We start from the raw sequence: 72,089 nt of genomic DNA on the forward strand, positions 1-72,089 counted from the left end.
TTTCCACTTACGTTATCAAATATTAAATACAGAAATACAGTCATCAGTGGTTACCAGAGACAGTTTAGGGGATGGGAGAAATAGGTAAAGGGGGTCAAAAGGTATTAATACAAATTTCCGAATATAAAAAAATAAGTCCTGGGCATGTAACGTATGGCACTGTGACTATAGTTAATAGTGTTGTATGGCACATCTGAAAGGAGCTGAGATAATAGATCTTAAAACGTCTCATTTCAAGGGAAAAAACTAGGATGATGGAATTCTTGTGGTGACCATTTCACTATGTATATGTACACTGAATCATTATGTTGTACACATAAAACTTATGACAATATCTCAATATAATAAATGGAAATAAGTGACCAAAAAATGAGAAGTGGTGACCAGGAACACTTTTATACTGCCAACCAGCAGCTATGAAAAAGAAAATCCTTCCTTAAATATACATACTTTTTGAGAAAGCAGAGACACAGCTGGTTAGGTGGAACAGTAGAATTTTTCAGTCAGAGGAATATTGGTTAACCAGTGACTAGTTGTAAGTTTTGGACAAGTTACTTCCTGTATCTGAATAACTCTCAATTGCAGAATTACTGTAAAGATTGAAATGTCATTATAAAGTGAGTGATGCAGGCATTACATTAAACTAGTTATTAATAAACAAATTGCAGTTATCAGTACACCCCATGATTACTACCCAAATTTAGGAAATCCCTTATAGTTCAAGTAGGCTGAATTTAGCCTCAACCAATAAAATAATGGAAAAATGACTTGTTAAAACAACAAAAACCACCAGAATTTTTGCACTGCAATGGAATTCCCAGAGTTCCCTTCAAAAAACTACCATACTGTTTTCTTACCCATGACACATTTATTTTGCAACCAGGTTATCTTGTACTTCTTCATCTCCCGCACCTATTTCTCTCTCCTTTCCCCATCCACCTCCTCTGGCACCCACATGTTTGTTCTTGTATGACTATGATGAGACTAATTCTCTTGGATGACTTACAAATGGATCTTCAGGTTGTTTCCAAGGAAGAGTTTCAGAAAAGTTTTTAGCAATGGCAAGACAGGCAGAAAACAAAATTAAAGATTCACGAGGTTACTAACTGGAAGGACAACATCTTAATGCATAAAGAATCTTATTTCTAAATAGTATAAGTCTACAACTGCTGAAGAGACAATTGCTCAGTTGGTTGCCTTTAACCTACTTAAGGGTTAACATAAATCTTCGTATTAAACATAGATACTTTCTTTGGAGAAAAAAATATCTCAGCCAACCTACTACATCAATTTTGTATTTGAAGGATGGAGAATAAACAATTACATCGTTTTGAAAAGATTCTATACAAGCAAAAACAAAAGCAAAGTTACATACACTATACAGAAAGAATAACAGACACATTATACTCATATTTCTATTCATAATAGATACACACAATATATTTTGAATCAATAAATAGCACTGATGTGAATCCAACTTTCTGATCTCTGTACTTGGTAGTATATATGAGAGTTTTACTATTTTGATTTGCTGGAATATTACTACACAAATATATATATGGTTTTAAGAAAATAGTATAGAGAAGTTCTTTTGCTACTTGTCACCCTACATAAAGCAGAAAAAGAGACAATGACATCCCAATATAATTTCTTTAGGAGTCTAAGAAACCACAGAAAACATTCTTAACTGATAAGACATGAATTCGATTCTAAATGTATTTTCTATAAGACATGGAGGAAAAAAGGAACAAAACTCTTAAGTTTACCATCTTCAAGAGTAGTTTATGCAGTTTTTACAGTCTTATATCTAGGCATTTAACAGCATTGTAGAGTTTAAAATGCATTTAGGAATTAACAGAATAATACTTTTTAGAGTACAAAGGTTATTCAAATGTTTAAAAGATAGTTACACAGAATATAGTGAAATTAAGCAAAAACATTACCAAGTAATTTATTTTTAAAGTGGCAGTACAACACAGGTAAATGCAGCAGCTTTAATGATGGTACGGGAGAATCACACAAAAGCACCTAGAAATATTTCTTAAATGTGCAAATTTTTACTTTTTCTTTTTTTCCATTTATAATTTCGAATTTTAGCTCTCTTTTACGTCTTTTTGGTAGATGATATTAACATCCGACGTTAAAGTGACAGGCCTCACAACTTAGTAGCCATCTTTGAGTATTTCATCCTCCTAATTCCCATCAGTATAATCACCTTTCAAACACAGAATTCCTTCAACCTGATTCACATTTCTTATCTCAAAAAATGTTTTTAATAAAGAGACTGCATACTGAATCCACTTTAATCTTTTCATACCATTGTCAGGTCCTTCCGGGCTGTACTTCTGATGGCCCGTACATAATGTAACAGTTAGCCACATGTGGTTTACTTCACATTACTTCCCTTAGGAGTAGTTCATATTTTATGGGTAGCTAGAGTACCAACTTAGTAATGTTAGATGACTCCAGTATTTATAAAACTAGTAATGGAAATATAACACCTTCATGCTCTCAAATGCTATACTCATGACAAAGGCAGAAATAAAAGAAAAAACATTTTTTAAATAATCTTAGAAAGAATAAAAGATCCACCTCCCAAAATAAATATAACTTTAGGCAACCATCCCTAGACAAGTATTATAATACAGGAAGTCCATTAGACCTGGGAAAGAGCTGAAGCCAGGTTTTGAGCCTTACTCTCCACATGCAGCCAGTTGTAGCCAGTCCAGTGAGTGCTACAGAGTTATCTGCTTTGGGGGTTGACTGAAATACGGTTACAGTTGTACAAGAGAACATCAGTTTAGATTCAGCAATGACTTATGGACTTGCCCACAGGCTGACAGCAAAAATTGCCATAATTTAGGAACATTTAGGTTGGCTTCATGAAAGACCTTTTTCTGCTAGCTGAGTTCTCTTTTATATTTTCTTTACCTTATTTTTTTCATTGAATATACACAAAGCACTAGCTTTTGTAACGTGGCTTTTTGCCTTGCTGTACTGACAAGTCTAGGCTGTCATTTAACAAGGCCCATCACAGCTACTAGGCAGTTAACTTCAGGACTGGATGGATGGAGCAGTGTTCTGCATTGCCCCAGCTTCCTCATGAAAAAGATGACTGACAGCAATAAACTATACTAAATTCTAAGGCATAACTAAAGGAGAATTCAAGAACGTCTGGAAGAGAAGTACCAAACTGCACTGCAAATACAAAATAGAATAATTTAATATTCTTCATAAATATTTATAAAAATATATACATATAATGAATAAGTCACTCTATAATGCTGGTAAAACCATGAAGAGCTGTTAGATCAACAAGTGTATAAACAGCCTGCCTTCAAAGCAATGTAAAGAAATATTTTCAATTAAAATTCAGTAAGTACACTGGAGAGAAATATAACAGGAGAAAAAAAGTTTTATCTTTCTTTGCTTTTACAATATCTTTTATTGGTAAAGATGGATATGAACTAATCAACAGTTCAAGTAAAGTCTGTAAAGGGCTTTTGTAGAAATGAATTTCTCATAATAAATAAATCCAGATTCTGTACAGTTAGAAAAACTATGATGGTGGCAAACAGCAAAATAGAAAGATAATAAATCTCAGATTCAGAATGAAATAATTAAACCAAAGAGTGTTAAACATTCTCGGAGCTGCATCATTAGGGAGTCACATAATGGACACCACTCCCATTCAATCAAGGTCTCTCAAATGGGCACTAGAATAATGCTGACTCTAAAGCCTTCTCCTCTAATAATCTCATGTGATTCCATTTTTTATTACTATGAAACAAAACCCCTTTCACATGAAAAAATAAGTGTAGATTCATTCAGATGGAATTGTTCATTTAGATCTTTTGGTGTCCTAACAATTCAAACTGAAATGAAGCCTATAAGCCTATAGGCTTCTGAAAACACAGCCCAGGGACACTCAGAAAGATGAAACATTTTTCCTACTTCTGTAAATATCCAAGGAATTGACAAATCAACACCTAGAAGAAAGCAAGGCATAAATTCATCAGCACCAAGGAGAAATGATCTTCAAATGGAGCAGGTCTGTTAGGACTCCTGATATCTCTGAGTTGATGAACAGGTTCTTATCTCCCCACAGGGAAAATCCAATGCCTAAGGTTAACGCCTTTAGGCAAAAGGTAAAGCTCAGCAAGTGACTTCATTTTGCATTTTCATTCATCCACACTTTAAAAAAAAAAGTTAATTTCAAGGTTCTGGCACTCCACTGTTAAACGTTTCTTTTTTTTTTTTGGAGGAGGTTTCAGCTTAGACTGTCTTCTTTCCCTACTTCATTATTTGTTAAAGTGGGAAATATTAACTTTATTACTAGTAATTCTTCAGCTACCATTCCAAAAGTTGCACTCAGTCACATACAACAGTTTACATTTACATGACACTCTAGTAATAGTTAAAACTGCTCAAAGGTGGCCATCACAAAATCCTCCTTGTCTTTCTTGCCTATCAGATAAGACTAAACTGTTGGTGACTGGAACTCAAGTCACATACAGTCAACCACATTGCTGGATCCGTGACCTACATCTCGGATTTGGCTAGTTAAACAGGCACACACAGCTACACCTGCTCCAGCTCTGCAGTGAGACACAGATCCAACAAGCTCCCACCTGAAAAGACAGAGAAGAAAGGATGTTCTCTTAAATCATGATTCGCTTCACTCATAAGACAAAACAAAAACTCCCTATTCAGAGACTGGTTTTGAAAGACAGTAAGCTATCCCCAAACATTTCTTTTAACTACATCCAGCAGCATTTCCCTTTTATGGATCACAGCCTTGTCATGGTGAAAGGGCTTATGTGAGTCAATGAAGCTATGAGCCCTGCCACACAGGGCACCCAAGACGGATGGGTCACAGTGAAGAGTTCTGACAAAACATGGTCCACTGGAGGAGGGAGTGGCAGTCCTCTCCAGTATTCCTGCTGCAAGGACCCCATGAAGGATGAAAAGCCAAGAAGATATGACACCCAGAAGTTGAGCCCCCCCAGGTCAGAGGTGTCCAATATGCTGTTGGGGAAGAGTGGAGGGAAGTATTAGGTTGGTGCAAAAGTAACTGTGGCTTCTCACTGTGGAACTCTGCGGTTTGATATTGGAATACATTCTTAAATAAATGCTTTATGTTACACATCATTTTAATGTGCATTTCTTGCTTTATGTTTTTTGCTAATGACTTATTACTTGTTATATTTATTTTAGATTATAGAAATGATGTTAGACAAAACACAAATTCAAGTGATTTTTTTATTTGAGTTTAAAATGGGTTGTAAAGCAGCACAGACAACTTACAACTTCAACAATGCATTTGGCCCAGGAACTGCTAATGAACATACAGTGAGGGTGGTTCAAGAAATTTTGCAAAGATGATGAGAGCATTGAAGATGAAGAGACTAGTGGCCAGCCATCAGAATTTGACAATGACCAACTGAGACCAATGAACCAATTGAGACCAACAGAACAGTATGAAAAGGAAGAAAGATATGACACTGAAAGATGAACCCACCAAGTCAGTAGGTGTCCAATACGCTACTGGAGAAGAACCGAGAAACAGCTCCAGAAGGAATGAAGAGGCTGAGCCAAAGCGGAAATGATGCCCAGCTGTGGATGTGACTGGTGATGGAAATAAAGTCTGATGCTGTAAAGAACAATACTGCATAGGAACATGGAAAGTTAGGTCCATGAATGAAGGCAAATTGGAAGTAGTGAAATAGGAGATGGCAAGAGTGAATATTGACATTTTAGGAATCAGTGAACTAAACTGGGCTGGAATGGGCAAATTTAATTCAGATGACCACTGTATCTACTACTGTAGGCAAGAATCCCTTAGAAGAAATGGAGTAGCCCTCATAGTCAACAAAACAGTCCAAAATGCAGTACTTGGATGCAATCTCAAAACAACAGAATGATCTCAGATTGTTTAGAAGGCAAAACATTCAATATCACAGGAATCCAAGTCTATGCCCCAACCACTAATGCCAAAGAAGATTAAGTTGAACGGTTCTATGAAGACCTACAAGATCTTCTAGAACACCCAAAAAAGATGTTCTTTTCATTATATGGTACTGGTGTGCAAAAGTAGGAAATCAAGAGATATCTGGAGTAATAGGCAAGTTTGGCCTTGAGTACAAAATGAAGCAGAGCAAAGGCTAACAGCTTTGCCAAGAGAACACACTGGTCATGGCAAACACCCTCTTCCAACAACACAAGAGACGACTCTACACATGGACATTACCAATGATGATCAATACCAAAATCAGATTGATTATATTCTTTGCAGCCGAAGATGGAGAAACTATACAGTCAGCAAAAACAAGACCAGGAGCTGACTGTGGCTCAGATCATGAACCCCTTATTGCAAAAATCAGACTTAAACTGAAAAAAGTAGGGAAAATCACTAGGCCATTCAGGTATGACCTAAATCAAATCCCTTATGATTACACAGTGGAAGTGATTCAAGGGACTAGACCTAATAGACAGTGCCTGAAGAACTATGGACAGAGGTTTGTAACACTGTATAGGAGGCAGTGACCAAAACCATTCCCAAGAAAAAGAAATGCAAAAAGGCAAAATGGTTGTCTGAGGAGGCCTTACAAATAGCTGAGGAAAGAGAAGCAAAAGGCAAAGGAGAAAAGGAAAGATATACCCATCTGAATGAAGAGTTCCAAAGAATAGCAAGGAGAGATAAGAAAGCTTTCCTTCATGAACAATGCCAAGAAATAGAGGAAAACAACAGAATGAAAAAGACTAGAGATCTCTTCAAGAAAATTAGAGATTCCAAAGCAACATTTCATGCAAAGATGGGGACAACAAAGGACAGAAACGGTAAGGACCTAACAGAAGCAGAAGAGAAACTGTACAAAAAAGAAACTGCACAGAAAAACTGTACAAAAAAGGTCTTAATGACTCAGATAACCATGATGCTGTGATCACTCAGCTAGAGTCAGATGTCCTGGAGTGTGAAGTCAAGTGGGCCTTCGGAAACATGAACAAAGCTAGTGAAGGAGATGGAATTCCAGTTGAGCTATTTCAAATCCTAAAAGATGATGCTGTGGAAGTGCTGCACTCAATATGCCAGCAAATTTGGAAAACTCAGCAGTGGCCACAGGACTGGAAAAGGTCAATTTTCATTCCAATCCTAAAGAAGGGCAATGCCAAAAATTTTCAAACTACTGCACAATTGTGCTCATTTCACATGCTAGAAAGTAATGCTCAAAATCCTTCAAGCTAGGCTTCAGCAGTACATAAACTGAGAACTTCCAGATGTACAAGATGGGTTTAGAAAAGGCAGAGGAACCAGAGATCAAATTGTCAACATTTGCTGGATCATGGAGAAAGCAGGGGAATTCCAGAAAAACATCTACTTATGCTTCATTGACTTAAAGTTTTTGACTGTGTGGATCACAACAAACTGGAAAATTCTCAAAAAGATGGGAATACCAGACCACCTTACCTGTCTCCTGAGAAAGCTGTATGCAGGTCAAGAAGCAACAATTAGAAACGGACATGAAACAACTGACTGGTTCAAAATTGGGAAAGGAGTACAACAAGGCTGTATACTGACCCTGCTTATTCAACTTCTATGCAGAGTACCTCGTGCGAAATGCTCGGCTGGATGAAGCACAAGCTGGAGCCAAGATTGCGGGGAGACATATCAACAGCCTCAGATATGCAGATGATACCACTATAATGGCAGAAGGTGAAGAGGAACTAAAGAGCCTCTTGATGAGGTTTTGTGAAAGCTCACAGTGAAAAAGCTGGCTTGAAACTCAACATTCAAAAAACTAAGATCATGTCATTACTTCATGGCAAACAGAAGAGGAAAAAGTAGAAGTGGTGACACATTTTCTTGGGCTCAAAAATCACTGCAGACAGTGACTGCAGCCATGAAATTAAAAGACACTTGCTCCTTAGAAGGAAAACTATGACAAACCTGGGGAGCATATTAAAAAGCAGAGACATCACTTAGTCAACAAAGGTCTGTCTAGCCAAAGCTATGATTTTTCCAGTAGTCATGTATGGATCTAAGAGTCGGGCCATAAAAAGGCTGAGCACTGAAGAATTGATGCTTTTGAACTGTGGTGTTGGAGAAGACTCTTGAGTCCCTTGGACTGCAAGGAGATCTAACCAGTCCATCCTAAATGAAATCAGTCCTGAGTATTCAATGGAAGGACTGATGTTGAAGCTTCAATACTTTGGCCACTTGATGCAAAGAGCTGACTCACTGGAAAAGACCCTGATGCTGGGAAAGATTGAAGGCAAGAGGAGAAGGGGGCGGCAGAGGATGAGATGATTAGATAGCATCACCAACTCAATGGACATGAGTCTGAGCAAACTCTGGGAGATAGTGAAGGACAGGGGAGACTGGTATGCTATAGTTCATGGCGTCGTAGAGTCGGACATAACTCAGCGACTCAACAAACAAAAAGCAACGCTTTAGCGTTCTGAAATAATGTTACTGGAAGATCCCATTATAGCATAAAGCAAACATAAAAGTTACCTATTCAGCACTGGATCAAATGCTTCCACTGTATTTAGATATGCATTTCCATTATGGCCACCAACTGCAAAGATTTTGCCCATCACTGTTGCGATCCCCACTCCACCCCTGGGAGTGGTAAGGGCTGCTACGTAATCCCATTTGTTGCTTCGAGGGTCATACCGTTCAACAGAACTCAGAGGAGAATTATCATCAAAACCACCTATGTAAAGGAAGAATTTTAAAACAGTATTATGCTTCATAGAAATTAACCATTAAATCTCAATTCAAAAGCTTTTGAAAGCCAATCTTTTCAAAATATTTTAGAAAACCCAAACATCTATCACTACTACCAACTCCTATTACACATTTTCTACAATTCAAGATAATTTAAGTATTACTTTCCTCAGTGTTAGGATTAAAAATCTTAAAGTGAGAAAAACTGGAGTCCCTATATTTAAGCAGATGATTTAGGAAGGAAAAAACCCAGACATTTAATATCATTTTTCCTTAGCATCCTAGAGGCAAGCAAAAAATACTGAGATTCCTTCTGTGCATATATTACTTCTGTGTATATATTAGATTTTTAAACAGTAAGGCTTGAGATGAGAATAAATCATACTAAATCACTTGACTCGTTTAGATAAGTCAAAATTTTCCAACTGTTTCCCTTAGTACTATAATTGCAATCATAATTGCAGAGATGGTGGACTATGATTGAATTCTTACCAATTTTTGCCAAAACTGTATATTCATGCTACATTTCTCAATGCTGACAGTCCTCTCTATAGATTATCTTAACAATGTTACTTATCATGTTCCTGAGTGTTAAACACAGAGACTACTATTTTAACAGTGCTCTTTCCTTTGAAAAATAAACGTGTCTCTTTTTAGGCTCCATCTCCGTCTATGTGAGTAACAGGTCTCCTGGGTGACTAAGCCTATTTTCCTGGGACAGGAAGTGTTGATATTATGATTAGTCCTTTTAGAAAAAAGGTCAGGTTAAAAAATAAATCAACAAAGTCAGATTCTCTAATGGGTTTAATTTCATTAAATCAACTGAGATAAAATTCACTGTACGAATGTAGTCATGCCATCCCCACCACAACTATGATATAAAACGTTCTTCCACTACAACAAAGGCTTTAGCTTTAATTATTGCTGATGTTAATGGAGGAGATTAAGTTTATAATACAAGGTAGTTCTATTTTTGATGGCACTCTTTTTCTTTGGCTCCCTATACTCTTCCTAGGTAAGGCATATAAATCTTGAACAAAAAGCTCAAAGCAAAAAAAAAAAAAAAAAAGCTCAAAGCAGAGGAACAGAAAAGTCAGGATGCAATTAGCTTACTGGACATATAGTTTACCTTCAAAGTTTTCTTATTCAAATCAGTTGTACATGTTTTAAGTAGGACTTGGATGAACAAGAGGTTTTTTTTTTTGAAAGGTTCAACCTGAGTCAGTCTTATTCTTACCATGTCTGTTTTACCTACAAGGGCTCAGAAAATTTAACAAGTAACAGAAACAATGATGCCCCTACCAAGATATAACACATGCCAAGACCTATGCTAGATAGGGAGCTATGAGAGGAGCATTGGTGTACTGTAACAGCTCTGGGTTCTCACAGACCCTTCTTCAAATTCCAGCTTTGTCAGCTTGCTTAGGCATGTGACTATGAGTAAATATTCACTCTCAGTTTCTGACTACCTCAAAGAGGTGCTGTGATGATCAGGTAAGACTAAAAGGGTAAATTATGTTATTTTCCCTCTTTAATACACATAAGCACTGAGATATCCAGGATGACTTGTATTATTTGCAGATGTTTAAGTGCTAACAATATCCTACTCTCTTATCAAGCACTCTGAATTTTGTAACACCAGTTCATATTAACATGAAAGAGTATGACAACGCTAGTGACCATCTCTCCAAACACATCTCCTATAAAGGAAGGGATTACTAATCACAATATAGCTACCCATTTACTGGTAAGATAGTAGACACAGCTGAGATGCTTAACATAATCTCAGATTCTTAATTCTTAAAAATAGACATTATTATTTCCATGTCGTAGTCCTTTAAAAGCCCTGCCACTGGAAATGTGTTGAGTGGATCAGAAATAATACTATCACTTATGAGCTGTTACAGAATCTGGGCCCCTTCCCTTGCAATTTAACAATATCTTATTATTATTCATATGCATGTTAAAGTCCTAACAAGTACTGCCTGCCCTATGGTTCCCTCCAACTCTACTATATAGTAAAAAAGTCAAAAAGCAATACAGAGATGCTAACCACCATCATGAATACGAAATACCTACTGATTTGCTTAAAGTAGTCAACACAATTCCCTTGAAGATGAGAAAAACATGTCTTAGATTTACTGTAGCAAAGCACATTCAAGCTGTGTCCTTACATTAAAAAAACATATTCATATTTCAATGTAATCTCCCACTTTAGACATACTTGCCACTCCTAAGGAAAAACAAGGAGGCAGAGTTTTAAACATGAAAGATGAAGATGTAAACAGAGAAGCAAGCCCATGAACCTGAAGAATGCAAGAGCAGATCTTAGGACTGATTCCACTTGAGCCTAAATGGAATGTAAGTTATGTTACTGTGTTGTTTTGTGACACTATCATTGTATGTCCTGTAAAAAATTAAACTAGAGAAAACCATTCACTCACCAACAACGTATAAGCAACCATGGAGCTCACTAACTCCATTGCCTGCTCTTCGCTGACCCATCTCTTTAACTTCTATCCACTTATCGAGATGTGGATCATACCTCTCCACACTAGACAGAGAAGCTACTCCATCATTGCCACCTACTGCATAAACATGGTTCTAAACAAAGACAAAAAATATAAAAACATTAGATTTTGAAATGATTTATATGCTGTCCTAAAGGTAGACCAAAATGTGCAAGAGAGCAGTATTTCGTGAAATAATCTGGTGTGTAATCTGCATACTGGAGATATGAATGTACCAGACCCTTTCTTACTAGGTTAGGGATGGAATACAATGCAATTCAGTGACCGAGCTGTGATGTAACCCACCACGAGAGCCACGGAGCCAACGCCTCCACGGGGAGTATTCATTGGTGCCACTGCACTCCACTGATCAGATTCTATGTCATATCTCTCCACATCATTGAAGCAAGTGTTGTCATCTAACCCTCCAATGGCATAAATTGGGCCTCCCAAGGAAGCCAGGGCAATTCCTCGCCTGCAAAAACAACAAAACACACTTTTGCATTCTGATTTGTTTCCAGAAAAAAGGCAGCAAAAAAAGTGTGCTACTGCATTCATTTATCACCTTAAATGTCAATGTGGCTTTTTCTCCCATTATTTCTCGATTTATCAAAGCTTCTGAATAGATGGCTATAGAGTTGTCAAATTGTGCGATTCTATGTGAACAGTGCCCTCTGGAGTTTTACACTGCATAGCCTACACAGATTAAGGGCTTCCCTGGTGGCTCAGTGGTAAAAGAACCACGCAGTAGAGGAGACACAGGTTTGATCTGTGGGTCAGGAAGATCCCCTGGAAAAGGAAATGGCAACCCACTCCAGCATTCTTGCCTGGAAAATCCCATGGATAGAGACGCCTGGTGGGCTACAGTCTATAGGTTTGCAAAAAGAGTTGGACACAACTTAGCGGCTAAACAACAAATACAGGTTAAACTTAAAGAACAAAGGAAAATCCAACAAAACACTATAAATGGAGTCTGAAAGATTCAGTTAGTACAACAGTCAGCTGCAGAAGTGCGAGGTTGATGAACTGACAAAAACGGTTTGCTAGAGAGGTCAAAGTTAATCTCATTACTAAATTCATGTAACTGCAGAGCACATTATGTTCCAGTATTTCATCATAGCACATAGAGTGAGTGAGTGACAGTCGCTCAGTCGTGTCCAACTCTTCGCAACCCCATGGACTGAATAGTCCATGGAATTCTCCAGGCCAGAACACTGGAGTGAGTAGCCTATCCCTTCTCCAGGGGATCTTCCCAACCCAGGAATTGAACTGGGGTCTCCTGCATTATCAATTTTATATTACAAGCTTTATATCACATTGCTTTACTTCTGAAGGGCATCTATTTATCTTGGAACAGAAGAGACTTAGCCTATGTGAAAAGCTAATTCATCAGAATGGTGATTGGAAAAAAAAAATTGTATCAAAAAAATTACATCAATTTTTTAAAAAAATGACATCAAAAGTTGAACTTTTCTAAAACCTATCTGTCACTGACTTGGTGGGTACTCTGGATAAGGTATATTGTTTAAACCTGTAACTACCTTGTTTCTTCATCTGTCCATTTGAGAAAGGAGCAGACACAGCTGATAAAAGGAATCAATACCGTAATGCACTGAGAACAGTGACTGACCCACAGTCAGCGCTATGTATTAGCTGTCGTCATCACTGGAGAGAGCTGCTGCTCTACTGACAGTATAACTCTCAGTTTATCAAAATAGTACTCTGGAAAGAATTCTTAAACATAACATTATCCTTCATTTCATTTCCTTAACCTCTTTTCCATTGAGTATAAAGCAGTGACTTATAAAATACTGTTATAAAAACTTCCAGGTGTGGGTGAACACATATGTGCACTCTAGAACATACAGGCATGTCATAAGTGAGTGTAATTCCCCTGACCCTTCACCCCTTAAACTACAAAGGCATAAAACATTTCTGATTGCTTCCTACAGCTTCCTTCATGAGTGCATTCTTCTCTATTCCATCACTGAATTGTGAAGTTCTCTAAGGCCTCTTATCACCCTCCACTCTCTCTATAGACAATCTGATTCTTTCCATGGATTTATGACAATGCTAATATATATTTCCAGATATACATCCAACTTCTACTTCAAATCTGTCTGGATCTTCAACCTTAACTTTAATCTAAAGTGAAACTTACTGTCCACCTCCCTGTGCTAGGCAGATTTTAAGATGCCTTTCTCCACAATATTCACTCTCTAGTTTTACTCCTTATTATGCTACATTATGTGGCAAAATGGAGATGACGTGAACGGGCCTGATTTAAACACATAAGCCCTATAAAAGCAGAGATGTTTCTTCATCTGGTAGCAGAAGACAGGTCAGAAACTCAAAGAACGGGGTGGATTCTGCAAGCTGTTTGCTTGTTTGAAGATGGAGGGGAACACCTGGAAAGGACCTAAGTAAGAGTGGCTTCTAGGAGCTGAGTGACCCCTGGCCTTCAGCCAGTAAAAACAAACTCTGTCCTTCAATCACAAAGAGTTGAATTTTATCCATAACCTAAATGACCTGGAAGCAGTTTCTTCCCCAGAACCTCCATTAGAGTCTACAGCCTACACCTTGATTTTGACTTCTGAGACTGTAGGTGGAAAAGTCGGTTAAAATTGCTGGACTTCTCACCTATGAAACTGACATTACGATATCCATTCTCAAGCATCTTTTACTTATGTGGTGCCAACATTATTACCCATGTAATTACGTCTATTTGTATCTCGCCTTTTAGAATGTAAGCTCCATGGAGGTAGAGAGACCTTGGCTATCTTATTTACTGCTGTATCTTCAGCACTTGATATATCTTGCAAAGGGCACTTAAGTATTTACTGAAAAGTAAATTAACCCCTAGAGATGCTCTGTTAGGATGATGGGTTTCAATAAAACTATAACTTGAACAAACACCAGTATCCATTCTACTGAAAAGATAAAAAAGAAAGGGGAGAACAATAAAGAAAACCATTTAACATGTGAGTATGATCTTGGAGTGCACACTGAAACAATCATTTGGGGGGATACAAATTATAAAAGCAAATAACGTGAGGAAATAATTGTAATTATATTATTCTGTATACAGTTGGAAAGGTATGGCAACGTTCAGGGCATATTTCATAAGACTAAAGAAACTCAACTGCTATTTTGTTAGACAAGTTTCACTCAATTCTCAGCTAAAAAATCAGCTTAGCATGATAAACAGGCAAGGATATAAAAATTAAAAATGTACTTTAGGATTTTCTCCCCTTTTTTAATTCACATGTTTGAATTTAAACTATTGATTTGTAGTTGCCATGGAGCATAAATCAAACCCTACTAAAGTATTAAAAGGTCATTTATAGATAAGTAGCATAGCAGCATATGTTAAGAATAGGGTTTTTCCTAGTAAGATTCCTTCTCCTCATAAGTGGGAAAAGACGACCAAAATCTTTTCATGTTTCCATCTAATTTTTCATATTTTTAAAATTTATTTTTAATTGGAGGATACTTGCCTTATAATATTGTGTTAGCTTCTGCCATACATTGACATGAATCAGTCATAGGTATACATGTGTCCCCTCCCTCCCACCCTCTAGGTCATCACAGAGCACGAGTTTTGAGCTCCCTGCATCATATAGCAAGTTCCTACTGGCTATCTATTTTACATACAATAATGTCTATGTTTCATTGTTACTCTTTCTATTTGTCCTTCGCTAATTTTTCATATTTTTACCACATAAAAAAACTCAGTTAAGAACACTGTTAAATTAATCAAGAAGAGAAAATTAAATGGCAGTGGATCCCCATGTACAGAATTCAGTTGAGAACCTCTATTACATAGGAACTCAACTATTTTTTAATCTTTTCTGAAAATCTGAAATTATTTCAAAATAAAAACTTAAAACAACAAATGCTCAGGTATAAGTTAGAATGATGACAACCATTATCACACTCAAAGACATGATTCTATTCTTGATTCTCAGGAAAATTTCTAAAATTAGAGTCATATTGGATGCTTTAACAAAATGTGTTTAAGAAGGTATTTAAAGTTTCTAAAAATGTAAAGAGTGAAAAATTAGCTCTTTCAGTTACAGGAAGCTTTATTTTCCACCAACAAATAACAATAAATGTCCACACTGATCTACCTCTTTGTGTTCATTGATGCCTTCATCATCCATTTATTAGTGAGAGGATCAAACATCTCCATGCTACCTAAATGTTCATTGCCATCATGTCCACCCACTGCATACACTTTACCTGTCAAGTAGAGAAGTATTTTCATGTGATTCCAAATAAATTTATATATTGAATATATAATTAAAATAGCATGATAAATTAACTTTTAACAAATAGTCTTCTATTCAACATTATGATGTCACTTCAGTAGTCAAATGAAAGTAAATGTAAGATTCTACTAATGAAACGTCTGAAAAATTCTGTTTTACAATAAGTTATTTAAATGCTCAAACAGTATCCCACCCCTAGGTTTCTCAACTTTTTATTATTTATTAGACAAAATCACTAGTCATCCTTGCAAAGAACATTTAATAAAATGTTTTTATATAAATAAAATATAAAACCCTTAATACATCAAACCTTTTCTAAATGAAACAAAAATTGGAACTACTACATACCAAAATGTTAGCCATAACTAGGTGTTACAGATGATTTTTATTTTTTATTACAATGTTTTTATATTTCCCACAAAGCATTTATAACTTTTATAATCATAAGTGATTTTTTAAAGTCTCCAAATAATTTATCTATGATTCTGCAATCCACTTTTATTAATTAAAAAAATCCTTATTTCAAAAATAATAGGGTGGGTATACATGGGTACGGAAAAAAAGCTGATATATACTTACTATTTGGGTTCAGTAAATATTTTTGTTTAGTTTGGTTATTTTGTGAAAACTCAGAAAAGTTTAACTCCCTTTTCCTTAATACTCATCTCCTATTAAGCATTTATATGCAAGAGACTGTACACAGAGCATCTTTGGGCAAAAAGTAAATATTCACCACCCAAATAATTTATTGATATATTGAAACATATTTTACAATGTAGGAATTTTCTTCAGAAAGAAATTCTCAAAGTTCAAATATTTAACAGGAGCACTGTGAAGACACGATGGGATTTCACCCAAAAGCAGACCCACCTTCCACTGAGATTACACCCACATGTCGCCTTCGACTGTTCATTTCTGGTCCAAAGAACCAACTGTTTTTGTTGATAGAATAGCATTCAATACTGCGAAAGGGGTCACCTGATCCACCTCGACCACCTACACAAAACAGCACACCTAAAGGTAAAACCACAAGATATAGGTTAAAATCACAGCTCCCTAATTTTTTTTCTTACAGTTAATTTTATTTTTATCTTTTATTTTTGACCTCGCCACACAACTTGTGAGATGTTAGTTCCCCAACCAGGGACTGAACCCAGGTCCTTGGCAGTGACAGCCCTGGATCACCAGGGAATTCCCCCTAATTTAAAAAAATATATATTTTAAGGTGTAGAAAGAAACTTAGGAAGTCAAAATTTTGATTAACAGGGGAAAAAAAAAGTTATTTGGTTAGTATTTAATATCACTATACTACTAAAAATCTAATTTTAATTTTTCCCCTGATTTGAACTTTTCAAAGAACAAGATCACTGACTCAATGGACATGAGTTTGAGCAAACTCTGGGAGATAGTGAAGGTCAGGGAAGCCTGGTGTGCTGCAGTCCATGGGGTCACAGAGTCAAACATGACTGAATGACAGCAACAAAAGGATTAACATCAGTTTTTCCTGCTTGCTAACGCCCCTCTACAATACGGCTGAGATCCTCACACACCCTGAAAAGCTGCTCTTGTTAATAATGTGACAAAATTCAACAAGCTTGTAATTTTTGACTGAATACAACATTTGATATACTGATCACCCTGTTTTTTGGAAACTCAACTCTCTTGATTTCCATAACGTCAAAAAGTCTCTTTTTGTCTCCAATCATTTCTCTTTCCTATGTTTTCTATGCTTCATTCTTAGCCTGCTTCTCACATATTTCATACTCACAATGGGAAAAGTTCAATCCTTTGACTAAAATTTCCATCGTATCATAATGCCTTCCAAAATACACTTCTAAGTCACGTTTCCACTTGGTGTCCCAGAGGCACCTCATACCCCACACAGAAGGATCTTCCTTCCTCACCCATGTAAACATCCTCTTCCTTCCTTGAGATGTACCTCCCTGTTATCCGCACTGCCACCCTCAGTTCAGAGCCTCATCAGCTGTTACTGCAAAATCCTGTTCTCTTACCACTCAGTGCTCTTTTCTGCTTTCAGATTGTCAACAGAATAATTCAAAGGCTCTTTCAACAGCCTGTCATACCTGTATCAGTAGTCATTAAAAATTTTATTGAATGCCACTATTTAACTGTTTTAAAATGGTGAACTGTACAACAGAAACAAACATTGTAAAACAACTATACTCCATTAAAAACTAATTTTAGAAGGTTAAAATGGCAATTTTTATATGCATTTTACCACATTGTTTAAAAAGAAAAAATCAACACTTTATTCTCATTCAGAATCACCAGGAGAACTTCATAAAACACAGATGGCTGGGCCTGACCCTTCCCCACTCCCAAGAGTTTTATTCAGTGGGTTTGGATAGGTCCAAAGTTCTGAATTTCTAAAAAGCTCCTAAGTGAATGCTGATGCTGTTGGTCAAGAGGCCACCACCTGCCTCGTACTATGAGAACCTCTGCTCTACTAGATAAAGCCTTAGTACAGCATAATGGCCTTGCGGGGTCTAAAACCCGATTCTCTCTCTTACCTTAATGTTCAAGCTCCAGCATCAACCCAGAGAGTGATCATCCTCAATGCTCTGACAGCAACTTTGGGTAACTACCATTCATACTGGCACCCAGAAAAACAACTATTACTGAAAACTAAGACTGGGGGTTACTTTCTCTATAAAACTTTTGCTGGCCCTTCTAAAATAAAAATAACCACTCTTTTTGCTTCCCTCTCTACTTTGTGATTATATCAAAGCACCTATAACACTTTATTGCATTTACTTACTCATATGTCTATTTCTCTAGATCAGACTGAAAGTTCTCTCAAAATAGGAATGGCTATGTTCTATTTTTGTTTGCATTTCTTTTCTTCTTAATACTATTTTAAAAAATGATTTTTATTTATTTATTTTTGGCTGCACTGGGTCTTCGCTGCTGTGCACATAGGCTTTTGTGAGTTGCAGTGCCTGGGCTTCTCGTTGGGGTGGCTAGTCTTGTCCTGGAGCTCAGGGCGTGTATATAGGGCTCCAGGGCATGTAGGCTTCAGCAGCTGTGGCCCAAGGGCTCTAGAGCTTGGCCTCAGAAGTCGTGGTGCTTGGGCATAGTTGCCCTGCAGCATGTGGGATCTTCCCAGGCCGAGGATGGAGCCAGTGTCCTTTGCATTGGCTGGCAGACTCTCAACCACTGGACAGTACCAGGGAAGTCCTATGTTTGCATTTCTAATGCCTAACTGAGAACCTGGCACACATAGACGCTGAATAAATGTTTGCTGAACTGACTGCATAAAATGAGTGACCAGAACTGCTTGTGCCATCTTTTTCAACTAATTCAATATTTTAAAAGTTGGAGAAATTTAAAGTTGAAAGAGACTTTAAAGATCATGTAACCAAAATTATTTATAAATAAATTGAAACCTTCAGAGATTATGAAATCTGCCCCAAATTACAGATGCTTAATGGCACAGCTGGAATTATAATCCAAGAATATAATCCCAACTACCAATTAGATTTTATTTAAGTGGACCCTAATATTTCAGCTATATAGATCATCCAGGAATATGACATGGAATGGAAAAAATTAAAATGAAGATCAGGACACAAATTCTTTCTCCATTGTTCCATGTGGCCCTGTGCATTTTTTCACCCTCTCTGATTTTTTTTCCCTTATCCATAAGACAGAGTAACACCATCTTTCTAATAAGGATCAAATCCTTCACTAAGTTCTTGCAATCATGTAAGAGATCATGATATGAGGGTCTAATATACGTTTGGCATATAATATAGACTGCCAAGATCTTTGAATTTACATCTGAATCTAAAGAATTAAACACCTTAACCCTTGAAATAGGATTCACAGCTAAAAAAAAATTACACTTCAAAAAATTTAATACTTGATATCAACCTATAAAGAGGGAAAATAAATAAGCCATCCTTTTCATGTCACACTAATTATTTAGAAGAACTATAGACTGGTTCCAAATTGGGAAAGGAGTACGTCAAGGTTGCATACTGTCACCCTGCTTATTTAACTTATATGCAGAGTACATCATGTGAAATGCCAGGCTGGATGAAGCACAAGCTGGAATCAGATGGTTGCATGTCATCACTGACTCAAAGGACATGAATTTGAGCAAGCTCTAGGAGATGGTGAAGGACAGGGAAGCTTGGTGTGCTGCAGTCCATGGGGTCGCAGAGTTGCACACGATTGAGTGACCGAACAACAACTTCCTCATAGGCAGATCTACCATGTTCAAACTTACTTCATACTATTTATGATCATGTATTGCCTTTTTTTTTTAGGTTATTTCACGTATCTCTTTATTTAATAACCCCATTAAGTCACAGCAGATGTACAGGAAGTCTCTGTTCAGACTACTGATTCCTAATTCATAGACCACACTTATTTCCCCTTGTCCCACAAACATATTCTTTATGAAGAGTAACATAAGTGAACATAGACTTATTTTCTCAGGAAAACATAAAAGTCTGAAAACTATGGCAAATAAAGGCAAAACTACTTGCCTCTCAAGTATAAAAGCTTTACATTCTAAGAGTCTAATATAGTCTATTATACTAACATTAGATCTATTTAGTACCTTGTTTTGCTGTGGTGAAATGAAAAAAAACAAATATTTAAATATATAACACGTATCAAGCTCCATGCCTGGTACCTGTGATACAAACCTATTAAGATACTTACCTGTCTTTAAAGGGCTCAAAACATGTCAAATAAATTTCAGTGCAACACAGTGAAAAAAGCGCAAAGCAAGTGTTATTTAAGCAAAAATGACAGAGGAACTAATTCTGCTTAGAAGAAATCAAAAAGACTCAAGAAAGAGATATTTCAGCAGACTCCTCAGAGTGTATATGTTTTGTTATGGCTTTTAAAAAAATTGGCTTATTAATAAAACTATCTGAAGTCATGTACGGTAAAAATTCATATATAACCTTATTTGCCAATTACTATTTTAAGACAATTGATACTAAGTCATCTTACAATTAGGTTTAGACAGTCACAGAACAACCCTCAAAAAGAACAAAACTCCTTCCAGCAGAGTTGATAAAATGAGTAATTTAATTACCAGCAGTATGTTTCCTTGGGGTAGTCCGAATGGAGTATTCGAAGTCAGGTACTGCTCTGCTACTCAAGTGAAGGTGGTAATTTCTTGCTTCATCTAATAAATCTCTACATTTTAGATTTTGTTTGACAATCTGTTCTTTTGCCACAACACCCATGAGAAAGTCAACTGGCAACAGCGGCAAACGAACCTAAGATCGTGAATGGTTGCAGACATAAATATAAGTTGCAATTGGATAGCTCATTCTCTACTTTCACTGCAGCAATGTTCTCTTCAAATCTCATTTACTTTCTAACATGTGAATGAAGTTCACTATGCCAAGTTCTAAAGCAATTCCCAGTACTGGTCGGTACTAATGAAATCAGATTACATGTTAACTATATCCTCCCCTTTAAACAGATTTAAGTAGATTGGATAAAATAATTCAATTGTCTTAATTCAAGCTACTTATTCACTTCCAAATATGGTACTGTCATAATCGTAAGGCCCCTTGCTGTTAAAGAAAACGTACAATCAAAACACAATTATGCTGCTATGTTTGTTTGCCTTTTAATGCTAAGACCAAACATATGGAAATGTGATTTCTTACACACACACACACATGCTCATATCAGAAGCAAATAGGTGTTGTTTTCTTCAACTTGAAAGGTTATACTCAGGAATAATCCCCTTCTTTCAGTAGAAGCACTCACCATTCTTCTCTTAAAGATGCATTGACTGTCTAGTATATTAAAGGGATGATCAAACCCCATAATGTGATTCTGAGTTAAAGGCACACACACATACACAAATATATGATACAGGTGCAAGATAATAAAACTTTTTGGTTTTGTAGGCCAACTTATTGTTAAGGTAATTCTAAGGCCTATTTGTCATCTCCCTATCTAAGAAACTCCTATTGATAGGAAAAGTAAACAAAGAGACATTTCTGAAGCTACAAAATGGTGAGGGAAGAAAACAAAGTGATGTCTTATTAATTCTTTCGAGAACAAGTCTATATGCACTAGGAACTCATTAGCAAAGCAGTTCAGTAAGTTTAGAAACTTTATATTATAAAACAATAGTTATAAATTAATTTAGAACTGTTTTCTCAGAACATTTCAGCATAAATAAAATATTCATTACTACTATCTCAAAGGGGCTTTGTAAATATTCAAGTTAAAAAGAAGGTAGTGACATTTCTAATTCAAATATAGCATGTTCAGACCTATCCTTAAATGGTACAGGGAAGTGAGTCAAAGCTATTTTCACATTATATTACAGCAATCGATAATCCCCACCTTTTATGGTAAATGGAACATGCTGATTTGTTTCCCTATCATTTCCTTTCTATATACGATCTTATTTGTCCCCACCTGTGCAAGTGTTTCATCCAACCACTTGGGATGATGCTGAGGATTGGCAAGAAGCCACTTGATGGCAGCACTATAGACCTGCTTTTCATTCTCAATGTTTAGGTCACTGGAGGACAAAAGCTTATGGAGATGCTGAGGCGACACACTTACGAAGTCTTCACATTCCACCACTTCAGTAAAATGCTCACAGGCATACTGATCCGCCATGTCCATTAAGTCTATTCGATTGTGACTTTCTGCAAAGGCTCTTACCGCCAGACAGTTGGAGGGATGAAAATGTAACTTCATATATTCACAACAAGCTCTAGCCACCAGTTCAACCTGTAGAATACAGGCTGCATATAAGAGAGGCTGGACATTGTCAACTGTCAAAGTGAGCCGTGAAGAATAGACAAACTTTACCAAGTCTTCTATTGCATCACCATCAAAATCTCTTATTTCAATCAGTGTTTGCTTGGCTTCAGCCATTTCAGAGAGAAACATGGCTTTGAAGTAGGGAATAACACAAGCCAAGGCCAGCTTGTGACAGGAGATTAGCTTTGAGCCAACCTGTTCAAAAGAAAAAAGCAGACTTAGTTTAATATCAAAATAAACCTGAGACTGGCATAGAGGATATGCTGCAGCAGGGGCAAAACCTCCAAACAATTTTAGTGCATTTAACAATGTAATCCTTTGGTCACTTACTGTCAACCTAGGCTAATTTTTTTAAAGTCAGTCAATTTTCTTCTTCCAAATTAGAATCAAATCTTTTATATATGTATCTATAATGTGCATATCATAAAACTAGATTTTTCTATATTATCTCACATTTCAGAAGTATTTTGTGAATTAATGAATAACAGCAAACATCACCTAGCACTTACTATGTATCAAGCACTATGTTTTCTTTAGGGTCTGAGTCTCTTTTTACTTTAAAACTTTTTTTCCACTTTTACTGACATCTAACATGGTTTAAGTTTAAGGTACCCAACATTATGATTTGATATATTTGGTGATATATATGATACATATGATATATACGGTGAAAGAATTACCACAGTTTTAGTAACTATCACCTAATTATACATTTTTTTTTCTTTCTGATGATAACTTTTAAGATCTACTCTCTTAGCTATTTTCAAATATACGACACAGTATTGCTAACTATAGTTAGTGTCAGGCACTATTCATTGTTTTTCATATATTAACTGACTTAATTGTCCCAATGGTCCTATGAGTAGATACTATCATTATCGACAATTTATCACTGAGAAAACTGAAGCAGAGTAAACAAATCAATATTTAGTAGTATTTATTATAAGCTTAATTGAAGTTTTTTCATTCCTATTTAAATCATTTTGAAATGATATTTTACAGAAATGTAATAAAGAAACATCACTGAAACATCACCACTTTAACTGCTGAAAAATTAGACTGCTTTCCATAATTGCCATTATAAACACAGTAGTGAACTTTGTTGTAAGAGAATCTTTGTATCCACTTTCTATTCATAATTTCCTATATAAAATGGTAATGCAGCTTCAAAGGATAAGTACAGTTTGGATACATATTGCTAAATTGTCCATTTCTGATCTGCTTACAATACTTGTACCATATTCTGAGTATTAACTTGTTAAATATTTGCCAATTCAACAAATGAAGTCTCTCACTGTTTTAGTTTTATCTTTTACTAATATGATTGAATCATTCATAAATTTTGGACTACTTTTATGTCTTCTATGAACTCTTTTCTATGAACTTTTTTATTTGTAAGAATGCCTCAGACTTTTGTAATATTAGTCATTTGTCATACATATATTTCAAAACTTCTTTTCTAAGTGTGCTTTAAATTCATCCCCCATGGATTTTTATAATCAACCAACATTTCTCTTTATGACTTCTGCATGAGGTGCTATGCTTAAGTGGGAATCATTCTAATATTCCATACATATTTACTCTGGGTGTTCTTTTTAGTATTCATGGCTTTATGTTTTCACAAATCTATATTTCCATCTGGAAGTTCTTGATACTGAGAAGACATATCTTTTTTTATTGAAGTATAGTTGCTGTACGTTACAGGCGTGCAATATTATGATTCACAATTTTTAAAGGTTATATTCTACTACAGTTCAGTTAAGTCACTCAGTTGTGTCCGATTCTTTGTGACCCCATGGACTGCAGCATGCCAGGCTTCCCTGTCTATCACCAACTCTTGGAGCTTGCGCAAACTCATGTCCACCGAATCAGTGATACTATCCAACTCATCCTCTGTAATATTCTACTTAACAGTTATTATAAAATATTGGCTATATTCCCCATGTTGTACAACATTTTCTTGTACTTATTCCATACATAAGTTTGTGCCTCTTACTTTTATCTTCTTTTTAACATAGTAGATACTCAGTTTTTCCAGCACTGTATATTAATCAGTAAGTAATAAGATAGTGGTGTTTTAGCAATTATCCGGTTTCCATGTAACATTTTGATTATGTAATGTAGTTGTGTTTTACTATCTGGGAACTAATTTTAAAATAAGAACTTCGAAAGAAAAGGCCGAAGGAATGTTACAAGGTACAAAATGGTTTTGCTTATAAATGCCCTTTGAGTTGCTCAGTCACGTTCCGACTCTTTGTGACCGCATGGACTGTAGTCCTCCAGGCTCCTCTGTCCATGAGATTCTCCAGGCAAGAGTACTGGAGTGGGCTGCCATTTCCTCCTCCAGAGGATCTTCCCGACCAGGATCTAATCTGTGTCTCTTGCAGTGGCAGGCATGCTCTTTACCACCGAGCCATGTAGGAAGCACCAATAACTGAACAATTTTTCAACTGATTTAATCTTTACATTTTTAATACTTTTTAAAAACTTGGCTATCCTGTGAACTATTCTTTTACAAACTATTGTTCTTACGTAGATTTACTTCATTTCTAAGTATTAATTGTATAACCCCATTAACATGAATTGTTGAAAATACACTAAATTTAAAAAAAACCATTAAAACAAAAACTAAAGTATACATTAAGTTGAAGTGTTTGCAGTTATGCCACTTAACAGTAACTCAAACTAAATGTCTGAGGACTATATTGAAATAAAAGTCCATAAGACACATAGTAGGAGAGAAAAAGCCTATATACCCAAGTCTCCTTTTACATCCATTTATAAGCTGTATTTTAATTTTTCAGTTTAATCCCATGTAGTAATTTTGCCTTTTTAGCTCAATTACCTAGTTTTTTCAATAATCCACCAATTTTAATCAGTCTGAGTAGCCAAAAACATGTTTAACTGTCAAAGTCAAGAAGGGGTTAAATGTTTAAGACTCAAGAAAATGTCTTGACTTGCAGTGAATTACCCTATCACAAAGTCTAGCCACATTCACTGTTCTACAATGTTATCTCACATTTACTTAAAAAACTTGCACAATGAAAATAATAAATTTTAAGTAGCATTTTGGTGGTCAAATAAATAAGGATCTATGGATATAAATACTCAAATATCCCTTCTTCTGAGCAATATGGAAAAAAATCAAAATATTGACTTACTAGTTGAATGGACAAAAGTAGAAGTGATCATCATTTTATTAGAGTTAACACAGAATACTTAAGTGTTAAATATAAAATCACTTTCTCCTTTATCATTTCTTTTATTAGGTTATGTCTGCTCTCCAGTCAGGAACTGTTACATTTATAAGGATAATAACTTTAATCATTTTTACCTCTTGGAAGTACACTACTCTAGTGGAGCTCGAATATTTTGTTTCTCTGCAATCTTTCAGAGCACTATTCTTACCTGATCAGCTGAAAATTTTGATGGCAAATAATTATAACACTTAGAGTCTTAAACATGTTCATTAGAATCTTATAAATACTTATTTAAAAAAAAAAATCACAGGAACTTCCCTGGTGGTCCAGTGGCTAAGACTTGGTGCTCCCAATGCAAGGATCTGGGTTCAGTCCCTGATTGGGGAACTGGATCCCCCATGCCACAACTAGGACCCGGTGGAGCCAAATAAATAAATATTTAAAAGAAAATTTTAAACATCACAGAAACATGCAGTTTCAAAATAAGCAGCTAAATAATATGAATGAAACATATCTCAGTGGTGGCATCAAGAGATGATGGAAGGGATTGTCCTCCTTTAATAATCTCTATCAACCTCTTCAGGTAAATTAACTATGATCTTTAAAAAGGACAATGAAAAAAATTAAACAGACAATGACATTTCCTCAGACTAAATAAAGAATAAAAGCATCTTTGCAGATGCTATTCTTGTTGATCTGTGACACATAATCTAAGTATTATGAGTGCTATGCAATACCCCTTTTGAGACAATTTCCCTGTCTATTCCCCAACCAAACTGTTGCCCTTAAGAATCTTCCCTCATTTATAATTTTAGTGTTACCAAGAGATATGTTGTTTAAAAATATTTTCACTAATAAACATAATATATAAATAAGTTTTACCTTTCTGGTAAAGCTGGCATGACCTTAAGATAATATATAATCTCCTATGTGAAGCCTTTCCAATCACCTCGCAGACATAATTAATAGATCCTGTCCCTTTGCTTCCATAAAAATGTCATAAAATGACAGTTACTAAATTGTATTTTAGTTAGCTGTATATGTGTCTATCTCCAGCTAAACCTTAAACTCCCTCAATGCAAGTATAGCATATTATTCAGATTTATTTATACTCTCTGTGTACTGTGGTAAGACCTTCGTAAATAACCTGTTAAATGAACTTACTTGTTGTTTCCAATTTAGGTGCTCACTTTGGAATTTAAAAACACACTAATGGCCTTACATATGAATAATAAAACAAATTTTGATAACTGCCTTTCTGAAATGTTTGTCCTAAAAGCAATAATGATCAAAGGAAGCATGCTAATAGAAAAAAGGAGATGAACACTTCAAAGTATAATCCTCAAGGTTATATGAATGTAAAAAGTGAAGTTTACATTGAGCAAAGCATTATAAACTACCCATAATCCTACTGGGTTTAGTTGTTTTATTATATGATAGTTAAATTCTGAAAGTTTAAGAAATATTGAATTGGAATTAAGAAATAAATCCAATAACAGACCTGCTAAAAGACTGTAATTCCTCCTAATGACAGGAACAGAATATATCATAGCAGCATTATCTGACCTCTTTGGAACAATAACAGTAGTATACATAATGATCCTAAGAATTGATTACTTATTATTTAATGTATTAAGCACTGTTCTAAGGGCTTTACATGTTAACTCACTTATTCCTCACAAAAATCGAATCATAATTTTATAGTTGAAAAATTAAAATCATAAAATTATGAAGTTTCTCATTCCTAAATGACCTCTGTCACTGCTTCAAATGTAGCATTTTGGGGCTTCCCCTATAGGTTCTTCTCAAGTTTTCATTTCAACCTATTGCTGAAGTCACTCAATAAAACAAAGGAAAGTTATGAGATTAAGTTATCACTTGCCCTAAAATGGCTGTATCCATACTTCTCACTTAAGAAAGTTTATATGCAGTAGTTATTAAAAATTATATACTGATACAGTCAATAATATTTGTTTTCCAGCTTACACTGATACACTGAACTGATAATTTATTAAATTCAAATAATCTATTTTACATTTTTATTTTTGCCAAAGCTATTGTGGGTCACTGAATTTCACAGCATGGTTGAAAATTAGAACAACAGTAATTAGACTGAACATAATATACTGTACAAATCAACGAGTTTAGGTGTTCCTTCATTAAAATGTATACAAGGCTAAATTTCATATAAAGTCAGTAAAATTATTTAATGGTCTTCTTCTCAATATCTTAGGACCTAGAAATATGTAAAGACACCAAAAGTTTAGAATTAAAGAGAATATAGGTCATTTATTTACAGTAAAACTCTATACTCCTGGACATTCTGAGCCTGAAACTCAGAATTTATGCATTCAGTTTACAGACTTTTGCTGAGTGTACCCTGATCTGATTCTCCAAGGATGTCCTCAATCCCCACAACTCTGAGCTCTAAAACCTGACTGATCAGGACCAGAAAGCAGAATCTAAGAGATCACAAAGTGGCAAATCTCATGTTAAAAAATTCTGCATGGATGCACACAAATCCTCAAAAAAGCTTAATATCACAGTAAGAAATAAGAATAATAGTAAGAAAGTACTTTAAATGAGCAATGAGAAACAATCAGAATATAGGCTCTTTCATACTGCTTTATCAATTTTCCAATTTTATTAAAACTGTTTTTGGTAGCAGAGCACCATAACCTTTGACACAGTTTACTAAAGTCTTTTTCATCCAAGTCTAGTTCACTATCAGGTATAAATAAACAATCTCACTTAAAAACGATAATATTGAAAAAGATTAAACTATAGGCATATCTTGGGATATTGCAGGTTCAGTTCCAGATCACCAAAATAAAGCATATCAAATGATTTTTTTTGTTTGCCACTGCATATAGAACTTATGTTTAAAAGACTCGAAAATGCTAACTATCATCTGACAACTCAGGGTTGCCACAAACCTTCAATCTGTAAAAAATAAAACAAAAATCCAAGCAAAAATGCATTATCTGTAAAATGCAACAAAGCCAAATGCAAAAAAAGAGAGGTATGCTTGCACCAGAATAGGAACATATAGTAAAACACTAGTGCAGCTACATATACAATAAAAAATTCTCACTTCTAAACATCAAGAGTAAGTGAATAAATCAAAATTTTTAAGTTACCGAGGAAACCAGATCTGAAAGGGACACGTGCACCCCAGTGTTTATCGCAGCACTGTTTATAATTGCCAGGACATGGAAGCAACCTAGATGCCCATCAGCAGACAAATGGATAAGGAAGCTATGGTACATATACACAATGGAATATTACTCAGCCATTAAAAACAATTTATTTGAATCAGTTCTAATTAAACTGGAGCCCATTATACAGAGTGAAGTAAGCCAGAAAGATACAATACAGAAAGACCAATACAGTATACTAATGCATATATATGGAATTTAAAAGGATGGTAATGATAACCCTATATGCAAAACAGAAAAAGAAACACAGATGTACAGAACAGACTTTTGGACTCTGTGGGAGAAGGCGAGGGTGGGATGTTCTGAGAGAACAGCATTGAAACAAGTATACTATCAAGTGTGAAACAGATCACCAGCCCAGGTTGGATGCATGAGACAAGTGCTCAGGGCTGGTGCACTGGGAAGACCCAGAGGGATGGGATGGAGAGGGAGGCGGGAGAGGGGATCGGAATGGGGAACACATGTAAATCCATGGCTGATTCATGTCAATGTATGGCAAAAACCACTACAATATTGTAAAGTGATTAGCCTCCAACTAATAAAAAAAATTTTTTTTTAAGTTAAAAGTTTATCTGGTCAGCAGCAATTTATTCATTTCACAAATAATAACTATTTGTTTTAGGGCTCCAGAACTTTCAGAAGTGAAACTAAGAAACAGTGAATATCAACATTTAACTAGTACAGTAATTTTTCTTATGTTAAGTTCCCTTTACTTACCCTTACTTATGTCCCTTCCCCATCAACAGAAGAAAGGACTGAAAATAAAACCATTCTGATTTTAAGTACAGCACCCAAAATTTGCCTTGTGTGGTTATAGAAACCATGATTTTACATAATACGCTGAAGAGGTTGAAAAAAGAAAGAAAAAAAGGCAGTCTGACCTTCAGTGTGACATCACAGAGTTCTCCATTTTCATAAAACTGAAGAAGAGAACCATGAAAATCTTTCCAAGCTTCATTTGCTTCAAAGAGAAAGGAGTCTTCTGCATCACCATCACCAAGTGAAGATCTGTTCTTTATTTGCTGTTGTCTTTTCCCCTTTGTGAAGCGATTCCTAGCCTGTTTTGCATTCACAGCTTCTGAAGCCATTTGCAACACTCTTCTTTTAAAACAGCTCTCTTCTGAAACATCCCATCTATTCTTTTGTAAAGGATGGGGAGAAGGCAGAAGGTAGATGCAGTCCACTAAACTTCAGACATTTCTCAAAACCTACTCAAATGCCATTGTCCAGTTTGCTGAGATTTAAAGAAATAACAGAACACACATAAAAAACAACCCCTCAAAATGATTACTAGAAATTATAGTTTACAATATTATATATGTAATATGACCATATAAATCACTGCTGAAAAAAGAGCAAGTGACTTTTATATTTTTACACTAAATGTTATGTTAACCACCTCAGCTAATTATTTTGTATCAGTGAAGGGACTCTTTTAAAATCTAATTGGAAAATTACGGGACGATGGTAGAGCAGAAGCACAAGCAATCGGTCTCCCACACAGACAACCACTGCACCAGCGGACCCACCTGCGGTAACTGCTGTGGAGCTCTGAAGCCTGCTGAAGGCTCACACCTCCCAGAGAGGACCGAGTCGGCGAGTCACAGTTAGCTTCGGTCAACTTCAGCTCTTTGTACGGCAGCAGCTGCCCCCCTCAGCCAAGGGTAAGCAGCTGCCCCTGAACAGCCTGCAGAGTCTGCAGGAGCCACGGCAGGCAAAAAGGACCCTGTCCTCAGAAATGAGGGATCTCTCCTCTGATTGTTGCCTGCTATTTCTGATCACAGAGGTGCAGACAAAGGGTAGGCCACCACTGCTACTCCAGCTTCTCCCATCGTTTCAAGTCCCTCCCTCTCATCTGAAGTGAATTCCAGGAGATTTTAAAGGCTGGTGCCCTTCACCCCTTCATTTTCTGCTTTTTTCCCCTTTACAAGCAAAATACTAAAGACTAAGGCACTAAAAAACAAGTGCATATGCACAGAAAATTATAAAGTGACCATGCACGCCCAGGAAAATGCTCAGAAAAAAACCTGAGAAGACTTTAGGTTTATACCTCAGGGTGATCTTCAGTGTAGAGACAGCCTACAACAACGACAAAAGGCCAAACAATAACAAAAAACAACAAATCTTAAGGAATAGGGAAGATCTGGTTTCTAGGGTTATCACATTGTTAGATTCAATAACCAAAAAAATCATAAGGCATACAAAGAAATAGGGAAGTACGGCCTATTCAAGGGAAAAAATAAATCATCACAAACTGTCTCTGTCTGGGAAAAATTCCATTAGCTCTCTTTCAAAGATTTTAAAACTGTCTTAAAGATACTCAAAGAACTAAAGGAAGATGTGTACAGTCATTCATGTTAACAAAATGGAACTGTAGAGCAACAGAAAACCTAAGAAGCAATCATAAAGAGATTCTGGAACTGAAAAGTATAACTAAAATTGAGAATTCATTAGAGAGATTTGAAGGCAGACCTGGACAGGTAGAAAAAAGATTCAGCAAACTTGAAATTAAAACAAAGGCCTGAGGAACAGAAAGATTGAAGAAACATAAACAGCACTTAAGGGACCTGTGGGACATCAAACAGACCAACATTCATATCATGGGAGTCCTGGATGAGTAAGAGACAAAGAAAAGGGCACAGAAATAATGGCTGAAAACTTCCCAAATTTTATGAGAGACATACACATCTAACGAGCTCCAAATGAACTCAGAGACATATTATAGTCAAACTTCCAAAAAGATAAAGAAGAATTTTGAAAATAAGAGAAGTGAATCATCACATACAAGTGATCCTCAGTAAGTTTATCAGAGGATTTCACATCAGAAACTTTGAAGGCCAAAAGATAATGGGCAGATATGTTCAAAGTACTAAAAGACAAAATATGTCAACCAAGAATCTATATTTAGCAAAACTGTCCTTCAAAAGTGAGAGAGAAGTTAAGATATTCCCAGATAAGCAAAAGTTGATGGAGTTCAAAATCACTAGACCTGGCCTGCAATTCAAGGAAGTCCTACAGATGAAAGAAATGAAGGAATGCTAGACAGTAACTCAAAGCCACATGATATGAAAGACACACATGGATAACAACGAAAGTTAGTATTACTGTAACAGCAGTTTGTAACTGTACTTTTTGTATCTGAGAGATGAACTTTTAACAAGTTATTAATATAAAAAGCTACCATTACTGTAATTTTGGCTTGTAACACCAAATGTCAATGGATTAAATGCTCCAATTTTGGCAAAATAAAAAAAAACACATGATCCAATTATATGCTGTCTACACAAGCCTTGTTTGCAATCCAAAGGCACAAAGCAGTTGAAATGGAAAAGACTGAAAAAAGATTTCATTCAAATAGTAACCAAAAGACAGCAAAAATGGCTATACCAGTAGCAGACAAAAACAAGACTGAATCAAAAATGTTACAAGAAACAAAAAGGGAAATTATATATTAATAAAAGGTTCAATACAGAAAGAAGATGTAACAACTATAAACACGTATTATGACAAGTCATGAAGATATATGGAACAAAAACTAAGAAATGGAGAAATAGACAGTCCTACAGTTAACAGTTGAAGATATCAATAGACTTAACATAATAAACCAACTAGATCTAACAGACATATACAGAACTCAACATATACTCTACTCAACAACAGCAGGATACACATTTTTCTCAAGTGCAAGCACATGGGACATTTTCCAGAAGAGACCACATGTTAGGCCATAAATTGAGACTCAGTAGATTTTAAAAGATAGGTATCACACCAAGTATCTTCTCTAATCAGTTCAGAATGAATTTAGAAATCAGTAACAGAAAAATGAAAAATTTATGAAATTATGGAAATTAACATAATTGTAAACTGATGGATCAAAGACAAAATCACAGGGAAATTAGAAAATACTTAAGAGACAAATGAAAACAAAAACAACATGCTAAACTCATGACATGCAGCAGAAGTAGCACTCAAGCGGAAATTTACAGTTTTGAAACACTTGGGGGAAAAAAAAGACAAATCAACAACCTAATTTTAAAACTTCAGGAACTAGAAAAAGAGGAATAAACTAAACCCAAACCTAGCAGAAGAAAGGAAATAATGAAGATTAGAGCAAAGAGAAATGAAAAAGAGAACAGAAAAACAACGGAGAAAAATCGATCAAACTAAAAGCTGGTTCTCCAAAAAGATAAACAAAATTGACAAAACTTCAACTAGATAGACTAAGAAAAAAGAGAAGGCTCATATCACTATATCCAGAAACGAAAATGGAGACAATACTACTGATTCTGAAGAATCAAAAAACAGTGTAAGAGAAAATTATGAACTGTACAAATTGAATAATCTAGATGAAAAGGACAAGTCTCTAGAAACACAAAACCTATCAACACTAAATCACAAAGAAATAGAAAATCTGTTTTCTATTTCTATAACTATGGCCTATAACTAGTAAGGAGGCTGATCAGTAATCAAAATCTCCCAACAAATAAAAGCCCTGGACCTTGTGACTTCACCAGTACATGTTACCAAACATTTAAAGAAGAACTAATACCTTCCTTTTCAAACTTTTCCAAAAAACTGAAGAGGAAGAAACACTTCCCCATTTGTTCTATGAGGCCAGCATTACCCTAAAACCAAAGCCCACAAGTGTTGGCAAAGATCAACAGAAAACTGAAACCCTTGTGTACTGTTGGTGGGAGTGTAAAATGGTACCACCATTGTGGAAAACAGTGTGGTAGTTCCTCAAAAAATTTAAAATAGAATTACCATATCATGCAGCAATTCCACTTCTGGGCATATATCCAAAAGAACTGAAAACATTTTTTTTTTAATTAAAGTATAGTTGATTTACGATGTCACGTTAGTTTCAGGTATACAGTACAGAGATTCAGTTACACGCATAAATTTGTGTGTGTGTGTGTGTGTATTCTTTCTCAGGTTATTTTCCCTTATAGGTCATTACAAAATCCTGGGTATAGTTCCCTGTGCTATACAGTATGTCTTGTTGGTTATCTATTTTATATATGGCAGTGTGTATATGTTAATCCCAGCCTGCTAATTTATCCCTCCGTACTCCTTTCCCTTTTGTGACTCTGAAAGTAAGGTTTTAAAGAGATATTTACAATCCCATGTTCAGAGCAGCACTATTCACTATAGCAATCAAAGTGTCCATAAATAAATGGATAAGCAAAATGTGGTATAAATATATTATTCTGCTACAATGTGGATGAATGTTTAAGAACATTAAAGATAAGTGAGATAAATCAAATAAAAGACAGACTGTATGATTCAATTTACATGAGATGCAAATAGTGAAATCATAAAGACAGAAAGTATAATGACTATTGCCAAGGGCTGTGGGGAGAGGAGAACGGGGGCTTATTTAGTGGGTATAGAGTTTCAATTTTTAAGATGAAAAGAGTTACAGGGATGGATGGTAGTGGTGATGGCATAACAATGTGAATGTATTTAATGCCACTGAAATGTGCACTTAAAAATAGTTTTATGCTGTGTGTATTTTACCACAATAAAAAAAACTAGGGGTTTCTCTGGTGGCTCAGTGGTAAAGTATCCACCGGCCAATGATGGAGACGTGGGTTGGATCCCTGATCCACGAAGATCCCACATGCCACGGAGCAACTAGGTCTGTGCCCCGCAACTGCTAAGCCTGTGCTCTCAAGCCTGGGAGCTGCAACTACTGAGCCCGCACGCCTGAAGCCCGTTCTCCCCAACAAGAGAAGCCATCACAATGAGAAGCCCACCCATCACAACTAGAGAGTGGCCCCTGCTCGCCACAGGTGGAGAAAAGCCAGCACAGCAACAAAAACCCAGCACAGCCACAAATAAATAAAATTATTTAAAATATCTAATTTAAGAACAATTCAACAGCACATTACTTTTAAGACATGGAATGCACTACCTCCAAAAAGAGAAGCTATAAACTGGAAAATTTAAAGACTTTATCCAATGATGCAAAGCAAAAATAGAGGGTATTTTGACTAAAATAGACTTATGCTAGATTTTGAAGTCAGCTCACAGTTCCACCATTTACCAAATGAATAACCTTGGGCAAATGATAACCTGCTAAAACTTTAGTTATCTCATCTGTGAAACAGAGAAGCCACTTATCTTAAAGAAATATTCTGAGGATTAGAGATACAGTGCTGCTAAATACAGACACTTGCATTATAAAAATCTCATTTATTTGCATTTTCGTATCAAATTTACTATATTTATATAAAGTCAAATTTACTCATTTATCAAAGCATATTTAATGAATATTCACACCACCAACAGTTCTATGCTACATTCTACTTTAGTGAGAGTAACAAAGAGATTTTATGTTAAAATATGTGATTATACACTTACTGGCTATGTGTGAGGTTTTTTTGAAGGCCCTGCTAACCTTATTCATCTGTAAACAGGTATATCTATCTACTTCATAAGACTATTCTAAAAGTAAATCAAATGAAATAATGGTTTTACAAGTGCTTATGAAATTATAAAAATCATCTTACAAATACTGGTATTATTAGCATGGAAGCTTCACATGTAGTTTCTGAAAATGATAAATACATTAACTAGTCTTTTCCTATATTAGCCTATTATTAATTGCATCAAAAAACTGTTTTCTAGCTTTTGCTGCAGCTGCTAAGTCGCTTCAGTCGTGTCTGACTCTGTGCGACCCCACAGACGGCAGCCCACCAGGCTCCCCCGTCCCTGGGATTCTCCAGGCAAGAGTACTGGAGTGGGTTGCCATTTCCTTCTCCCTTCTAGCTTTTGACAGGGACCAAAATGTTACAGATTACAGTTATTAATATCTTCCTAAAGTTGCTGTGGTGGACACAGAATGGTGACCCCCAGTGAAGCATGCTTTCATATAATCCCCTTGAGGATAAGAAGAACCTGTGACTTGCTTCTAACCAGCAGAATATGGAAAGGCGATGAAGTGTCACTCTCTTATGTCGCATTATGTAAGATTGGGCGAACAGACTGAAGTGAGAGGGTCACCTGCAAGCCTTGAAGAAGCCAAGTGCCAAGGAAAGAAAGCCCTGCAGCAAGAAACTACAGGCAATCCCCAGGATATGAGGGAGTTCTCCACCTGTCAGGAAAACGTCAGGGTCCTCAGTCACACTGCTGCACAGAAATTCTCCCAACGTTCTAAATGAATTTGGAAGTAGATTTTTCCACAGTTGAGCCTCCATATGATAACACAGATCAGCACCCTCACTGCAGCCTTGTGAAATCCTAAGCAGAGGACCCAGAGAAGTTGTGTCCAGATTCCTCCCTCCCAGAAACCGTAAGATAATAGTTAATTTTTACTGCAGTATGGTTGTTTTACAATGTTAAGTTTCTACTATACAGCAAAATGAAACAGCTATACACACACACACATATGTCCCCTCTTGGGATTGCTTCCCATTCAGATCACCACAGAGCACGGGGCCGTTCTCTGTGCTGTACATGGCTCTCCTCAGTTACCTATTTCATACAGAGCAGTGTATACATGTTGATCCCAATCTCCCAAGGCATCCCACCCTCGTCCACCTTCCCCCCGGGAGCTAAAGCAGTCATATGCTCAGGGAAAAAATAAAATGGTGTTTGTCAGAGACGGAGGGGTGGGGAAAAAGGAGAATTATTGTTCAATAGATATATGCATTTCTGTTTTGCAAGATGGAAAGTCCCAGAAATGTATTGCACAACAATGTGTACATAGTGTTTTAAGACTAATGTGCTGGACACTTAAAAATGGTTTAGATGGGCAATTTTATGTTGTGACAAAAGGGTCAATTCCCTAAGGATATAATAATTTTAAGTGGTGGAGTCAGGACTCAAACCTAGCCAGCAGGACACTTTCCAAGTGTCTGTGCTGTTAACTCCTGCATTATGGTTCAGAGCATACTGCAAGTGAAAGAGAATCACAAAAATACATGAAAAGTCAAATTTCTCTATCCTCTCCCCTCTAAAACCAGCTATTTTTTCTAATTCCTCTGCTTTTGCCAAGTGGCAATGCCATTTTTTCAGCTGCCCTCATTCAAAAACCTGAGCCATATCTGACTCCTTTTTTGATTTACATAACCCATCAATTTCAATTCCCCTGATTTCTACTTGGGGAAAAACCTCTCTCCCATTTGTCTCTTTCTTCCTACTCTCCCTAAACTCTCCTCTCTCTCACTGCACTCTAATTCAGACTCCTGCATCGTTCATTAACCAATCACCATGCCTCTCCATCCCATCCCGAAACATCTACGTAGGACTGCCAGACTTATATGGCTGTGTCACTTCCAAGCTGTTTAATGTTATGCATTTCAGGAGCTTATCCAGGCATTCAAGGCTCTTCTTGCTCGACTCCAGCCTACTTCCAATCTTCTCCTTCACTAATTTTTGACATAACATAGGAAAAAGGAGGGGAAACACTACTTACCAAACCATATGTGTGTGTCACATATTTTTCCAGGAATCTTACATATACAGCTGTCCTTCAGTACCCATGGAGGATTAGTTCAAGGACCTCCCTCAGATACTAAAACCAGATGATGCTCAAGTGTCTTATACAAAATGATATAATACAGTTAGCCCTTCATTTACACCGAATCGGCAGATACAGAGGGCTGACTACACTCTCTCATTTAAGCATCACGAGGTGGCACTAGTGGTAAAGAACCAACCTACCAATGCAGGAGACACTGAGCTCGATCTGGGTCAGGAGGATCTCCTGGAGGAAGGCATGGCAACCCACGCCAGGATTCTTGCCTGGAGGATTCCATGGACAGAGGAGCCTGGCGGGGGTCAGTCCACAATGTCGCAGAGCTGGACACGACTGAAGCGCCTTAGCACACACATCCACGACATTACAGATGGCCTAAACATCCCTGACTTGCCCTGTCACACAGGTAGAAAATTGTGGAAGCTAGGGTTTCAGTTCAGTTCTGATTCAGTTCATTCTTCTACTATTTCACAGATTTCACTATTCCACTTTCCTCAAGTATACGCACAAGCCCTCAAAGCTTCTCCACATGTGGAAGGATGTGAAGGCCTAGTTTGCTAAGTAATGCTTCTACCACGAAGTCTCTAATTCTCCCAATAAGACATGATCTCCCTTCTATGAACACAGACAGTACTCTGTACTTCTCTAGTTTGTTCACTTTCTTCCTCTTGTGTTTTAGACTTATGTACCTAACACAGTGTGAACTGAGATTATGTATCTTACCCACATGAGCTGGCATCATATGTGACTGAATTAACCTGATTGTTGTGGGCTGGGTGTTTTCCCCCCAATATTTAAAAACACTGAGTCAGTTCTACATTACTGGTTAGCCTGACGAGTCTCCTTTCATCTAGAACTTTTGTCATACTGTATTTCAAGTCCTAAGTGGGTATTGTGATTGTAGGTATCATTAATATCTCATTTTTAAACTTCACTAAGTTTAAATATATTCAATTCAAAACTATCACACATTTTCCCCCTTATATCAAACTACTCTAGCTTCTGTCTAGTAGAAAGTTTTATTATGGTCATAAAATAATTTCCTTTGTCAGAGGACTGCTCTATGAAAATGGTATTAGCAAATATTCATTTTTATAAAATTGCTTTTACATTTGATGTTAGATTTGGGCAAGAGACAAGAGCTCAAAAACTTTCACACCAAATTCTTTTTAAATGGTCTTTTTAGGAACTTCCTTGGAAGTCCGGTGGTTAAGACTCCATGCTCCCAATGCAGGGGGTGAGGGTTCGATTCCTGTTCGAAGAAACAAGATCCCACAAGACCTCTGGTGTAGCCAAAAAAAAAAAAAAAATTTTTTTTAACGGTGTACTTAAAGAATTCAATGTCTTCAATTTTTTAAAAAATCTGTTATATATAATAGAACAGGAAGACAGGAACAGGAAAAGAATATTCACCCTGAAACACTTCACTCCATAAGTTTCATCTATCAGCTAAGTTCTTTAAAGAATGCAAATTTGTAACGAGTTAAAATGTAACTCCACCTAAACTCTAACCCAGAATTCTTTTTAATGTATCTAAGATTCTCTAAGAAAGAAAATAAAAAGCTACTCCTTTCCCAAATATTTGTTGTTCAGTCACTAAGTCATGTCCAACTCTTTGCGACCCCATGGACTGTAGCACTCAAGGCTTCAGTGTCCTTCACTATCTCCCAGAGTTTACTCAAATTCACGTCCACTCAGTCGATGAAGCAAGAGGTTATAAATACAACAGAAAAAAAAGAGGGATGGTCCACAGAAGTTTATTTCTATCACACTCTGGTACATTATGGGGCTTCCCAGGTAGCACCAGTGGTAAAGAACCTGCCTGCCGATGCAGGAGACATAAGAGACTCGGGTTCAATCTCCTGGGTTGGGAAGATCCCCTGCAGGGTGGCAGAGAGTCAGGTATGACTGAAGTGACTTAGCACTGGTACATTATGGCACTAAAACAGGTAGGAAGTTAAGACCATCTTTTTGTTCCTCTAAGTGCCAATAAAGTCGTATCAGCCAACAGCTGAAGACTAAAGTACTTCAAAAAGAACATAGGTTTCACTGATTCACTGCAGAAAATACGTAACAAAAATGATGTATTTTTTTTTACATGTAAACACAACAACTTACAATAATCAGAATTCGTGAATTGCATTTGTGAACTCTTAAGGAGTCTCTATTATTATTTTTACTTATCATAGAAGTCACAGGGTTGTACTCAAATAACAAACGATAATTATCTGAATAAAAACATAAAGCCTACTAAAAAATTAATTCACCAATAATTTGTTTCCAAGTGTCCAAAGATGAGATATTTCCCATTCAATATATGAAACAAAACACAAAGCTAAGTAATAATTATTTTATACTCCAGTGAGAGCCATGCTGGTCAGGCACACTCTCTCTGAGTAGAGCACACTGCTAATCTCAGTCTGGAAGAGAGTATGGTGCTCAGTGGCTGGTGAACTTTCAGAGGCTTCCAAAATCTTGTTCACTACATTGTTACTGATTCATTAAACAGACTTAAACCAATGCTAAAGAACTGTCATTTATTAAGTAAGCCGATTTCAAACTGGTTCTGATGATTAATTGTTACCATGGCTATAGGAGAAATCAGTCTTCTCTTAGGAGTTTGGGAACTTTCTTTTATCTTTACAAGATAACATAAACCAACACACACACACACATATATACACTATAGGATATATACTGGTCATGTGGTTTTATAACATTTCACCCAAAAAGACAAATACTGTCAGTGTTAAGGATAAATACCATTTGCCTTATATTTAATCATTCAATCAGTCATCAGACGTTATGTTGCAGGTCTAGAAATTCAAAGGTGAATATGCAAAGCAACAACAAAGGGCTTTATAGCAGTGCTATTCAAAGTGGGTCTGCAACCTCCCAGAATATTGGAAATAAAAGCAAAACTAAACAAATGGGACCTAATGAAACTTAAAAGCTTTTGCACAACAAAGGAAACTATAAGCAAGGTGAAGACAGCCTTCAGAATGGGAGAAAATAATAGCAAATGAAGCAACAATGGATTAATCTCAAAAATATACAAGCAACTCCTGCAGCTCAATTCCAGAAAAATAAAAGACCCCATCAAAAACTGGGCTAAAGAACTAAACAGACATTTCTCCAAAGAAGACATACAGATGGCTAACAAACACATGAAAAGATGCTCAACATCACTCATTATCAGAGAAATGCAAATCAAAACCACAATGAGGTACCATTACACGCCAGTCAGAATGGCTGCTATCCAAAAGTCTACAAGCAATAAATGCTGGAGAGGGTGTGAAGAAAAGGGAACCTTCTTACACTGTTGGTGGGAATGCAAACTAGTACAGCCGCTATGGAGAACAGTGTGGAGATTCCTTAGAAAAGTGGAAATAGAACTGCCATATGACCCAGCAATCCCACTCCTGGGCATACACACCGAGGAAACCAGATCTGAAAGAGACACGTGCACCCCAATGTTCATCGCAGCACTGTTTATAATAGCCAGGACATGGAAGCAACCTAGATGCCCATCAGCAGATGAATGGATAAGGAAGCTGTGGTACATATACACCATGGAATATTACTCAGCCACTAAAAAGAATTCATTTGAATCAGTTCTAATGAGATGGATGAAACTGGAGCCCATTATACAGAGTGAAGTAAGCCAGAAAGATAAAGACCAATACAGTATACTAACACATATATACGGAATTTAAAAAGATGGTAACGATAACCCTATATGCAAAACAGAAAAAGAGACACAGATGTACAGAACAGACTTTTGGACTCTGTGGGAGAAGGTGAGGGTGGGACGTTCTGAGAGAATAGCATTGAAACAAATATATACTATCAAGTGTGAAACAGATCACCAGCCCAGGTTGGATGCATGAGACAAGTGCTCAGGGCTGGTGCACTGGGAAGACCCAGAGGGATGGGATGGGGAGGGAGGCGGGAGAGGGGATCGGGATGGGGAACATATGTAAATCCATGGCTGATTCATGTCAATGTATGGCAAAAACCACTACAATACTGTAATTAGCCTGCAACTAATAAAAATAAAGGAAAAAAATAAAAACAAAGTGGGTCTGGTCCACATTTTTTTTTTTAAACACACTGCAATGAGGTAGGTACAAAACTGAGTGCCTAGAAACTTATAACAAAGTTGTGTTTGACAATAATTTTATGTTTGTTGAGTTTCATAAAAATTGAAGTTTGCATTTTGTGTATCTTTTTAAATTTCACTTTCCTAGTCATTCATTTTTGCTGTCTTTACCAAGGTACTGATTCACAAACTAGTTTTCACTATAGTGTCTGAAGAAAATTACTTTAAGGGACTCAAGAAAGGCAGCCAGAGTAGTTGAGGTCGTATTATGTTTTGCTACCAAGATACATGCAAAAATAACGTGCATAACACACCAAGAAGTACTTGCTCCAAAATTAGAAGGATGGTGTTAGTGGCCTAAAAGAAAATCCCTCAGCAGATGATACAGCACACTAACGGAATGTTGCATCATCAATGTTGTACATGGACTAGGAGGCTAGAATGTATGGAAAAAACAAAAGACATTAAAATGCTGCAAGAGCCAGACCCTAAATGTGAAGAAATTCAGGAATACCTTATCCGGTCTATCTCTTATATTTTCCTTTAAAAAAAAAAAATGTATGCCTGCTAAGTTGCTTCAGTTGTGTCCGACTCTTTGCAACCCTATGGACTGTAGCCCCCCAGGGTCCTCTGTCCATGGGATTCTCCAGGCAAGAATACTAGAGTGGGTTGCCATGCCCTCCTCCAGAGGGAAAAATAAAATGTATGCACAAACATAATCTAATTTCTTAAGTTATCCATATTAAGTCCCCCCCGCTGCCCCCCCAAAAAGATGAGTAAGACGTAATTCCTACTATTAAGGAGCTTGAGTCATCCATCTGGGACACAAACAGGTGGTCATAATACCGTGGTTAAGGCACAGTAGGGAGATACGCTGGGTAAGACGGGAGAATCTAAATGAGCCTTGGTGATCAAGAGGGCTCCCCATTAAAAACACAACAGCTTATATGTGCTCAAAGTTCCCATTCCATTTATCCAAGTATAACCTAGTTTCATACACTCTACTCCCTACCTTTCCCTCATACTGTCGGCCTTGCTTATCCAGCCACAGCAAGTTACTCACAGGCCCCATCATCTCACAGCCTCTTCTCTCACACCCTTGTTACTGCTGCAAGTTATCATCCCCAAATTCAAATCTGATCACATCACCTCAGTGCTTAAAAACGTCAATGGATAAAGTAATAGTAAGCAGAAAAAACTAGGTACAAATTATAGGATCTTTTAAAAAATGTATGTGTGATATGCTTCTAACTTGAACTGCTGTTTTCGAACCAATTAATGAATAAATTCTACAGCCTCTTTTTATTTGGTTACAGAGAAATTTATGGAGGAAGATAAGAAAATGTAAGTTTAAAACTGGCCACAGATCTTTAACACACGGGTCATACAAAGTATATTCCCAAAGCTCTTCAAATTCTAAGAAAAATGTCCAAATATTTCCTTTTACTATAGCTAGCATGTCTGTTTTTAACTAGGTTAAATGTTCTTATATATAATAATACTTCATAGTACTTTACAGTCCCTTATATAATGATCATATGATATACTTGTTGATTTTATAAGGCTTAAGAAGTAGCATGGTATAGGAGAAAAAACAGTGAGGTAAGTATTAGGGGAACTGGATTTTAACTAGTTGCATTATCGGGAAGTTACCTAATCTTTCATGTCTCAAGTTTCTTCATTTATAAAAGAACAGTGTTGGTCTAGGTCAAGGGTCAGCATCTTTTCCTGTAAAGGGCCAGACAGTACATATTTCGGGCTTTATGCCACCCAGACTCTGTCACAACTACGCAACTATGCCAGTGCAGTAGGAAAGCACCCATAGATAAATACATAAAGTAATGAGAGTAGCTGTGTTCCAATAAAACTTTACAAAACCAGCAGCAAGCTAGGCTTGGCCTAAGAGACCACAGATTTGGGTAATCACTATTTACAGCCAACCCCCAGTATCCTGAGGGATTAGTTCCAGGACAGGGCCCTTCATACCAAAATCCAAGGATGCTCAAGTCCCTTACATAAAATGGCATGCATGGTATTTGCATATAACCTTGTACAACCTCCTCTCATTTACTTCAAATCCTCTCTGGGGTCGCAAACAGTCAAACGCAACTTAGCAACTGAACAATAAACAACAATACCATGTAAATGCTATGTTATGTTATGTAAATAAGTCACCAGTTTGCAGCTAATTCAAGTTACGCTTTTTGGAATTTTCTGGAATTTTTTTCCTGAATGTTTTCATCTGAGTTTCCTCGAATTTACATACATGGAATCTGCGGATACAGAGGGCCTGTGTACTTCTAGTTCTAAACTATGAGAGCAGTTTTGTTTTTTTTTTTTCTATTTAAAAGTAACTTGTTGCCTTTCTTTTTAGAGAAGACTATACTCATATTTTGGGCTTCCCTGGTGGCTCAGGGGTTAAAGCATCTGCCTGAAATGCGGGAGACCTGGGTTCAATCCCTGGGTCGGGAAGATCCCCTGGAGAAGGAAATGGCAACCCACTCCAGTATTCTTGCCTGGAGAATCCCATGGACGGAGGAGCCTGGTGGGCTACAGTCCACGGGGTCGCAGAGTCAGACACGACTGAGCGACTTCACTTTCACTTTTCATAGTCATTATTTGGGCTTCCCAGGTGGCGCTAGTGGTAAAGAACCTGCCTGCCAATGTAGAAGACGCAGGTTCCCTGGGTTGGGAACATCCCCTGGAGAAGGAAATGGCAACCCACTCCAGTATTCTTGCTCTGAAAATCCCATGGACGAGGAGCCTGGCGGGCTCACCGAGTCAGACACGACTGAAACGACTTAGCACTATAGTCGTATTTAACACAAGGCACAAAAACTAGCAGTTAATAGCAGACTTAAGAGCCAGTTTTGAGAGTCCCATTAGCTGTATAGCCTTAGGCAAGTTATTTAAAACCACTCTGAGCGTACTGTTAAGACTACTGTGAAGAATAAATGAAGTAATATATGTAATGTATTAATACTTAGCCCTGCATCTAGTTCACAGTAAGCATTCAATAAACTGACACTATTACTTTTATAAATTATGTGATCCTCAGTCCTCAGTGAGGAACACAATTCTCCAATCAACATTTTTCCCAGCAGAGAAATACAATATGCTATATAGTGATCTACATTCAGATGCATTTTTCACTATAGCAAAAGATGAGAACTGGTTATATTGCTCTAAGCCTTTCTTAAAAAAAAAACAAAACAAAACTATCGATATAACCAGTGGTCCCCAACCATTTTTGGCACCAGGAACCTGTTTCATGGAAGACAATTTTTTCATGAACTGCAAACAGGGTGGTTTCAGGATGACTCGAGTGCATTACATTTATTGTACACTTTATTGCTAATTTAATTCTGGCACTGATATGACAGGAGGTACTGGTCCAAGGCCTGGAGGTTGGGGACACCTGGAGACAATAGTTAGCATTAGTTGAGTGGCATGTATGACTGTGTGACTCTGGTTAAGTTACATAATCTTTTATTAGCCTCAGTTTCTTCACCTGTAAAAAATGAGGAAAGTAGCAATACAAACTTCTTAAGATTGTTACAAGGAGTAAATGAGTTAATAAACTGTCTGGCACATAAGCTACATAAGCAAGTGCTATTATTTGAGTTAGATATTTCACATTTATTCATTCTGTTCCTCAGGATAATTCAAAGCAGTATTATTACTATATTTATAGTTGTTGATAGTAAGGCTCAGAGAAGTTAAGAAACCTACCCAAGGTCACACAGCTATTAAGTGGCAATGCCTAGGTCTCAACACAGGCTGAAGACAGCATTAATTCTGTCTTTGTATAAGGAGTGTAACTACATCTTTGCATGGTATGTTTAGATTATGGAACTAAAATATGGATATAATATTCTCCCCACACAGAAAATGTTTTTGAAATTTTTTAAAGTTTAAGAAAATACACATAAAATCACTGACCTTTTTCATTTGAAGTATAGTGAATTTACAATGTTGTGTTTCAGCTGAAGACCAAAGTGACTCAGTTACACACGGTTTTCTTTTTCAGATTCTTTTCCTTTATAAAAACACTGATCTTTTTAATATGACAGTATTTCCACAGGTAAAATTTTTGCTAAAATGACTCTTCTGTTTTCCATTTCTAATTAATTAAACTCACATTCATTATTAAAGAAATAAGCAATCCTCTGCAATAAAATAACAAAAGATGCAGCATAGTGACAAGTATATATATGCGGTACTATGCAAATGATGACATTCATCTCTAATTGATCTTTGAAATCTATATAGACCTCTCAGATTTTATAAAAAGTGCAAGTCTAGAGAGTTGAACACAATTCTGCTACTAATTTATAGACTAATTAGTCCCCAACTATTTACTTAAAACCGTGAACTATGAAAAGCATTCAGTATCAAATGAAAATACCAATATCAAAGAAAAAAGAAGAAACTCAAAAAAAAAGACAAAAACACATTACTCCACTGAATAGATTCATTCATAAGTTGGTATACCATCACTTGATCCACCTCATACTCTTTAGACCTTGTGACTGCTACCGGTAATTGACCCAGAAACAGAAGTTGGCTTCACACTGTAAAGTCTTATAGTTCAGCAACCTATCACTAACAAAGAAAATAGGGCAGTTTGATGTAGCTTACTTCCAAACTCTATTACAATAATGAACTCAATCTTAGAACTCTAACATACTTCTGAAATTCACAAAATGCAAATAAGATCAATTTTAAATGTCATAATTAAAATCACAAATCACAATCTAATCTACATAAGCTGATTATAAATTTCATATTCTTTCCAAACTAGCAGTGGTAAACCTTAAAATGATCATCAATTCAGATTCAATATAACTTCATACTCTGTGTTATATAAGAAATATCACACCAGAAATACACAATGTAAGTATCACCACCTAGCTTAGAAGAAAAAATACTTAATTTTCATTAGCATTTTAGTATTTTGTTGAGACAAGAAAAAAAAATCCAGATTTTAGGATAAACCAAGTTATCTTTTAACATTTCAAAATATCATTCCAATGTGCTGAATTGTACTAGGGTGCCATTCTTCGCCATGCAATCTTCTGCCCATCAATACTAGAGGGGTGGGGGGAAGTGTGCAAATTAACTAACAATAAAGGATCAATCAGTGGTATGTACTCCAGGTGTAAGCAGCAGCACTTTTACTGCTATCAACATATTACATAAAAAAATCAACCTCCAGTTCTAGAAGAAAAACAGGCATTCATGGTACTTCAAAAATTATGTGTATACACATACACACACAAAATTCTGTTCACTTTTTCTCAAAAACACTAATTTTGAAAACAATATGCAACAAATCTAGTACAGAAACCTCCTTAGATAACTGAAGTTAATGGTTGTTATCTAAATGGTTCAGTTAAAAAAGGTTGTGAACTCCTTTTAAACATGTTGAAAGCTGTGGGTCCTCTCCCCAGAAAAAAACACAAATACACACAGAATTCAGATTCTTGGAAGACCATTTTTGGTTCACACAGCCAAAAGTGAAAAGCTAATATTCTAAACCAGAGTTGTCTAGTTTTAGAACTGAGTTCAATACATTATCATATCCTGATGCTTCCAAAAGAGCCCTTCAGACAAATAATTAAAAAAAAAAAGCCTAATGAGTCACATTTTATATGGTTATGTCTTGAATATTGACATCAGTTTAAAAAAAAATGTGTATATTAAATGTTCCATTTCTTCTTCCTTAACTGGTTAGCACAAAACATATTTCTCAGAAAAGTGAAGAAATGGTCAAGCTAACGAGTTTTAGGATGGAAAAATAGGGCATTTTGTTATTCTAAGAGGCATTTCTTCTCCCTCATCTCTTTAGTTCTCAATATATAAAAATAATTAACCTTTGTTGAAAATTCAAATATAAGAAACCAGTTCAAATATCTGATGTTTTAATACACAAAAGCCATCTGAAATTAAGTTTTGGGCTTCCACAGTGGGTCAGACAGTAAAGAGCCTGCCTGCAATGCGGAGACTCAGGTTTGATTCCTGGGTTGGGAAGATCCTCTGGAGAAGGAAATGGCAACCCACGCCAGTATTCTTGCCTGGAGAATTCCAACATTCAAAATAGTCCCTTTAATCTTTTCAAAATGACAAACCCATTTTCAGTGCTCTATAACTCTTAAAAGGGGTCATTTGTCTAAATCCACAGAATATACAACAGACCAAGAGTGAACCTTAATGTACAACTCTAGACTTTGGGTAATGGTATATCACTGTAGGTTCACTGATTGTAACAAATGTACCTTTTTGGTGTGGGGATTTTGATAGTGGGGGAGACTGTGCATACATGGGGCAAAGCAGGGGGCATATGAGGGCAGAAGGTACATGAAATCTCTGTTCCCCTACTTAATTTGTTATAAACCTAAAATTGCTCTAAATGTAAAGTATTTTGATAAAGGGTGTGGGGTCTAATATATCTAATATTCACTTTCTTCTTAACAAATAAGGAAATAGTGTTTTTAAAAATTACCCTCAGCGGCTGTGAATTAAATTTCCTGCTGGGACACAGAATGTGCAATTATTACAGAATAGATTACAAAACCATCATTCAAAAAGACACATGTACCCCAGTGTTCACTGCAGCACTATTTACAACAGCCAGGACATGGAAGCAACCTAAATGTCCATCGACATATGAATGGATATGAAGATGTGATACATATGTACAATGGAATATTACTCAGTCATAAAAAGGAACAAAGTTCGGTCATTTGTAAAGATGTAGATGAACCGAGAGTCTGTCGTACAGTGTTCTCATTCTGACAACTCAGAGAACAAATATTGTATATTAGCACATGTATGTGGAACCTAGAAAACCAGTACAGATGAACTTATTAGCCGGGCAGGAATAGAGATCCAGAACATAGGAAACAGACATGTGGACACACAGAGGGGGAGAGGAGGGTGGGATGAATTGAGAGAGTATCATTGACACATATATACTACATGTATCAATAGCTAGTGGGAAGCTATTATACAGCACAGAAAGCTCGGCAATGACCCAGATGGATGGGACGGGGGTGGGGCTCGGAGGGAGGTCCAAGAGGGAGGAGATATATGTATACACATACCTGATTCACTTCGTTGTACAACAAACTAACACAACACTGTAAAGCTATTACACTCCATTTTTTTTTTTAAAGGGGTAGTGAACTCCTTTTAAATATACGTTGAAAGCTGTGGGTCTTCTCTCCAGAAAAACAGAAACATACACAGAATCCACAGAATCTTGGAAGACCATTTATGGGTACATCCATAGATCCAGGTTAAGAACCAGAGAAAGTAGAAATTTTCTCTTCCCTTTGACCCTCTTCCATAATTTTACCTCTAACTCACAAGAACCAACTAAATTATTCAGACAATGAATCCTCTTGTATAGCCCTTAAAAAAAAGTTTCATAGTACTTACATAAGCAGTTTTCAACAAAAAAAATCAACTGACAGCATTCTAAAATACAGCATGTGACTAACGATATCAATAAATGAGAGTGCCTTACAGTTTCTAAAATGACTTCAACTATTATAAAAATGAATATTTTACCCCCTTTTACATTTAAGGAAATAGGTTCAGAAAATAACATGCCATGGGCACACAGCCAACAAATTAAGAGCTGGTATTCTAACGCAGAACTGTCTAGTTCCAGCTCATTATTACATTTTGATGCTTCCACAAAAGCCTTTCAGACAAAGAAAACAGATTAAAAAAAAAAAAAAGCCTAATGGGTCACATTTTAGTGTAGTTATATCCTGAATACTGACATCAGTTTAAAAAAAAAAAAAGGATACTTTATTTTAATTTGACTATGCTGGGTCTCAATTGCAATATGTGGGATCTTTGGAGGCAACATTTGAACTCTTTGTTGCAGCATGTGGGATCTAATTCCCTGAAGAGGGATCAATCTTGGGCTCCCTGCCTTGGGAGCCCAGACAGAGTCCTAGCCATTGGACTACCAGGGAAGTCCCAAAATGTCTATTCTAAATGTTCCATTTCCTCTTCCTTCATTGGTTAACATAAAACATGTTTCTCAGAACAGTGAAGAAATGGTCAAGCTAATGAGTTTTAGGACTGAAAAACATGACATGTTGTTAATTCTACGAGGTATTTCTTCTTCCTCATCTCTTTAGTTCTTAATATATAAAAATAATTAACCTTTGTTGAAAATGCAAGCATAACAAACCAGTTTAGATATCCAAGGTTTCAAAACATAAAATTCTTGAAATTAATTTTCAGGACATTCAAAATAGCCCCTTTAATCTTTTCGAAATGACAAACCCATTTTCAGTTCTCTACAACTCTTAAAAGAGTTCTTGGTTTTCTGGAAAGGTCATTTGTCTAAATCCACAGAATATACAGTAGACACCAAGAGTGAACCTTAATGTAAACTCTGGACTTGGGGTAATGCTATATCAATGTAGGTTACTGACTGTAACAAATTTACCTTTTTGGTGTAGGGATTTTGATAGTGGGGGAGACTGTGCTTACATGGGGCAAGGCAGGAGCATATGAGAACAGAGGATTTATGAGAAATCTCTGTTCCTCCCACTTAAATTTGCTATGAACCTAAAATTGCTCTAAATATAAACTACTTTGATAAAGGGTATGGGGTCTAATATATCTACCTCACTTTCTTCTTAACAAGTGAGGAAATAGTGTCTTTAAAAATTACCCTCAGTGGCTGTGAATTAAATTTCCTGCCAGGATACAGAATGTGCAATTATTACAGAATATATTACCATCTTAGAAAATAATACTGATCTTATCAAATGTTAAAAGAATTAGCAGCTTTATAAAGAATCTAGAAAAATAATACTGATGATCCTATTTATAGGGCAGGAATAGAGACACAGACATAGAGAACAGACTTGTGGACAGAGGCCAGGAAGAAAGGTGTAGGATGAATCAAGAACAGCACTGACAAATACACACTATCATGTGTAAAACAGATAGCTGGTGGGAAGCTGCTTTAAAGCACAGGAAACTCAGCTAAATGCTCTGTGATGACCTAGAGGGGTGGGAGGGAGGGGATATATGCATACTTACAGCTGATTTCACATTGCTCTACAGCAGAAACTAACATAACGTTGTAAAGCAATTACCGTTGTTCAGTCAGTCGTGTCAGACTCTCCTGTGACCCCAGGAAGCCCACCAGGCTCCTCTGTCCATGGGATTTCCCAAGGAAGAATACTGAAGTGGGTTGCCACTTCCTCCTCTAGGAATCTTCCCCACCCAGGGATGGAACCCACGCCTCCTGCATTGCAGGCAGATTCTTTAACCGATGAGACACCAGGAAGGCCCCAAAGCAATTATACTCCAAATAAAAATAAATTTTTTTAAAAAAGATTTAAAAAGTATTGGCAGCTTGAAATGTTAATATGAACTTAAATGCAATAGCTGAGTATGGTATCCTAAAATTTCTTTTGATATTTATTTCTGTTCATGCTCTCTGTATCTTAAAGGCGATATATACAGTGACTAAAAGTCTGAAGCAGGTCACGGGATGAGTGACAAAAGAATGGGTGCTCATAGGGAGGAGGAGGAAAAGCTGCAGCCAATGAAATAACCCACCGCCTAGCTGAGGTCCTCTGCTTACCCAAGACTACCCTCTGGCAGGATCAACACTGGAGGGAGACAGAGGAAGAGAATTTCCTCAGTCTACCAGAAGGACACCAACAGTCCAACAATTAATTAACCTCTACGGGGGGTGGGTGGGGGGATGCAAAGAAAGAAAAAGTGCAACCAAAAAAAAAAAGAAAAAGTGCAACCAGCAGATAAAGCACCTGTGTCAACCTAGTTTCTTGCAAGAACCTTTTGCCAAAGAATCCTCCCGAAGCAGTATAACATAAGCATAAGCTAAAAGGGCCAAGCATAGTTACGCTATTAATACAGACGAAAAACAATCCTGAGAAAAAGTTCAATAGCCTACAAAAAGTCACCCGATCCAACACTGCCAGGTGGGAAAACATACAAAAACAAACAAACAAACCTTTTCAAACTCAGGCAATCCAAACGCTAGGACTGTCAAATCCAGTCAAGGACCAGCCCCAGGCTAGAAAAAGGATGTAGATAAATCGCCTCTCGCAGGGAAACCTGCAGGCTAACGAAGCCCAGAAGTGCGTGAAAAGGAGGAAAGAGCAGGCATCCCGGGATGTAAAACAACTCTACTGAGCAATGGCGCGTTTAGAAAGAGGCTGCAGTTTCTGGTCTCATACTCCAAGGCACTCTTCAAACCGGGGTGTTCCGCCCCCTCTCCCGCCCCCGCAGAGTCTCCATCTGAGGTGAGATGCAAGCCCCCAGCACCCGCCAACCAGACCCCCGGGGCCATAAGCCTCGCCGGCAGGCCAGTCCCAAAGGCTAGACTAACCCTCCGGACGGACGGACGGACAGCCAGTCCCCAGGGCCAGCATCCCGGACGGCGGCTGACCCCGACACCCGCGCCCGCCTCCCCGACCCTCGCGGGCGGCGCGTCCCTCACCGCGGGGCCCCAGCCCGCCGGCCCGCCCCGCCCCCACATGCCGCCCTCGCCCGGACCCTGCGAAGCACCTGCCCGCTTGTCTCTTCTTCGAAAGACCCTGAGGAACGATCCAGGCTGAGGGAGCCGGAGACCCGGGTTCCCTTCGAGGAACGCGACTACCCCCCACCAACCCCGCGCCTTGCCTCTCGCCACAAACCGGGAAGGGGGCGACAGGACCGTGCAGCGGCTGAAGGGGCCCAAAGCCTCCCGGCAGTGGAGTTTGGGTTCCTGCGTGCAGCACTCGGGGAGTTTCTCCGCCACAGGCGCGAGCCCCGGCGGCGCTACGATTTGGGCTCGGGGCTGAGGTGAGGGAGGACTTGGCACAAGCGGACAGCACCGCACACAAAGGGAAGAGGGAGTGAGGGGGGACGAGCGTCCGGTTACCTCAGTCCTCGGCTGGCTCCCTCCGCTCGGTTCCCCACCCCCGTCCCCGTCCCCGGCCTCGCCAAGGCTGCAGCCGCGCGGCCAGGTTCCCGCAGCCCGGAACGGCGCCGCACCAGCCTCGCGCGAGCACCCGACGGACGCGCGCCCCTGTGCGCGGCCTCGCCGAGCCCAGCCGGCGCCCGGCGTCCTCTCGCCCGCGCCTGCGCACAGCACTCTGGGTAGTGTGGTTTCCAATTACCTCCTCCTGGGGGACCGCCCCCGCCCCGCCTGCCCTCGGAGCCCGGCTTGGGCTCGGGCGCGGGCGGCGGGAGTTTTCACCCAGCTGGGGAGTGTTGTCCTGCCTGATGCTGGCAGAACCGGGGCCTGGCTGGCGTCCTCAAAACACAGGTTTAGATAGGCCACCGCATGATTTACCTCCAAAGTTATCCGTTTCTTCTCTTTTGTGGCTGTGCCAGAAGTCCCGTCTCGCTCGTGGTGAAGGATCTTAGGGTTTCTGTCATTTAAAGAAGGAAAGAAGGGACCTCTACTTTTGTTCCTGGCAATTTCTCCACAGGCTCTGCAAAAGAGATATATTGATACAAAACACCTGGTGTTTATATAACTACTTACCCATAAGTAGTTGGTAAGACCAAGGAAGCAGTTGACAGACCTGAGCACTCACGGATAAAAACCATTGCAAGTGAAAATGATGTTGAAATCAACTAATCTTTCAATAAAGTCAATGAAATGTTGGAGGGGGTAGATGAGCGAGCAAAGAAAAAAAAAATTTGAAGACTAAAATCTTTTGTTAGAGCAATCTCTAGCCTTCACAACCCTAGGAATCTATTTCAGAATAAATTCAATCCTGGTACATTTATAAATATTAATACATAGGTTTCGATTGATTTAGCTAGAAAAGAGCCTTTAGAAAAAAAAAATTGCATCTTATGTAAAAACCCCAAGGTAACTATTTGAAATTTCAATTCTGGGGGGCGGAAATCACTTTTCCATTTTAAAATAGCAGAGATAGAAATAAATCTTAGTACGTCAGAATATTTTTCTTCAGGACATTATGTTTTGAAATTTTAGTATGAACGAACAAAGAAAAGTGGAGCAAGACCAGTTTTAGTGTGCACACACACACACAAAAAGAAATTGTAAAATTTGTCTGGAAGTATGATGTAATACTGTGTATTTCATAAGGCCATATTCTAATATAATTTTTTTTATAATTTGAACTTCTTAATTGCATGTTCAGGGTCCCCTAAAAAATGCTTATAGAACTGCTCTTTTTTCACTTCTAATAGACATATAAAAAACTGCTTGTACTTACTAACTACATCAAAGAAATCAGCACAGTATTTCAATATGGTTTCCATTTGTTTTTTCAAGAATATTTAGTGAGCACTTAGTATATGACATACACTGAGTTAAGAACTGGGAAATACATAGTGAACGAAACTGAATAGGTCCTACCCTTGTGGAGACTTAACAGCTAGTGGAAGAGACAGAACTAAACACATAATGACAAATAAAAAGGATACAAGGACTTCCCTGGTGGTCCAGTGGCTAAGACTCTGCATTCACCTTGCAGAGCACCCAGGTTCGATCCCTGGTCAGCACACTAGATCTCACATGTTGCAACTGAAAGATTCTGCATTCTGCAACTAAAACCCCCACACAGCCAAAGAAATTTTTTTTTTTTTTTAAAAAGGTATGCAGAGGGTTGGGCTTCCCAGGTGGCACTAGTGGTAAAGAACCAGCCTACCAATGCAGGAGACGTTTAAGAGGCCTGGGGTTGGCTCCCTGGGTAGGGAAGATCCCCTAGAGGAAGTCATGACAACCTACTTCAGTATTCTTGCCTGGAGAATCCCATGGATAGAGGAGCCTGGAGGGCTATGGTCCACAGGGTCACAAAGAGTCAGACACGACTGAAGCAACTTAGCACATGTGCATGCACATACATGCATGTGCAAGGGGAGTGGGGAGCATATAAGGTATACTAATCTAGAATTTTTTGTTGGGAGAAGGGCGGTCAGGCAAAAATGCAATGGAATTTTCAAATCAAATAACAATAAACTGGGGAGAAATCCTCCCCTTAAATGTGATATATCCACAACAATGCTCTCAAATAATTATTTTAAAAAATAGTATCTTACTAAACAAGATACATCTTGAGGGGATTCAGAACGTGTTACCCCAAAACATAACACCTTGACATACTGAATAGCTTCAGTATCCTTCAATATCTAAACTGAAGGAATCTGATAAAACAGCAAAAGCAGGAAGGTCTCTCCAACCCCCCAATCTTCTTCCCCCAAACTGGTCATCAAACTCCCATATCAAAGGTACCCTCCCTATATCAGGAGAAAACTATAGACATTCATATTGCCAGAGATTGAATTTAGGGCTGAGAAATCTGTATAAACATACTTAAGCTAACCCTTTTCTTCCTAGTAATTCCTTCGCCATTTATGAACCCTTGACCAAACGCCACTGTCTTGCCAATTCTTCACAAATTTATTATTTGTCTGGAAAGTGAAAATATTAGTCCTTCAATCATGTCTGACTCTTTGAGACCCTGTAAACTGTAGCCCTCCAGGCTCCTCTGTCCATAGGATTCCCAGGCAAAATTACTAGAGTGGGTTGCCATTTCCTTCTCCAGGGGATCTTCTAAATCCAAAGATGGAACCCGAATCACCTGCATTGGCAGGCAGATTCTTTACCTCTGAGTCACCAGAGAAGCCCTCCCATATACATGTAAAAATTTGATAAGATTTGTATGCTTTTATCCTGTTAATCTGCATTTATTTGCTTAATTTTCAGAGACCCTAGGAGAGTCAAGAAAAACTTTTTCCTCTGCTGCAACCTCAATGAATGAAAAGATCACACATTTCCTAAATATGACCAAGATATCTTCTTAGCTTTATCCATTCCTCCCTAGCTCCATTTCAGAATTAACAGAACTACTTAATAACCTAATTAATAAGAGACTTACTCATTAGAGACTCCTTCCTTTTCTAAAATTCCATGAATTAAAACTGGAAAAGATCTGACCTCTGTTGGTTCACTGTCAGTTGTACTTTGGTCCAAATAAATTACAAAGTTTTAACCTCAATTGACATTTGCATTTTAAGTCTTTATCTCTAATCTGGAATGAAAGGCTTTATAATATCCAAAAGAATTTCAAATGTGGCCTGCCAAGCGATCTGGAAATATTAATGAAGGGGACCATTTAATTTTCATTTGCAGTGGAGGCAAAGCTTTCAGTCACTGGGCAGTTCCCTGGACAGCTGTCTGACTATGAAAACTTCCTTGAATATCCTGAACAAGCAAGACAACACCTTCCCGTCCAGGTCAGAGTCACTGGATTGCAGTAACCTTTCTTCCTACCCTTCCACTGCTATTAATATTTTATCACCCATTCCTCATCCAATCTTGACTGGGGTTTCAGCTCCACTTAACAACAATCGCGTCCTGCATTCTGCCCCACAAATGGTTGCCTTTTCTGGCCTCAGTGCAGTGGCCTAACTTAACCTATTTTAACTACTTTATGACAGTCCTTTCATCCATTACCCGTGCCCTTAATCTGACATAGGTATCTCTAAGCCTTTGCTGATCTTTTCCACCCTCATCTCTGAGATATTTAAGATTCCCTAATTTCTCTCTGGGCCTTTGAAATTGCTGGCCTTCTGTCTCCCTCTTTGCCTGGTAAAGCCCTGCTTGCCTTTCAGTATCAACCCAGGTATTGTTTTCGTCAGGAAGCATATCCTGGTTACAGTTCCCCTCCTCTTTGTTCTGTGTTAATGCTTTCTGTATATGCTCACATTACAACCTATTTTTGCTTCTCAAATAGCACTTATCAGTGAGCATTTTAATTAGGTAGCCTTTCATTTGTCTGATAGCTTCCTAAATAGAAATTAGGAACATGGTACTGGATATAAGATGGCTGATTAACAAATACTTAGAAAATAAATGGATGCATATCAACTTTGGGCAGTAAAGAAAGTGTGGAAGTGAAACTCGCTCAGTCAGGTCCGTCTCTTTGTAACCCCACGGACTGTAGCCTAACCAGGCTCCTCTGTCCGTGGAATTCTCAAGGGCAAAACAGTGCAGTGGGTTACCATCCCCTCCTCCAGGGGATCTTCCCAATCCAGGGATCAAACCCAGATATCCCGCATTGCAGGCGGATTCTTTACCATCCGAGCCGCCAGGGAGGCCCAAGGATACTGGAGCTGGGTAGCCTATCCCTTCTCCAGGGGATCTTCCCGACCCAAGAGTCAAACTGGGGTCTCCTGAATTACAGGCAGATTCTTTACCAGATGAGCTAAAAGAAGGATCCTGCAAGTATTTTCTGTAAAGCAAGTATTTTAGCTTGTGGACCTTGAGGTCTCTATTGTGGCTACTCAACTCTGCTTCTTAAAGCATGATGGCTAATTCTCTATGGCTAACTGGTGGTTCCATAATATCTATGTAATAAGGAATCTGAGTTCCTTGAATGACTTGAATGGAAGGAGTTGGGGTGGGGGGTGGGTGCAGCTTCGGCTAGAGGGCATCACTTGAGGATATGTTTACACAGCAGCTACTGTGTTCTTGTTTAGAGTGATTATTTTGGGGTCATTTGTGGGTGGGTCAACAGATGGAGCTAAAGCAAAAGGCATCTTTGGTATAGCCCTTGCCAGTTGCGCACGAAATACTTTTTTTTTGAAAATTATCTGTGTTGGTGAGTATTTAAACTTGGGTTTGCCTCCTGCCCCCCACCACACACACACTTTTAACATTTCACTCTGGCTGTTCCATTCTGCCCAAGTCGGATCACTTTCCATTTCCCGTGAACCTGCCTAGACATGGTCATGCTTTCAAGCTGCCTTTGGCGGGGGAGCTGTGGAATCGTCTTTAATGTGACAGGAACAGTTCGCCTCCATCCTACCACACTCCAGCTTCCTGATGGCTCAGCCTGTAAAGAATCTGCCTGCGGGAGACATAGGAGATACAGGTTCAATCCCTGAGCCAGGAAGGTTCCCTGGAGAAGGAAATGGCAACCCACTCCAGTATTCTTGCCTGTAAAATCTCATGGACAGAGAAGCGCGGTGGACTACAGCCCAAAGCGTCACAAAGAGTGGGACATGGCTGAGCAGCTAAATGCACACACACTGCCACACTCCAAAAGCCTCTTGACTTTATCAGAAAAACACATTTAGAGAAACTTTTGTTTTCCAGTGTTTGAAATGTGTGCAACACACTTCTGGGCCAAGTTGTATCCGTATGTGCTGTAGAAAGTGGCACAGTGATACAAATGTAATAATTGTGTTTCAGTTCCAATACTATTGCAAGTGCCTGATCTCTATGAAAACTGCTGTAGATCTGTATTACATTAGTTTTCTGATATCTTCACATTCTCACAGAAATCTATGAAAGGTTTTTTTTTAATTTTTAAAAAAAATTATGTTGCAAAATGACAGATCCTGCTAGCTGCTTAAACAGTATCTTCTTGCCTTCTTCATTAATAAAGGCCCGTGTTTTTTTTTTTTTTTTTTTTTTTTTAAGGAATGACTAGGTACCTAGCTAATAGGTTGTCAGGCTCCCTGACAGGCTAAGTTCTATTTATAAGGTATAAGTACAAAAGTTGCTTGGGACTTTGGGCGGGATGGCTGCTTAAAGGGAGTTGATTCAGCTGGAAGATACCTCTCTTATGCTTCTTTCCTTCTTACTGGAAGTAATGGCTGGAGTTTTAGCAGCTCCTTTAGACTATGAGGTTATTTGAGGGTAGCAATCATGTGTAGGATGGTGGAAAAATGACAGAAAGAGCCATTAAGAGTGGTCCTTAGTGACCACCGAACCACTCCTGCTCCAAGCCTTTTGGGGTTGGAAGTTCCAGTTGTGAAAAGGATAATATTTGTATGTGATAAACAAAATGTGGGTCCTTCTAAATGTTAGAACTGGCACAGTGGCCTGCCCAGGCTTATAGGCTTTCTTTCTATATGAATTAGCAATTTAGGACTACGCTTTCACTGGGCCAGTGGAGAAGGAAGTTCATCAGTCAAGAGCCACGAAGAGATGAGCAGATGAAAATCATTGATTGAAAGAGGTAAACTAGGATTGAGTAACCGGACAGGGTATGTGAATTTACTTCACCAGGCCTTGACCATTTTGCATAGAACCCTTAAGACAACGCGTGGAGGTTATCATGTTTCAATCTTGTAGTAATGATGTAATTCTTTCCCCTAAATGGTTGCTGGCTCTCCTGTTACCACACTCATGCACTCATAATTCTTGCTTAGATGAAGCTCACATTTTTAGACCCTCTTTGTTAAGTGAGTCTCTTTGGGAGTTTATCAGCCAATGTTGAAAAAGGGAAATTGTTAAAATGGCACTTCTTTTTCAAGGAAGCAGAACCAAAAGAAAACCTTTCAGCCAATTTCCTCAGAGGCAAAACTGGATTATTAGAATTGAATAGTCTGTTGTTCAGCCTCTCTGGGAAGTTTCAGTTGCTGCTTGATCTTCAGCTGAGCCCCGAGGCAGAAACACAGAGGGTACTGGATTTGTGCCTGCCTGGCTGGAGGGAGGTACCACAAAAAAGACTTGCTTTTATATGCTCACAGCTGTTGAGAAGAAAACAAATGAGGCCAAAGAGGGCTCAGGACAGAAGATATGGGATCATCTTTGGTTTGCACTGCATTGGCAAGAAGTTATTTACATGTTAGTCAAGAATTTTAAGACTTCACTCAGATTATTACCCTTAAATCTGGAGTACCATTTTTCTTTAGAAAATTTTTAAAAGAAATGTCCAGCTTACCTGCCTCTACTTCTCAACATGAACCTTCTCCCTCAAGTTCTGCCAAAAGTTCTGCTCTTCTCTCCTCCCAAGCAGCCCACTTTCACCCTCTCAGGAAGGCTGCTGGCAGAGAACTCCCAGTACATTTAATGAGCCGTTTGAGGCAAATTTAATAAAGGTGTGAACAGGTTCTAAGAAAAGCTAAAAGGACCCATGCAGTACTCCTGAGCTAATAAGAAAGAAACTACCAGAACCCAGAGAGGAGGGAAAGCTGTGTGTAGAGACCTGCTGACTATAATAAAGCCTTGATGAGTCCCTGCAGGAAGGATGCTAGGACAGAAATACCCTAATCTCCCTCTCCTTTCTTTTTGGTCCCTCTCAGTTCCCCAACCAGGAATCAAACCCGCATCTCCTGCTTTGGAAATACAGAGTCAACTACTGCACCACCAAAGAAGTCCCCTTCTCCTCTTTGATTTACCAATGACACTGCCTGCCAAAGGCTGCTTCTGGAAGCCAAAGGACAAGGAAGTCTGTTAATTTTGTTCATCAACGTCAGTTTTTCTGGCACAAAGCTGGATAGAGAAGAACGAAGAGGGATCTAGAGAGACAACTGGAAGATATTCAGCCACCTGCTCTGACATTTTTTGCTCAGGCTGGGCTTATCATCTAGAACGCCCTCATTTTCAGTTGTCATATAATCCTCTGGTATGGTCTAGGATTCAAATATATGACCTACTTTTAAATACAGACATCCCTCTCTCCTGGCTAGCGTTTTCAGCTGTATCTTTCCCACTGACACTTAACTATATACAGCTGTTATTGCCACTAAATGTTTCAAAGATATGTAAGTAGCCCGTTAAATCGTAAGCTCTAGGAACCAGAATTTGTTATGCTCCTTTTCAATCTCCAAAGCACCTAACATGTGTTCAGCACAGACCAGTTGAAACAAATTGTAGTTTTCTTATTTCTTTCCCTTTTTTTTTTTATCCCCACCCTCTACCTGCCCCAGAGGGGCTTCCCAGGGGGTGCAGTGGTTGGAAAAAAAAAAAAAATCTGCCTACCAGTACAGGAGATGTGAGTTCAATCCCTGGGTTGGGAAGATTCTCTGAAGGGGAAAATGGCAACCTAGTCCAACATTCTTGCTTGGGAAATCCCGTGTACAGAGGAGCCTGGTGGGCTGTATCCATGGGGTCGAAAAAGAATCAGACACGACTGAAGGACTGAGCAGAAACCTGCCTCAGTAGCTGCTTATACCATCACATTATTTTGTGGGCACTCTAAGGAGGAAAAAATAAAATACTTAAAATCAGCATTACGAAGTACAAGAAGTGGAGATGTGGGGTGTTTCTGAAGTTGAATAGTGGAGCATACAGGTCAAAGGTAGGCTTTCATCAGCAGACACCTGCAACTCTTAATCTTTTTTCCTGTCTGCCTCATTAGTCCAAGGGCAGGGGAGGCTAAAAGTGTGGGGGAAGCTTGCTGTCTCATCTGCTCCCAAGTGGTCTCAAATAGTGACTGAAGGGAGTTGGTGACTAAAAAATCAAGCAACCTCACCGAAATGATGGAGATGGGGGCAACTCTGAAGTAGCTCCTAAGAAGGTTCCCAGAACCCCCTGGGACCCACAAGGATGATCTGCATAAAAATTCACACTTCATTAGCTTCCTTCCCTTACTTCTTCTGTCTTTCTGCTGCCGCGAGTGCTTCCTAGAAACACCTCCCAAATGAAACACTTACTTAAATTCTTCAAGTTTACTTCTAAGATAGAATAATGTGACATCACCAGTGATATTCAACCCACTTGTGGTAGGAATATGCAAGGATGCACTTTTTTTGATATAGTTTCTCTGTCCTGATATTTTCCTCTTTCTTGGCTTTCATGGTATCTAAACATATTATTGATCCACCTGAGGAAAATTACAGATTTTTTAAATACTAAAAATAAAGTTAGTATTGTCTTATCTTTTTATAACAGCAGCATATCTTTATTATTGAAAATAATACCGCTGTTCTGAAATAGCGACTGTTAATATCTTGCTGTGTGCCCTTTTGGAACATTTTCTTTACATGAATTAATGTGGGTCTTTTTAATTGCTTTTTTCCCCACTGAAGAATATATGTTGAATAACTTGACAAGTCAAAAAAAAAATACTTATGTTTAATAACACTCAAAATGACTGCCAGGACTTCCTGGCAGTCCAGTGGTTAAGGCTTGCCACTTCCACTACAGGGGGCACAGGTTCAAACCCTGGTCAGGTAACTAATTTCCTGCAAAAAAATAAAAATGATTTCAGGATGTTTCATTGTATGGACTTACTACTACTATTCTTCTAATCAAGCTTTCAGTTTTAATTATTTTGAGTTTTCCAGCTTTCAAAAAAAATTGTCTATAGGTTGTATAACATGTAACTAAATCATCAAGATACTTCCCCAAAGTGGAACTGCTACATAAGAGATCACATAGATTCAAAAGATTTCTGACATCTTACATAGGTGGCTTCTACCCGCAAAGTATGAGACTACTTCCTGACAGTTCTATCATCTCTATTTTCTTCTTTAAGCCTTTGCCAATAATAAATTTTATTTCTCTCCTACTATCAAAGATGAACTTTTAAATATTCCCATTGGCCATTCTTTCTTTAATGATCTGGCTTGCTTCTGTACACAAAGACAATTATAGGAAGACAGTGCCGCTGTAATACTAGCTGAGGTTATGATCTCATTGCTTTTTGTTAATTGGCTGGTTATTCTACCTTCAAGAACAGACTTGTCTAAGAACGGCCTCTGACCGCTCCTTGCTTCAGGTATCTAATTTACACTGAAGTTTAACCCTGACCCCTGTACCAGTGACTTTCCACATCAGTCTTTCTGTGGCTCTCCATTGGCTTTCCTATCAATATTCAGTTTCAGCATGTTGAGTCCTGACTTCCAATCTGTTACCATCGCCAACTTTCTCAGTTCTATCTAAACTCTCCTGGACTCCAGAATTTGAAATAGCAGAACTTCTTTTTAATCTTTTTTCTTTTTTGTATTCAAATGCAATCAAACATGACTATGCAGTTTCTTTGTTCACAATATTTCACAGGTTTTCTCCTAAAGCTTTATTTCTACCATTGTGACTCTAATTTAGACCCACCACATTCTGTCAAGTGGAGAAGAAAATGGCAACCCACTCCACCATTCTTGCCTGGAGAATCCTACGGACCATGGGGTCGCAAAGAGTCAGAAACAAATGAAGTGACTTAGCAGCAGCAGCAGCATTCTGTCAGGAGGACTTCTCCCTTTAGGGCTAAAAGAGCTTTACACACACAATTTTCATAATTTTAAAATAATTAAATTTATCTTATACATAGCAGTATATGTGTATACATAAGATATAAAGAATAATTAAAGTCTTACTCTGAGGGTTCCTTTCCAAACACGTTCCTTTCTCTCTCTCTCAGAGGTAACTACTATCCTGAATGTATGTTTTTCATTTCCATATATTGCTTTGCAGTTTTACCCTTGCATTTAGCTTGCATGCTTTTGACCTTTAAATACGCAATATCATATTATACATATTTTTTTTTGCAACTTGCTTTTCTTGCTCAACATTGTATGTAAGATTTGTTCTTGTTGATGATTTATTCATTTTTTACTACTGTGTAATACTGCACTGGATGTGTGTACCATAATTTACTCAACTCCTCTGTTGATAGCTGTTGAGTTATTTATGTTTTTTTTTTTTTCCTATTACAGACTGTGCTGCTACGTACACTTGTGGTTTGTATAAGCTTACATAGCAAAGGCAAGAGCTAGGTGGAATTGCTGATTTCACAGTGTTCATGACTTTGATGTCACTGTGTATACGTACTCAGTCACTGAGTGCTTTCCAACTCTTTGCAACCCTATGGACTGTAGCATGCCAGCTTCCTCTGTTTGTGGGATTTCCCAGGCAAGAACACCGGAGTGGTTGCCATTTCCTCCTCCAGGGGTCCCGACCCAGGGACTGAACCCGAGTCTCCTGTGTCTCCTGCATTGGCGGTGGATTCATTACCACTGAGCCACCTGGAAAGCCCCTTGATGTTTCTAGATAATGCCAAGTTGTATTCCTATACAATTATATCAATTTACACTTTTAAGAAAAGTTTCTGAGGATTTCAGTTGTCCCACATTCTGGTCCACATTTAGTTTTGCCAGATTTCTTAACTTCTGCCAGTCTGTTAAATATAAAATAGTGTCTCCTGGTTTTAATTTGTTGGTTTTTTATTTTTTAGACTTTTGTTTTTGATGTGGACCATTTAAAAAATCTTTATTGAATTTGTTACAATATTGCTTCTGTTTTATGTTTTGGTTTTTTGGCCTTGAGGCATGTGGGATCTTAGCTACCCCACCAGGGATGAATCCTTCACCCTCTGCTTTGGAAGGCGAAGTCTTAACCACTGGACTACCAGGGTAGTCCCTCCTGATTTTAATTTGAATTAATATAGCTGTGAATGAGATGTTAATGAACAAATGTTTATTACCAATTCAGATTTTCTTTTCTGTAGAATTCGTGCTCAAATTTTTCCTTTTCTTGTGGATTTTTGTTCTTTTTACTGATTAGTTTTTAGGAGTAACCTTTATTATTCTAAATACTAATACTAATCTGTTTATTATCTGAGTATTAAACATCTCCTTCCAGTTTGTGGCTTGGCTTCTTACTTTTTAATGATATCTTTTGATAACCAGTTTTAAATTAGAATGTAAGTAAATTCATCAATCTTTATTTACCCTAATGGCTTGAGCTTTTTATATCTTCTTTAAGAAACATAAAAATTTCTGACACATAAATATTTTCTTGTTTCTGTTCCTGATACAAAAAAATTTTTCTTCTACAACTTTTGAGTTTTACATGTTAAATTTAATTCCTTAGTCTTCTTGAATTGATTTTGATAAGTTAAATTTTAATTTACCACGTATGCCTACATTATGGACAGCTTGCAGAATTATTAGTATTTTTCCACTTCTTTTTGTATTCTTTAGTTAATTGTTTTAAATACATGTTTTTTTAGAGTGCTTATTTCAAGCTACATGAATCTTTTAGAAGCACCCCACAAAGTACTCCTTGTTATTGTTTAGACATTGCATAAACTACTAAAATACAGGCAAGCCAGCAATTTACCACAATCAGCATTTGATTCCTGAATGTACCACTAGATTTAGAGTGGAATGAGTTCTGGGTCCATATTGTAGATACAGAGGTATTTTAAAGTATTTGATCTGCTAAATGAAAGTGAAAGTCTTAGTTGCTCAGTGGTGTCCAACTCTTTTGCGACCCCACAGACCATAGCCTGTCAGACTTGTCTGTCCATGGGATTTCCTAGAGGAGATACTGGAGTGGGTAGCTGTTCCTTTCTCCAGGGGATCTTCCTGACTCAGGGATCGAACCCAGGTCTCCTGCATTGCAGATGGATCCTATACTATAGCAAATCAAGCATTAACAATTATGCTCTATACTTCATATTGTATATTTAAATATGACCTCCTTCATGGAATATGGAGATGTATTATAAAACACAGAGTCTCTCTCTTCAGGTTTTTCAAACCGTACCAGCTTGTAATGCATCCTCAGGGGAAGGCCAGACCCATGAATAACTTGGCACCAGAATTAAGCTAAAACTTGTCTTTGGGATAGGCACAGAGGAAGGGTGTGAGAAACCATAATATTAGTTGTAAAACACTTGGAGCTCCCTCTGCTGGAATATATTGGTTAAGGAGCAATAGTGAAGGAAGAGCTCTACCTCCAAGGAGGAAGAAATGGAAACAAAGGAAGCAATCTCAAAGTTAGCACTGACACCAGGTTAAAGGGAAAGTTAAAAACAACAGTAGACTTTCTTCTAAGGTTTTGATTTTGTAAAATTTGTCCCTTTGTCCTGATATGTTAGGAATATTCGCCTTAGTACAAAAAGCATTAACTTGATTCATTGCTGATGCTGTTTAGTCACCCAGTCGTGTCCAACTCTTTGTGACCCCGTGGACTGCAGCCCACCAGGCTTCTTTGTCCGTGGGATTCTCCAGGCAAGAATACTGGAGTGGGTTGCCATTTCCTTCTCCAGGGGATCTTCCTGAACCAGGGATCGAACCTGCATCCCCTGCACTGCAGGCAGATTCTTTACCACTGAGCCCCCCAGGTCTCCCGCATTGCAGACACTTTACCGTCTGAGGCACCAGGGAAGCCATTGAGTCCCCAGGGAAGCCCAACTTGATTCATTAACTGACACGTTAGGGGAGCAGCCTCAGGGAACAGCATAATATCATTTTAGAACATTGATGACGGAAAATATATTTATAGAGTAGACTTTTATTCATCATGTAACTTTTGAAAAGTCACTTATCTCTGTCCTGTGTCTCTCTAATTTTAAAATGAAGATGACGATAACAACCCCAAACTCTTTGACAATGGAGAGTAAGTGAGAAGCCAAGAGATGTGAAACAAACTTCCAAGGTGTCACGTATCCCTGTGTGGCTAAAATCCCATGACTGGTTGGTAGCCATACTCCCAGATGATTAGCATCGAGTCCCTGGCACTGTGTAAAGGCCTGGTGACATGGTGATGACTAAAGCATTCTCCTCATCATCCTAGAATTCACAATTTAACGGCTTACTGAAGAAGACACTATAATAACACAAGCAGTAACAACAAAACATGGCAAATCCTGTAAAAGAAGGTATTGGAAGTTGGTAGGGACACATAGTTTTCTAGATGACCAGAAAAAACTTTAAAGAAAAGTTATATTTGAGTTGGGACTTGATGTATGAGGTACTTGCCAGTACACATTTTTTTTTTCTTAAAATTTTTGTTTATTTAGCTGTTCTCAGTAGGAGCTCTCATCCAAAAATGTTGTTTAAAAACACGATAATTAGGGAAACACAAAGTTAGCCTAGTTCTAGTTAATTTCATTGGAAGGCTTAATAAACAACATACTGATGCAATCATTGATTAAATAAATAAATCACTAGACTGAGATAAATATAACAGCATGGGAATAAGGAAAATATTGGCTGATGTAGAGGGAGAAATTAATACACTGATAGATGGTAAGTCATATATTTTTCATTTATATCATACTTCTGAAAATAATGTTAGATTTGATAGCTTTGTTCATAATTTATATATAATAATACAAGTTTAACATTAGTAATGATCAATCCCCTTTTTGCTCTTCCTTCAAAAAAAATTTTGTGTACTGTTAATGCATTTAGGTGCTTGGATGCTAAGCATTATGTCTTATATTTCATACATTTAGCCTTTAATGATATCTTGATAGGCATAGTCTTAGAGCAGGAACAAAAGATTTATAGCTGCATTTGTGAAATGCCAGACTGGATGAAGCACAAGCTGGAATCAAGATTGCTGGAAGAAATGTCAATAACCCTTATGGCAGATGACACCACCCTTATGGCAGAAAGTGAAGAAGAACTAAAGAGCCTCTTGATGAAAGTGAAAGAGGAGAGTGAAAAAGTTGGCTTAAAGCTCAACATTCAGAAAACTAAGATCATGGCATCCGATTCCATCACTTCATGGCAAATAGATGGGGAAACAATGGAAATAGTGGCTGACTTTATTTTGGGGGGCTCTAAAATCACTGCAGATGGTGACTGCAGCCATGAAATTAAAAGATGCTTGCTCCTTGGAAGGAAAGTTATGACCAACCTAGACAGAATATTAAAAAGCAGAGACATTATTTTGCCAACAAGGGTCCATCTAGTCAAGGCTATTGTTTTTCCAGTGGTCATGTATGGATGTGAGAGTTGGACTGTGAAGAAAGGTGAGTGCCGAAAAATTGATGCTTTTGAACTGTGGTGTTGGAGAAGACTCTTGATAGTCCCTTGGACTGCAAGGAGATCCAACCAGTCCATCCTAAAGGAGATCAGTCCTGGGTGTTCATTGGAAGGACTGATGCTAAAGCTGAATCTCCAATACTTTGGCCACGTGATATGAAGAACTGACTCATTTGGAAAGACCCTGATGGTGGGAAAGAATGAAGGTGGGAGGAGAAGGGGATGACAGAGGATGAGATGGTTGAATGGCATCACTGATTTGATGGACATGAGTTTGAGTAGGCTCTGGAAGTTGGTGATGGACAGGGAAGCCTGGCATGCTGCAGTCCATGGGAGTGTGAAGAGTTGGACACGACTGAGTGACTGAACTGAACTGCCTACATTAGAAAAGAAGAAAGATCTTAAATCAATAACCTACTTGTATACATTAAGGAACTAGAAAATGAAGAGAAAATTAAACTGAAAACAAGCAGAGGGAAGGAAATGGTAGCTGATTAGAATTATATAAAATAGGGAATATAAGAACGAAGGAAAAAAATCAAAGAAATCTAAAGTCGTCTTTTTGATTGGGCTTCCCTGGTGGTCCAGTGGTTAAGACTCCATGCTTCTACTACAAGGGACACAGGTTCAATCCTTGGTTGAGGAACTAAGATCTCACAAGGCATGTGGTACAAGAAAAAGAAAAATTAATGAATAAAAATAAAATAAACTTGTCTTTTTGAAAAGCATAAACCAAATGACAAAACTTTAGCAAGGTTAACCAAGAAAAGAAGACTCAAGTTTCTAAAATCACAAATGAAAGCATAGACATTACTATGAACCTTACAGAAATTTTAAAAAAGATTATGAGGGAATACTGTGAAAATTGCATGCCAATTATAGCTCTAGATAACCTATGTGTAATGGGCAAATTCCTAGATTTGCCCCAACTTCCCAACTCATTCTATAAAGCTTGTATTACTCTAATACCAACAAAGGCATGATAAGAAAAAAAGTCTTTAGACCAATATCCCTTATGGATATAGATGCAAAAATCCTCAACAAAATACTAGTGAACCGAAGCCAGTATTGTATTTAAAAGATTGTACACCTTGACCAAATGGGATTTTATCTCAGAAATGCAGGGATAATTCAATATATGAATGTAAATAATTTTCATATAACATATTAAAGAATGAAGGGAAAAAGAACTACATGATCACCTCAGTGGTTGCATAAAAAGTACTTGACAAGAGCCAACACCATTTCATGATACAATGCACAGCCAACTAGGAATTGGAATTAGGAATTAGGAATTGGATTAGGAATTCCCTCATCCTAAAGAGTATGAAAAATCACAGCTTAGATCACACTTAATGGTGAAAGACAAAGATTTCCCCTAATGTCAGCAACAAGGATGCTCCCTCTTGTCACTTTTGTTCAACATTGTACTGGAGGTTTACCTAGGACAATTAGCTGAGAAAGAGAAATAAAAGATATCCAAACTGGAAAGAAAAAAGTAAAATGTTGTGCACAGATGACATGATCTTCTATATAGAAAAATCTAAGGAGTACACATGCACACACAAACTGTTACACTAATAAATGAGTTCAGCAAATTTGCAGGATACAAGACCAATACACAGAAATCAGTTGTATTTCTATACACTAGAATAGACAATCCAAAAATGAAATTAAGAAAATTCCATTTACAATAGCATCAAAAGAAATACAAAACTTGTATATTGAAAGCTATAATACCTTGTGGAAAGAAATGAAAGAAGACCTAAATGAATGGAAAAACATCTCATGTTGGAAGATTTCATATCATTAAGATGATACTTTCCAAATTGATTTAGAAATTCAACATCATCCCAGCTACATTTTTGCAAAAGTGACAAGCTGATTCTAAAATTCATACAGAAATGCAGGGCACACAGAATAGCTAAAAGAATCTTTTAAAAAAGAGCAAAGTTGGAGAATTCACATTTCCCAATTTTAAAACTTTACTACAAAGCTACAATAATCAAGACAGTGTGGTACTGGTGGAAGAAGAGACATATTGGGTATTTGCATGTAGAAGAATGAATTTGGATACCTATATTGTACTACACACAAAAATTAACTCAAAATGGATAGAAGATCTAAATGTAAAAACTAAAACTTTGTTTAGAGGAAAACTTAGGCATAAATCTTTGTGGCTTTTGATTAGGCAATGGCTTTTAGATGCAACATACAACACCAAAAACACAAGTAATAAAAGACAAAATTAAAAAAAAAAAGACAAAATTTTTAAAATTGGGTTACCTCAACTCTAAAAACCTTTGTACTTCAAGGAGGACACTATCAAGAAAGTGAAAAGATAACTCACAGAATGGGAGAAAATATTTGCAGATAATATATTTGATTAGGAATCTGTATCAAGAATGTATTAAAAATATGTATATGCAACAATTAAAAAGACAATCTCATTTTAAGATGAGCAAAGGACTTAAATAAACATTTCTCTAACAAAGATATGTAAGTGACTAATAAGCATATGAAAAAATGCTTGCTATTATTAGTCATTAGAAAAATTGCAAATCAAAACCACAGTGACATACCACTTCACACTCACTAGGATGGCTATAATAAAAACAAACAAGGAATAATAAGTGTCGACAAGAATGTAGAGAAACTGGAATCCCCATACGTTGCTAGTGAGAATATTAAAATGCTGCAACCACCTTGGAAAACAGTTTGGCATTTCCTCAAAAATTTAAAAGTAGGATTATCACATAACACGGGCTTCCCTTGTGGCTCAGCTGGTAAAGAATCTGCCTGCAATGTGAGAGACCTGAGTTTGATCCCTGGGTTGGGAAGATGCCCTGGACAAGGAAAAGGCTATACCCACTCCAGTATTCTGGCCTGGAGAATTCCCAGGACTGTATAATTAATGGGGTCTCAAAGAGTTGGACACGACTGAGTGACTTTCACTTCATCGTGTAACACAGGAATTCCTCTCCAGGTGTCTACTGAAGAGAATTGAAAATGTATGTCCATACAAAAACTTGTATATGAATATTCATAGAAGGATTATTTGCAACAGCCTCAAACTGGCAACAACACAAATGTCCATCAACTGATTAGTGGATAAACACAATATAGTATGTCCATACAAGTGATATTATTCAGCCGTAACAAGAAATGTAGCTTCCCCTGGTAGCTCAGACAGTAAAGAATCTGCCTGCAATGCAGGAGAACCAGGTTCGATCCCTGGGTAGGGCAGATTCCCTGGAGAAGGGAATGGCAACCCACTCCAGTATTCTTGCTTGGAGAATCCCATGAACAGACTATGCGGTCGCAAAGGGTTGGACACGACTGAGCATCTAATGCTTTCACTTTACTTTGACCACCTAATGCGAAGAACTGACTCATTGGAAAAGACCCTAATGCTGGGAAAGGTTGAAGGTAGGAGGAGAAGGGGACAGAGGATGAGATGGTTGGATGGTATCACCGACTCGATGGACATGAGTTTGAGCAAGCTTTGGGAGTTGGTGATGGACGGGGAAGCCTGGCGTGCTGCAGTCCATGGGGTCGTAAAGAATCAGACATGACTGAGCGACTGAAATGAACCTATGATTCTATTTAAATGTGGTGGCCAGAACAGGCAAATCTATAGAGCCTATAAGTAGGTTAGTGATTGTCAGGAAGTGGAAAATGACTGGGCAGTATATATTTGTGATGATGGCACAACTATGTGAAAATACTAAAACCCACTAAATTGTTCACTTAGAAAATTTAAAATAAGAATCATAGCCTCAACAACATTTTAAAACTTTGAAGGTAACTAATAATACCTAACACTTTCTAACACTATTGCTAGCGTTCAAAATTTACTATAGCTATTACCTCATTCAGTCCTTATTACAAGCCTATTACAGTCCTGTTACTAGGAGGAAACCTGAACTTAGAGAGGTTAAGTAACTTGCCTAAGGTTTTACAATTAAGAAAGGGGCAGAGCTAGGGTTCAAACCCAAGCAGTAGACATGGAATCCACTCAGCTAGTACATTATTTGACTTGTCATTGTCACTATGCAACAAAGTTCCAAAGGAACTGGTAAACAGGAAATACTTTCATAAAAAATAATTCATGATGACGAATATTATTGTACCTTCTAGAGGTTACTGGAAATTTTAATCTTTTTAAACAGAAGAATACAACAATTTTTCTTGATTATTAAGTATCCTGGGTTAGGGAAAGCCTTTTCCGGGAACTTAGACTTCAGATATTATTGGTAGCAGGCACACTCAAAAGCTTCCATGTGAATTCTCTTTGAAATGTGTGTTTTTATTAAATCTTTGAGTTCTATTTGTAGCACTCAATAGACTTTAAAATATTCACTTTATTTTGAAGTGGCAGCTGGAAAAAAAAAAAAAAAAACCAGGATGGGCATTTGCCTCTGATCGTTAACAAGGGCCAAGTTTCTTTTAATGCTGCCAACTCAAGCAGACTCAGTGAGGCTTGTACTGCAAGCTGCTGTTAACAGTGGGATTCAGCTCATACTGGCGAGTCTGGCCAACGTCCATTTTGTCTTTGCACAGAGGGGAGCTCTTCAGAGCAAATGAGGGCTTATTCTCTGCCATGCCAAGATTAATCTGCTGTGTATTCGCTCATGTCCATGATCAAGAATCTTGAAAAGGAGGTTGTCTTTTGTCCTAAAGAGAGCTATTTGATTGAAAACATTCACAGATACCCAGTGTAGTCACTGTTTATCTTGAAAACAGGAAAATCATCATGTGAAGCTGTAACGGAGGGATGCGGAGTAAGGACAATGCATAAGTTCTGGAGATGGAGTGACTGCTTCCACTCTTGCCCACTGCTATCCATTGTCCACATGGTAGTCAGAATGAGAATGAGGCTAGAAAAAAAATTGACATCAGGGAGTTCCTGGTGGTCCAGTGGCTAAGACTCCATGCTCCCAATGCCTGGGTTCGATCCCTGTTCGGGTACTAGACCCCATATGCTGCAACTAAGACTCAGCACAGCCAAATAAATAAATTTCTTTCTAAAATTGAGATCAACAATATTTTACTTTCTTAGTGGCTTTCACAATGGCCTGTAAATTCCTACAAAGTCTAGCCTTAGATGCATATCTGAGTCCATCTCCTACTTCTAGATTCTTCAATAATAAATTGCGAAGAAAGAGTGGGAGGGAGGACTCTTAAGTTTGAAGAAACTTAAGAAACCTATAAAGCGCATGCAATGTGTGCATTCTGGTTGGATTCTGAATTGAATAAAACTATAACAAATTATGAGGCAGTTGGAGTGACTTGAACATGGATAAG

At 37.7% G+C, this 72,089-nt stretch overlaps 1 protein-coding gene across 3 annotated transcripts; it reads right to left on the reverse strand.

Moving 5' to 3' along the window:
• Window positions 1-1,281: 1,281 nt before the first annotated feature.
• KLHL8 (kelch like family member 8) lies at window positions 1,282-52,377 on the reverse strand. Of its 3 annotated transcripts, none has more exons than XM_043447755.1 (10): window positions 52,228-52,377; window positions 29,592-29,944; window positions 21,939-22,487; window positions 20,587-20,773; window positions 16,383-16,526; window positions 15,372-15,483; window positions 11,548-11,716; window positions 11,176-11,335; window positions 8,516-8,717; window positions 1,282-4,631 (listed from the first exon to the last, which is right to left on the reverse strand). In XM_043447755.1, the coding sequence occupies exons 2-10, from the start codon at window positions 29,796-29,798 to the stop codon at window positions 4,508-4,510; spliced, it is 1,854 nt and encodes a 617-aa protein (XP_043303690.1). In that variant the 5' UTR covers window positions 29,799-29,944; window positions 52,228-52,377; the 3' UTR covers window positions 1,282-4,507. The 3 variants fall into 3 exon arrangements, with proteins under 3 accessions (XP_043303690.1, XP_043303691.1, XP_043303689.1); XM_043447756.1 differs by lacking the exon at window positions 52,228-52,377 and adding an exon at window positions 45,240-50,332; XM_043447754.1 differs by lacking the exon at window positions 52,228-52,377 and adding an exon at window positions 30,240-33,343.
• Between the last annotated feature and the right edge of the window lie 19,712 nt (window positions 52,378-72,089).

Source organism: Cervus canadensis, chromosome 26 (genome assembly GCF_019320065.1).
Source record: "Cervus canadensis isolate Bull #8, Minnesota chromosome 26, ASM1932006v1, whole genome shotgun sequence".
NCBI classification, from domain to species: domain Eukaryota; kingdom Metazoa; phylum Chordata; class Mammalia; order Artiodactyla; family Cervidae; genus Cervus; species Cervus canadensis.

What these genes read in the sequence shown, in the direction of transcription:
- KLHL8 (XM_043447755.1), bottom strand. Translation starts at nt 29,798, where the DNA reads ATGGCTTCAGAAGCTGTGAATGCAAAACAGGCTAGGAATCGCTTCACA. An exon ending in TGGATGAAACACTTGCACAG is followed by an intron (nt 20,774 to 21,938) that starts GTGGGGACAAAT and finishes TCACGATCTTAG; the next exon opens with GTTCGTTTGCCGCTGTTGCC. An exon ending in TTTGATCCAGTGCTGAATAG is followed by an intron (nt 4,632 to 8,515) that starts GTAACTTTTATG and finishes CTGTCTTTTCAG; the next exon opens with GTGGGAGCTTGTTGGATCTG.